The sequence below is a fragment of the Mustela erminea genome, chromosome 18 (genome assembly GCF_009829155.1).
Source record: "Mustela erminea isolate mMusErm1 chromosome 18, mMusErm1.Pri, whole genome shotgun sequence".
In the NCBI taxonomy this organism is placed as follows: domain Eukaryota; kingdom Metazoa; phylum Chordata; class Mammalia; order Carnivora; family Mustelidae; genus Mustela; species Mustela erminea.
The window spans coordinates 717,231-770,505 of NC_045631.1; the positions used below are offsets into that span (position 1 = coordinate 717,231).

Below are 53,275 nucleotides of genomic sequence, written 5' to 3' on the forward strand. Positions count from 1 at the left end.
GCTATGAAAAAGGGGGACAGGAGCAAGGGCTGCAGAAAGGTCTGGAAGGATATGCCCCAGGCTACTGACATTAAATGTTTCCATAGGATGGAATGGAAAAAAATGATAACACATTATTAAATGTTCCTTTATACATTTTGCAATTATTTCATGTTACATTATCACCTTTGTAATTAAAGTGTTAATAAGAAACACTGTTAAAAAAAGAAACAGTTAAAGAAAACAGCAACAACATGGTGTAGGAGAGTGTTTGGATATAATGTCCATGGTATGTCATGTTAAAAAGAATTCCTAAGCGCACACAGACTGAATTCTGAAGCCTAATTATTAGTTTACAGCAGAAATTTGATGAGTCAGAAGCCTTCCAGTAGCCTCTGGGGTTTTATAACATCCCTCTAGCCTGAACCCGTTTCACTGGGCAGCCCAGGGCACTGCCCAGTAATTAAATGAAATTTCATGGGTAATAATTTAGTGCAGTGGCTGGAGCACGTGCCCCCCCCCACCCCGCCTTGATGTCCCGCAGAATCAAGGTCACTTACACCTTGCTGGAGGGGACCACCTGCCTCTCCTCTGGTGGTGAATATCCCACAAGTTATTGGCAACAGGGACGTAAGGTCTCCTTGAAATCAACTTTTCCCTCTCTGAGCGCTCCAGTCCTAACCTTCGGCAGAACTCACTCACTACCTACCTCTCTCTCCCTCAGCAAATCCTACTACGAAGTGGGGGGCTCCCCTCCCAACCCTGTTGACCAGGCTCTAGCCTTTTAAAAGCTGCTAAAAATCTTTGGAATTTTCAACCTTGGTACTACTGATATTTTGGGCTAACTGATACTTTGTTGTCTGGGGCAGGGTGGGGAGACAACCCGTGCATTGCAGGTCAGTGGCATCTCTGCACCCAGCAGATGCCCGGAGCTTCCACCCCCCACAGCTGTGATGAAAATATCTCCGGACATGGCAAAGCATCCCCTGTGGGGCAAAAGTGCCCCAGGTGAGAACCACTGTTAAGTTCACAAGTTCATCCACTGTCCCACGAGGACCTGGGGCTAGGACCATGTGTTACTACCCATGCACCACCCCCCCCAAAAAAACCCAAGACATGGATGTTTAAGACCTTCCCAGGGGCAGTTGCCTGTGAAAGCCAAGATTCGTCCACCGTTTTAGTGCAAACTTTCTTCCTTGTTGGAGGCCACCAGAAGACTTCGGACAAGGGAAATTTCGGCAGGTCGCGGTGGGGGTGGGGGAGAGGAGAAGCAGTGTTTAGCCGGCTGGTACTCTTTAAACAACCTTTACATTCATTCACATGGCATAAACCAAACCAAAGAGACAGACTAGCAGGTGACACCCGGTCCCATGGCTTTTAATGCCCTACGTGCACCGATGTCCCTCATTTTTTTACTTCGAGCCTCCTTCGCCTCCTGTGGTAGCCAGCACCGTGCGTTCCACTGCTGCTCAGTGTCTCCACGTGGGCATCTGACAGGCTCGTCCCAGCAGGATGTGGTAGCACCGTGCACTGAACCGCTCAGGTCCAAACTTGCAAGCCCTCCTCTGTTCTCCCGTTCCTTTCCGTCACCTTCCAGTCTTCCGTCAGGTCAGCTCTACCTCCAGCACACATCCCTGTCTGCTGTCTTGTCTCGCACGCCCTCTGCCCTCTTAGTGTGAACCGCTATCCTCTCCTGCCAGCCACTTCCTGCTCCCAAATCAGGGTGTCCCCGGCCTCACCCCACTGACATTTTGCTTGGGGAAGAGGGCTGTCTTGTGCATTGTAGGATGTCCAGCAGCATCCCTGGGCTCCACCCACAGACACCGTCACCACCATCCCTCAGATTGCAGCAAAAATGTCTCCATATATTGCTGAATGTCCCCTGGGGGACAAGATCCCCTCTGGCCAAGAACCACGGTCCTACATCCGGCACACACAGGCCAGGATATTTCTAAAAGTATGAATTGCATCGCCCCAATCACCTGCGGAAAACCCTCCAACATCTTCCCATCGGCCTTGTAAAGCCCAGGCTCCTTACTGTGGCTTCCAATACCCTCCGTGAACGTGCCTCTGCCTCTTCTCCAACGTCCTCTCTTCTGGGCCTCGCTGCCCCTCCCTGGGCTCCAGGCTCGGTCTCGCTGTTCCTCGAGCATCCCAGCGGGCTCCCATCCGCTCCCTCTGCTGCTCCCTCTGCGGCAGGAACTCTCCCCAGACCCCGCCTGGCTCCCTGTTCACCCACACAAAACTTCAGGTCAAACGTCCGCGAGTGGGCAGGCCCTTCCCTGACCCCTCCGTGTAAGGAGCCCCTCGTCTCCGTTCTACCCATGACCGGCTTGTTTCCCTCCCAGCTGCTCCACACAACGGAAAACGTCTTTCCGCGCCATCGCGGCCCCTTCAGCGGACTGTGAGTCTGGGGGCTCGGGGCCCCGGCTGCCCGGTCCACAGCCCAAGCGCCAGCGGAGTCCTCCCTCCCCCGCCGAGACCTTCCGAGGTTGCTCCGCGTCCGGGTGTCGCTAGCGCCATGTGTCATTTTTACCCGCCGCTGACCCACGAACGCGGGGCCGGGGGTGCGGTCCGCCGGCCTCGAACGAGCCCAGCAGGCGCTGGGCGGAGACACAGACCGGGCCGTCAGCGGGGTAACGGCCTCTAGGCGTTTCGGGTCGTACCCTCCGCCGGCCACCGCTTCGGTGGGTCCCGGTCCCCAGGGTCGGAGCCGCCCGCAGCCGCCCTGTCCGTGAGCTCAGGTGCTGCAGCCTCCGGGCCTCGGACGGCCGCATCCCGACCTCGCGCATCTGCGCCCGGGCCCAGGTCGGGGCGTCTCGGGGCGGGGGTCGGGCTCCGTGAGCGCGGCCGGGGGCCTCCAACACAGCGGGGGGTCGTGTCCCCGCTGCAGGCGCTCCCGACGCGCGGGGGAGCCCCAGGGTGAGCGTGACGCCATCCGGGTGCAGTCACCGCAGGCGCCAGGATGGCAGCATCGCGGGGCTGAGGGAGCGCGTACCCGGCTCCACGCGCAGGGGTCCCGCGGCTCCCGCGCTCGGGGACACGCGCTTCGCCTCGCGCGTGCGGGGTCGGTGGGCGGGGCCTGCGGGGGCCCGCTCCGCCCCGCATCCCACACTGCTCCGCGACAGGAAAAGAGGCGTGTCTTCCGGAACTTCCGGGCGGTCGCTGTTTGGGCGTGTGACGGCTTAGCGCCTTAGCTCGCGATGGCCGCGGCCGTCGCTATGGAGACGGGTAAGTGGGGCCCCGAGCGCTCGCAGACACCGCTGCCCCGGGCTTCGTGTCCGCGGCTCCGTCCTCCTCACCTCACCGGCGTCGGCAGACGCCGACCCCCTCCGGCCTCCCGAACCCTCGGCTCCCCGGCCACCGGGTCTCGACCCCCACACCCCGCCTTCTGACTCCCGGGCCTGACTCCCCTAGCCTCCCGACTCCCCCCGCTTCTCCGGCCTCCTTACCCCCGGACTCGACTCCCCCAGCCTCCTGACCTCCGGCCCGACTCCCCCAGCCTCCTAATCCTCCGGACGCCTCGGCTCCCCGGCCGCCAGCCACCCCGCCCCAGCCTCCTGAACCTCCGGGCCCCGACTCCCTCAGCCTCCCAACCCCCCCTCCTCAACCTCCTCCGGACCCCGCTCCCCCAGCCTCGAACCCCCACTCCTCGCCCTCCTGAACCCCCGGACCCCGCTCCCCCAGCCTCCCAACCCCCCCTCCTCGCCCTCCTGAACCCCCGGACCCCGACTTCCCTAGCCTCCCGACACCCCCCTCACCTGACCTCCTGACGCCTCCCCCCACTCCCCCAGCCTCGCCGGGAGCAGTAGCCCCCAGGGGTGAATACCCTGCCCGGCGGGGGCACGTGTGTCCTCGCTGGGGAGCCCTGCGGAAGCGCACCTTGCTGCCCTTCTCTTCTCCACGCGGGGGGACAGACCGTGACCCTGACTCCGGCCGGTCTGGGGTGTCTTCCTCTAGACGACGCCGGGAACCGACTTCGCTTTCAGCTGGAGCTGGAGTTCGTGCAGTGCTTAGCCAACCCCAACTACCTGAACTGTAAGTGGTTGAGCCCTTGTGCCACCGGCGGCTTCGAGTGCGCTCTTCCTAGGCATCGCGGCGCGGGTGGTGCCTGTTTCCAAGTACTCGCGGTCCTGGGTCGCGGCCGCGTACACTTGCGGGCGCATGCGTGCGGGCTGAACGCGCTGGGGCTAGTGCTTGGACTTGGGGGTGTGCGGGCGGTAGGGAGGTTGCCGAGCGGAGGCTTTCCCTTGGGGGTCGCGCATCCGTCGTCCGGGGTTGGTTTGCTCTACAGACTTTTTTTTTTTTTTTTTTTTTATGCCTTTCAGTTCTGGCCCAAAGAGGTTACTTCAAAGACAAAGCTTTTGTTAACTATCTTAAGTACTTGCTTTACTGGAAAGAACCAGAATATGCCAAGTATCTAAAGTAAGTTTGCTTTTTACAGCCCTAATATGTGTACAGTTTGCTGTATTCCAGAACATGGATATCTCACATGTGCTCTCCTTTCACATTGGAAAAATACATTCTGAATCTCCACTTGTTTCAGTTGCCTCCATCTTAAGACAGGACGTTCTCATCTCCAGCTGGGATTACTGCGGCGTCCACTCCCGGGTTGTCCCTGCTTCTGCTCCTTCCGCCCTCCTAGGTTCTCCCTCCCCCAGGCCAAACCAAGCAGAACAGTTTTCTACACAGAAGCCAGCTCCATCCTTCAGAAGTGTAAATTAGGACACGGCTCTTTTCTTGCTTAGAGCCGTTCAGTGGCTTCCCACTGCGTGCAGAACAAGGTCCTGTCTTTTTCCCTGGAAGAACTCTGCGGTCTGGCTCTGTCCTTGACTTTATCTTTCCCCGTGTGTGTGTGTGTGTGTGTGTGTGTCTGTGTGTCTGTGTGTGTGTGTGTCTGTGTGTGGCTGGGGGTACCATGTATGAGTCTTAGCATCAACAATGCAGCTGCTTGGTTTGAAATAATGTCTCTTAGAAAATAGGAATGTATATATTCTTCACCCAGATACTGTAAATGTTCACATCTTCCTGGGAACATTATCTAGTCTGCAGACCTCATTCTGATTATGTCCAGTAGCTCATTAATGCCCTTTGTCTGGGACAGTATGTAGTCTAGGCCACTATGCTACGTTTTGTCTTTGTGTCTTCTTAGTCTTTAGTCTGAGTTTCTTGATCCCTCCCTCCCCACCGCCCCGTGACTGTGACCCAGAAGTGATGCTATAGGCTTCTTGGTGCATCCTGTCGGAGTCGTCTTTCCGACCTACTACCGGTGATGTTCATTTTGATCACTTGGTTGAGGTGATGGCTGCCAGGTTTCTCCTCATCAAGTTACTAGTTTTCCTTTGTATTTAGTAAGTATCTTGTGAGGAAATATTTTGAGACTATGTAAATACTTTGTTTCATATCGTACTTTTATCCACTGATTTTAGCATCTGTTGATATTGCCTGAAACAGTTTTTACTGTGATTTTCTAGCATTCTTTCTACACTTATTAGTTGTAATTAGGTTTAACGAAGGAACATTCTCTAATTCCTTATTTATTTGTTTAAAAGAGTTATATTAGCATGGATTCTTGGATTCTTATTTTTATTTTTTGGATTATAATTATGTGTTTTCTTGTTCTAATGATTCCAGATTTGGCTCCTCAGATTGACTTCTGAGTGCTTGGGACATATCCCCATAGTTTTTTGAGCACTTGACTTTCTGGTGCTACATAATGTTCCTGGTTCACCTTGTACTTTCCCAGCATTAGTCCAGGAATCAGCCATTTCCCCCAAGAAACCCTGGAAAATGCTGTTGAAAAATCCACAATCTGGGCACAGAATATGCTCATTGGTACCATGGTCATTGCTTCTAGGCCCTTTTTGGCACACACAGCCAAGAAGGGGAGAGAGTGTATGTGTGTGTGTGTGTGTACACTGTGTCTCCTTCTAATCCTTGTCTGTTTCTTTGTCTCTGTGCGATAAGCCAGGGGTTCATGCTGATGTTTTCAGTTGTAGCTCCGTAACACAGGGTCCATTCTAGCCTCCCCCCTTCCTTGTCACTCCTTTTCTGATAGTTGGAAAGTTGGCTCTCTTTACACTGCACTTACTGACTCGGTTGTTCAGTCTTACAGTATATGAGAAGTAAGTCCCCGTGGAAGACTAGGACACAGGATTCATGCATAGTTCTTTGTGAAACAGACTCGGTTTTGAGTAGAAGTTGTCCTTGTCACCATTGATGAAAAACCAGTAGTTACCAATTAAAAAGATGATTACTGAAGTTCCAAAGTGTACCTATTCCTGACCTTGGACACCACTAGAATAGCATAGTTTGCCCCCAGAGTTTGCCTCTGCTTACCCGTTCCTGTGTGGTCTTGGGCAGTATTGAATCTTCCTGAACTGAAGTTTTCTCACGTTTGAAAATGTGGCTTCATGCTGACTTGGGATGACCGGCAGAAGTAGGACACGCAGAACCCTGTACTCCCAAAGTGAGCCGAGTTAGTGTTCGAGAACTGGTAGGCGGCCCATCCTTTCTGAATGAGTGCCTGGATTACAGCTGGGCGTTTCTGACCTGAACCCTATTGGTGATTAGCTTGTGGCCCTGAACCAGGTACCCTCAGTGTCTGCACATGTTGGAGCTGCTCCAGTACGAGCACTTCCGCAAGGAGCTGGTGAATGCGCAGTGCGCCAAGTTCATCGACGAGCAGCAGATCCTGCACTGGCAGCACTACTCCCGGAAGCGCATGCGTCTGCAGCAGGCGCTGGCTGAGCAGCAGCAGCAGAACAGCGCCGCGGGCAAGTGAGGCGCGGCCGCCATGGACTCTTTCCTGCTCTCTTTGTGGGGGGCGGGGGGCACCCAAACCTGCGATGGGCTCTTGCCTCCGGCTACCTCCCTCCAGCTCCCTTTGTATTGTTCCTGGGCCACTGCTGTCACACAGTTGTACTTTGGTTTCCTGTGGGTAAGTTATTAATGCTCAACCAACTGAATAAAGACACACGTCAGGTGCTTTAAACCACTGGAAGGCTGCAGTGACGGATGGGGTACGGGGAGGGCCCCCAAATGTCCCAAACTCCAAGTCTAGCTCTGTTCCTCACGTACAATGGGGCCTGGACAAGTCCGTCTCCTCTGACCTTCTGTCCCTCAGTGAGCTGCCCTACCCCTCACCTATAGAACGAGTACAAGGGAGTCGGTGATTTCCTTTGGCCAGAGATAGGACCCACAGAAGGACTCAGCTCTGAAACCGCTTGCTGTGCGAAGGGCGGGGGGGTGGGGGGGGGTGCTTCGAGGACTGGGTGTGGCTAGGCCTAGTGACGGTGGGGAAGATGGATGGTTAATGTCTAACTGGACTCTTGACCTTGGACCGGAATAAAGATGAGGAGCCTTACCCAGGTGCAGTCATCCAGCACCGCTGACATTTACGTGGTAGGGGCTATGATCCGTGCGTCGTCCCGTTCACATCTCGCTTGCAGAACCAGCCTTGTCCATAAAGGAGGAAACGGAGGTATAGACTGGTTATGAAACTTGCCTCCTGTTACACAGTTAGGAACTGGTGATCAGTGGCACCGACTCCTGGGCTGGGGCTCCTGTCACCACTGGGTTCTCTGGGCTCTGACCGCTCTCTACCACTGGCCTCACCCAGAGTGGGAAGCACGTTCAGACAGCGAACTGCACTGCCTGCGGGGGCCAGACGCTGGGTTAGAGGTGCCCTGCTCTCCTCCATGGGTTACGCTAGCATCTACATTCTAAAGCCAAAGAAGATGCTATAGGACGAACGCTCTTTGTCAGTTCATGCCATTGCAGGTAAAAGATCTGAACTCCTTTTGCGATTTGGAATTTGCCTTATGCACTGGTAGGGGCTTTTAGATACTTCTGTCTCCTCTAGTAATGCATGCCCTTGTGCTATTACTGTCACTGCTGCAGACTTAGCTTACCTGTATCTTAAAGGTTCCCACATACTACAAGCAAACAGAAGAGTTCGTGGGCATTTTTTTTTTTTAAGATTATGTTCCTTTATTTGACAGACACAGCGAGAGAGTGAACAGAAGTAGGGGGATCCGGAGAAGGAGAAGCAGGCTTCCTGCCAAGCAGGGAGCCCAATGCGGGGCTGGATCCCAGGACTCGGGATCATGACCTGAACCAAAGGTAGAAGCTTAACAACTGAGCCACCCAGGTGTCCCTAATAGCACTTTATATTTAGACAGAAACCAGTTTGTTTCACATCATCATTTCTTTATTGCTAACATGAATTCAAAGCAGGTACACAGTTGCCTTCGTACTAGACCAAATCAGGACATCAAGACACAGTTGCCATCATCAAATCTTAATCTTCGGAGAACAACATCTCCACGAGGTTGGCCTGAAGACACTCAGATTCCACCAGTTTTTGGGGCTGTAAGAGAAGAATGGTCTAATCTTTTTTTTTTTTTTTTAAAGATTTTATTTACGTATTTGACAGAGATCACAAGTAGGCAGACAGGCAAGCAGAGAGAGAGGAGAAAGCAGGCTCCCCGTTGAGCAGAGAGCCTGATTCGGGGCTCGATCCCAGGACCCTGAGATCATGACCTGAGCCCAAGGCAGAGGCTCAACCCACTGAGCCACCCAGGTGCCCCAGAATGGTCTAATCTTAAGCCACAGCTACGAACATGGTATTAGGAGTGGCCTTCTGCCGTGAGTGACACAAATCTTACAGCAGAGAAGCTATGCCATTCAGAAGCTATCAACTAGTTGTAACAGGTCTTCGGAAATAGTTAAGCTGTTTGCCTTAAGATGAATCACTTGGCTCTGCAGACTACGAGAGACAGCAAGTCCAGTGCCATTCTCTTCCCCTCAGGTCTTTTAATTTAGGATCCCAGGGCCATGGCTAACCTAGAGGAGGTGCCCTTTCTTTTTGACCAGAGTTCTGGGTTAAGGGGAAAGCAACTGCTGGTGTTTTAAGGAATGCTGTGTTGAGCAGCTTTCCTGAGCCTGTCTTTGAGAGTTTTAAAACGGAGTGGCTTTCAGAAACCATGGCAGAGACCAACTACCTAGATACGTGCATTATTAACAGTTTATTGGGGTTGGCCATAGGGATGGACAGCCAGGTGGTGTATTTTTCATGCACTCTGAACACCAATGTGCTACTTGGGATGAAATGTCAAGATCTCTTCTAACGAGGGTGAGCTGAGGCCCCAGCACAATGAAAGGAAAGACACTTACTGTTCCGTATTTAAGTAGTGTAGGCACTGCCGTCACTTTCAGATTTTTTCTGAAGTCATTATTTGGATCTTTCCAACTATTTTGAAAAGAAGAGGTGATCAGGTTTCTCACAGGTTACTTAATATTCGATATATTCCTACATCTAGTCTGTTAGAACTCATTGATTTGTTGCAAACGTTTATTGAGCCTTGAGGACTATGACTTTGTGACTGCACAGTTTTCCTTAAGAGCGTGAGAACAATATAAAATAAAGTTAAAGACAGATTCTGGACTAAAACCAGGCCAGACGTATTGCATCCCCTGCAATGGCTAAGTACTCAGAATTTGTCTTTAATCACTCCTAACGGCGGGACTTACCGGACTACACGGAGAACCGGGAACCTCTGTCCCCAGGCCCTGCCCACCCGAGCTGCGCACGTCTAGTGCGCGTCTGGAACAGGGAATCGGCACTTACTAGGGTTTTTCTCCCACCTGGCAGTAGATGAACACACAGCCCTCACTCATGTGCTTCAGCCCCTCTCGAACGACCGGTTCAGCTGGAAACGGAAAAGACCGAAGATAAGCCCCGACGCGCCGGGGCAGCCGGTACCGAGAGCCCGTCCGCTGCAGGGAGCGGCAGGCGGGTCCTGAGCCCGCTCCGGGCGAACACTGCTCCCCTGCGCGAGCGAGTGCTCGGGGCCTGGCGCAGTGCGCGGGCTCCGGGCGGGGACCCGGAAGCGCGCCTGGCCCCCTCGTCCGCGGCTTTCCTGCCCCCGCCGGGCCCGTGGTCGCCCGCGAGCCCGCCTCACCCTGCACGCAGTCGGGGCACCAGCTCTGCCCGCCCGCGTCCTTGGAGCCGGTGAAGTAGGCGAAGATGGTCTTGTCGCGGTGCCGCTCCACTGCCCGGCTGAACTCCTCGAAGCCGCGCACGCTCAGCTCCTCGCAGCCAGCCATCGCTCCGCCGGCCTGGGTCTCGGGGGGCGCGGCCGCGGTCTCGGGGCGGGGTTCCGTGCGGGGCGGGGCGCGGCTGCTTCCCGCCGGGCTGGCGGCGGGGCGGGGCCCGGGGCTCCGCGGCGCTACGGGGGCCTCGGGCGGCCACACCGCATCGGCGCCGCCCGTCCGCGCTTGCTTGTCCGCGCCGTCCGCGCCGGCCCTGCGCAGGCCGCCGCGCCTCTGCCCGAGCCGCCCCGGCCCCGGCCGCGGCCCCATGAGCGCCGGCCGCCCAGCCCGCCGCCGCGCAGCCCCGGGACCCCTGGCGGCTCGGGAGCCCTAACGGCTCCCAGGCCGCCCTGCGACGTTGTCATGGCGACCGGGCGAGCGGCCGGAAGCGCGGCCTAGCGGGTCCCCCGCCCGCCTCCGGGTAGCCGCTCCGCGCCCCAGGCCAGGTGGGCTCGGGCCGGGGCTGGGGGGGGGGTTCTGGGAAGCCGCGCCCGCAGCCGCGGGCCTGGGGCCCGGGAGAGCCGGAGCAGTGGCCGTCCCCGCCGCTGTCCGCGTCACTCGCGCTCCTGCGGCGGCCGCGGGCGCTCCCGGGGGGCCGGGCGGGGGTCGGGCCGCGGCGGCCGGAGCGCTAGTGCGTGCGTGCGTGTGCGCGGCAGCCGCGGCGGCGGGCGGGGAGGCGCGCGCGGGGCTGCAGCCATGAGCGGGGCGGCGGGCTGCTGCGTGGGGCCCAGCCGGCTGGGGCGCGGGCGCGGGCGGCCGTGGGGTAGGAGGTGCGCCGCGGGGACCCCCCGAGGCCGGGGAGCCGGGCGCCGGCCGCCCCCCGCGGCCTGGGAGACGCGCTGCGTGAGCGCCGACCGCTTGCGGGACTGGCGGCGGCCGCGGGGGAGGAGAGGCGAGGCCCGGGCCGCGGGCGCCAACGAGCCGGCGGCTGGCGGGACCCCTGGGGCTGCGGGCCCAGCCGAGGCGGCTGGGGACCTTGGGGCCGTGTGGGTGGACGGGGCCGTGGGGGAGCCCCAGGTGGTGGGGCCCATCGGGTCAGTGTGGGTGACCGGCGCCGCGCGGGAGGAGGAGGGCGCGCTTGACGATAGCCCCCGGGGCTGTGAGCGGAAAGGCCGCCCGGGCTCCGCGGGGCACGAGAGCATCCTGGAGCTGTGGCTGAAGGTGCGAGCCATGAGGGCAGCCTCCGGCCGTGGGGAGGGAAGCAGGGTGGAGCTCCACCCGGTGCCTGCGGGGGAGGGCCCCCTCGAAAGGGGTGTCCCTGGCCGGGCTTCCTGGGTAGAGACAAGCCGGGCTGGCCTCACAGGCCCCTGGGTGAAAGGACAGGCCAGGGCAGCCCCTGGGACCCCAGGAGGATCTGCAGCTGTGGGGCTAGGGGCATCTTGTGCAATGGCCTCTGGCTCGTGTGGGCAGGGACAGGCCATGGGCCTGCTTCCCAGGAGTGTGCCTGTGGCCCTGGGGACAAGTTCCGGGATTATCCCGTACCTGCTGAGGAGAGGACAGGCTTTGGGGGTGCCTGGAGCCATGGGGTGGCCTGAGGCTGTGCAGAGAGTGGTGGGCTGTGGGGCTGCTCTGGATCTGTGGGATAGGGGGCAGCGGGCGCAGGTGCCGGGGGCACTGGCCCGAGAGGCGGTCTGTGGGGACACCGTGGGCCTGTGGGGAAGGGGACAGGCTGCGAGGATGCCTGATGCTGTGGGGGCACACAGAGGCGTGGAGGAGGAAGCAGCTTCTGGGGGTGCCCTGGGCATGTGGCAGAGGAGGCAGACTGTGGAGGAGATGGGCTCTGGGGGTGTCTCTGGCATATGGGGTGTTGGACAGCCTGTTGGCGTGCCTTGTGCAATGGAAGAGGAAACCAGATGTGAGGGTGACCCAGGATTCAGGGAAAGGGGACAAGGCGTGTGGGTAGAGACCGGGTCTGGAGGTGACCCGGGGCCATGGGCAGCCGCACAGACCGTAGAGGTTAGTGGCCTCGATGAGCAGGAGGTAGGCCCTGGGGGTGCTCCAGGCCTGTGGGGTATAGGGCCGGGAATGGGGGTACCTCCGACTCTGGGGAAGGAGACAGGCTTTGGGAATGTCCCGGGTCTCTGGGGGACCGAGCAGCCTGTAGGGGTGTCGCAGGCTGTGGTGGTACCACCAGGAACCCTGGGAGAACAGGAGAACTATGGAGGTGTCCCTGGCCCGTGGGGGAGGCAGCAGGCTCTGGGGGTGCCTCTGGCCGACGCAGTGCCCGGGATCGTTGGGGAGGATACAGGGTCCGGGAATGTCGTGAGCCTATGGGAGAGGAGGCCGGCTGTGGGGGAGCAAGAGGCGCTGGTGCCTACAGCTTCAGGGGTTCCTGGGCCCGCGGATCAGGAGGCCGGCTGTGGCGATGACCCCTGTCTGTGCAGAAGGAGACAGGTTGTGGGGTGGCCTGACCTGCAGGGGATGCCTGAGGCTGCGGTTTTGCCCAAGCACAGGTGCGCCCTGGCAGGGCTGCCCCCAGCGGTGGGTATGCCTGGGCCTGGAAGGGGCCCTGCCAGGGTGCCTGCCGCTGTGTGGGTGTCTGGCCCTGCGTGGCAGGAAGGCAGCTCCGGAGAGGTCTTAAACCTGTGGGAGAGGGTTCAGAGTGCCACAGTGCCTGTGGCAGCAGGGGTCCCTGCGGCTCCTGAGGAGCTGTGGTCTCTGCGGGAGGACGCTGGCTCTGTGGGTTTCCCTGGGTTGTGGGGAAGGAGACAGGCTATCGGGGTTCCTGAAGCACCTGGGCTCGGGGAGGAGACAGGCCCCGGGTGTGTCCCGAGATTTTGGGGAAGGAGACCGAGTACCAGAGTGCCTGGGACTACTGAGGAGTCCACAGCTGCCAGGGTGTCCGGTCCTCTGGGGATGGAGACCGGCTTGCCAGGAAGGAGGCAGACTGCAGAGGTGTCCACAGCTGGTGGGGTGCCCATGGTCCCCAGCACACCTAGGCCTGTCCTGGAGGAGTCCACTGCCAGAAGTGTTGCAAGCCTGTGGGGGGAGAGGGAGACAGCGGGAGGACCTGTGGACGCCTGGGCTCCCACAAGGATGGGGGTGCCCAGCACCGCCAGGATGCCCGTGCCCATGGGGGAAGGTCTGGGCCCTGGCGGCCCCTCAGGCTTGTTGGGAGGGAGACGGGCTGCTGAGATGCCCACAGCTGCTGGCCCTTCCATGGCTGTGGGCAACTGTGGACCAATGATGGCTGATTCCTGCTCTGGGGACTTCTCAGGTATGTGGGGACGGAGACCGGTGACGGACGCGCCCACTGCTGCCAGGGCTGCAGGAGCTGCTGATGGGGCGACTGGCTCCGATGGGGTCTCAGGCCCATGGAGGAGGAGACCCACCGGACCAGCCACTGAGGCTGTGCGGGTGCCTTTGTCTTCGGGGGTGCTCGCAGCTATAGGGGTTCCTGTGACGGGACGCGCGCCTGCCGCGGTGTGGGTGACAGGGTGTACGGGAAAAGAAACAGCTGCGGCTGCCTCGGGCCTCCTGGCGCCGAGGAGACAGTCCATGGAGGGAGCTTTGGGGGAGGAGGCAGGAGGCCAAAATGTGGAGCTGGCCCGGGGGAGCCAGGTGGCGGGGGTGTCTCACACCCATGGCTGTGGGATCAGGTTGTGGAGCTGCCCGAGGCCTGGTGGGGGAGAGGCCGACCACGAGAGCTTGTGCTCCGCATCCGGGACCAGAACTGCCGTGGGGGTGCCTGACGCAGTGGGGGCGTCTCTAGTTTCAAGGCCGGAAACAGGCGTCGGCCGTTTCAGGGTTCCCCTGCAGCAGAGTGGGGGGTCCAGGCCAGAGGAGCATCTGGAGCCAGGGGGAGGGGGAGCCCTTTGGGAGAGCACCTTGTGGGGGAGGACCGGTTGAGGGGGGCCTTCCAGTAGCACGTTAGGGAGCAAGTGGGGGGGTCCTGGGCTCTGTGGGAGGGGACAGGTGGGGGGAGGTCTGGCCTGGGTTATGGACCGAGACACAGCTTGTCGGGGTGTCTTAGGATCGGGGTGAGAGGCTTCGTAGAGATGTCCTAGGGGATGTCAGGTGACAGACCGGGAAGTTTACTGGAGTGGCGGAGAAGGAACAGGTTGCAAAGAGAGGCGTGTCCCGGGCATTTGTACAGGGGGTCAGTGTGGGGGTGGGTGTCCCTGGACTTTGTGTTTGTGTATGTGCATGTGTGGCGTCACTCGGCATCACCTAGTGTTTCTTGGCGGAGAGTGGGAAGGGGCCGACCTCGTCAGACTTGCCGACAGGCTCACCCGCCTCTGCGGGCCACGTGATTCTGTGGCTGCAGCCCCCGGACTGTGGTGGGGTCAGCCAGCAGCGGGGTCGCTTGCTCACCTGCCCCTCCCATCTCGACAGCTCTAGGAATCGGGGGTCTTGAACAGCTGCCCTGATGTTCCTGCTGATGTGTCTCTCTGGAAGCAAATCCTATCTGCAAACGTCGGGTTTACTCAAAAGCTGAAATTAGAGGTTTTTTCTTTAAGACCTGGATTTCCCTATTGATTTAGCATAGGGTTCTTTGACAGAACGAATACCCCAGTACATTGAGAACTAGTCAGTTTGTGGAAAATCAGCTTAATTCAACACGTGTTGAGTTCATGTGTCTGCCACGCTCCAAGCACAGTGTTGTGGGAAATACCAGAGAAGAGCAGGACAAGTCCTTCCCCTCCGGGAGCCTTGTCTAGCCGGGAAGATGGGACTGACCCTGCGGCATAGGTAAATAACAGCGTGAGGCAGGAAGGCGATGAGCTCGTGCTGAGCGCAGGGGTGCCGCTATGTCTGGGGGTGGGGGCCCAGCCCACGTCAGCTCCCAGACCTTCTTCCTGTCTCGGCCCGCTGTGGGCGGGGGGCTCCAGCTAGCTCCGCAGACCCCACCGCAGGCTTCCTCCGAGTCCTGCACAGTCCCGGGAGCTGCTCACAGTCGGTGAGGCTGCCCTGCGGGAGGGTGCTTGCCCGCCGCGCTGCAGCTCCGGTCTTCTGGGTGACCCTTGAGATCTGACACCTGGAGCGGCTCAGCAGCGAGTCATTAGAACACTGTACCCGTATTCTCTCAGGAGGATTCCCAAAGGGAAGATGCTTTGGTGCTGGTCCTGGAGCCCTCGCTGCCACACGTGAGGCCGCTGCGGGTGTCTCCGGAATGTCGCTGCACGGGCACGATGCCGTGTTGGCCTCCTCTGGCCCGTGTCGGAGTGCTGCGGCTCTGAAGCGGCTTTCTCTCGTTGTAGGCAATGACCGGGGGAGAGCAGGGCCGGCCGGCGGCTGGGCTCTCGGCAGCGCCCCGCGCGCTCTGACCTGATGGGCCCGGGAAGGCCGGCTGCCGTCACCGGGGCTCACCTGGCAGCCTGCGTCCAGCTACATGGGAGCAGCGACCCTAGGACCCTCCAGGCCCAGGTAGTTCTCTTGCCTTGCTGTCTTCAGATTTCTGCTGTGAAATATTTTGAACAAAAATGGGAAGAAAAGGGCAGTGAACATCATTTAAACAGCCTTCGAGATTCAGTGGTGGTGTTTTCTCTCGGGTGCTTGCAGACCTGCTCCCAAGGCAGCTGCAGGAGTCAACGGCGCTTCCTTTCTACATGTTCTGGAATACTCGGTGTTTTAGGATAGGCCTAAAAGTGAGCTCTCCTGCCTAACCAATATCACACCTAACAAAATGAGCCAAAAACCATTCCCTGATACGATCTAATAGCCCATTTTCCCTCCGCTTCATCCAGTTATCCCCAAAAAGGGTTTTCCCCCCAACACTGAATGTATGAAAATCTTCCCACAACGCTGGATTCTGCAGCGAACGCCCAAGTTGCGGGATGGTTGCGTTGTGTTTGTTTCATTGCGCATCTGACCTTGTCTGCCCTCCAGAGTCCGTCCATCAGCCCGTCTTGCCCCAGTACACGTGGGAGTCGGGTGCAGACATGGGAGTTGGGTGCAGACATGGGCATCTGGCATGCCTTGGTGTGCACATCACATGCTAGAATTCGTTCTTGGAGCTCGTTCTGAGAATTTCAGCTTTCTCTTCTGATGCAAGCTTCACATCTGAAATGAATACACCAGAATGTACGCATGTTGTCACATTTGCTGAGGTTTGACGAATGCATACGAGGTGTTGCATGTTCCTCTGTCAGGCAGGGTCTTTGCCATTTCCCCAGAGAGGTCTCCTCCGCCCCTTCCTGCCCTCCTGTGGCCACTAGCATTGGGATTCTTTCCACTGTAGATGGGTTCTGCCTGTTCCAGGCCTTCCTGGAATCCTGTGCCACGGGATCTTGTGTGTCAGGCCGCTTTGGGTGTGAAGTCTGGAGCTCTGGCAGCACGGCTGCTCTGGACCACTGAGCGGCGTCCCCGGTAGGAGCTGTGACTGTTTGTTCTCCGGCTGCTGGTTTGGGTTCCTGCAGATGCAGCTGCTGGGGGCTTCCTGGTACATCTCTGTTTGTAAAGGTGTTTTCACATCTCAGGCACATACCAGGGAGTGAAGTCGCCGGGACATGGGACAGCGTGTGTTTAGTTTAACAAACCAGCAGACCTTCCTGGGGCTGTGCCATCTCCCGTCGCTACTGACAATGACCGAGTGCCCCAGTTGCTTCGCGTCTTAGCCAGCCTGGGTTGGTTTTTTAAATTAGGGCCCTTCTGCTGGGTGTGAAGGAATGTCTCATTGTAGTTTACCAAGAAAATTGAGAAAGAATATTGATGTAGTTTGAGACTGACAAGTTAGAGCAGTGGAATGTGGAATTCCTGGGTACGCTTCTTGCAGACTTCCCAAGTGTCAACCCTCCTATTACATTTCCCCTCCATCTCCCCTGTGTCTCTGTCTTTCTGTAGACACGTGCGCTTACACGTATATGCACTCGTGTGCTCACATGGACACAGGCATCCATGGGCACACATGTGCTCACACGTACACGCACACCTGTCCACACATAAGCACTCACATACACACGCACCTATGTGTGTGTTCACACGTACACACGCACCCACGTGAAGACATGCTAACATGTACACCCGCACACATGTGCAAGTGTGCCATCACGTAGACATGCGCCCATGTGTACACATGCGCTAACACGTACACATGCACACATGTGCAAGCGTGCCGTCACGTACACATGCACCCATGTGTACACATGCGCTAACACGTACACACGTGCAAGCGTGCCGTCACGTACACACACACCCATGCACACACAAGCTTGGGCTCTTACACACCCCCCAAGGCATTCTGGTTATTTTTACTTCTGCGGGTTAGACTTGTCCAGACAAGGCTGTACTTCTCACGGGCTGTCCGTCAGTCCTCGCCCTTTAGACGACGACCCTTTGTTTCTTCTCTCAGAACTTCCAGAGAGGCCTTAAAGTTGTGTCCGAAATACTTTCCTGAAGTCTGACCACAGTGGGTTCATTTTAAATGGACCCTTCATCATGTGACACACAAACACCCTCTATTACGAGGCTTGCCCTGTCCACGGGGCAAAGGGCTGGTAGTGGAGGCAGGGACTTGGGCTGCTGACCTGCCGTGGGGCCTGCAGTCATAAACTCGCTCCTTGTCCTTGACTTGTAATCCTGGAACAGGTACTCCATCCTAAAGAAATTCTTTAAAATGAGAAAAAAAGGGGGGCTTGGGAGGTTCAGTGGGTTAAGCCTCTACCTTCGGCTCAGGTCATGATCTCAGGGTCCTGGGATCGAGCCCTGCTTCCTCCAGTCTCTCTCTCTCTGCCTCTCTGCCTGCTTGTGATCTTTGTCAAGTAATTAAAACAAAACAAAACTTTAAAAAAAAATGAGAAAACAGCTGAATGTGTGGAAATATTATTTTAAGTCCTATTTCTGTTAGTGGAAACCTGGAACCATCTAAGTGCTTAAGAAGGTTAAGGGCCATTTGTGGGATTTTGGAAAAAGCCGCCATGAAAAATGACAATGTTAGCTTTTGGAAACACGCCTTTGCTCCTTAAGGGAAAAACCAAACAAAACTTACACCTATTATAGTTCAAAGGACAAAGCCTGAAGCCTGCGTGAGAAGGGATATGTGGACCTTGGGGTGCGGGATGCCCTCGGGTGCGGGGTCAAGGTCGTGGTGGAGCCACCAGGTGCATGGCCTCGTCTGATGGCGGCTCCTCTGTGGCGGGGTGTCGGGGGGCCATGTCCGCAGAACTCGTTCCACCTGCATTGTCTCTGTCAGAGCCTGACCTTTTGAGACCATGGCGGGTGAGGGGCGGGGGGACCCCATGGGCCACTGTGTGAAGCTCTGCAGGTTGCCTTTCGGAGGAGCAGCCCATGTGCTGCTGGGAGGGGGCAGGGTGGGACCGTGGCCTGGGGACGTGGGCAGGGACCGCAGGCATGTGATGAGGTCAGGGGTGTCCAAGAGTGGCTGCCTAGGTCCCTGCAGGAGAGTGCGTCTTAGCACTCAGGGTTGTGTGGGGGAGTTGGAAATGGGGCCTCAGACGTACAGCGTGTGGGACATGTTTTCCTCACGGGCTCTTGCGCTCGTCTGTTTTGTTTAAAGAACCAGCTGCAGTTCAGCAGGAGCGCACCCGAGCACGCGGGCACCCTGGCTGTGCGCTACTCCTGCCCGCACGCCATCCGGATCGAGAAGCTGAAGCACTCATACCGTGAGTCATACGGCTGTGAGGATGCGGGCTGGCATGGCAGCGGCCCCGGGAGCGGCTCGGCCTCGTTCTCCGTCATCTCGGAGGAGCGGCTCAGCTACGCCGTGCACCTGGCCAAGAGGGACGTGAAGCGCAGGCAGCTGGAGGAGCGCGTTGGGCGGCGCCGGCTCGGTGGGGAGCCCCGGCTCTCTCGTCTGCACAAGGTCCCCGAGCCCAGCATGCAGAGGAAGGAACCGGGGAGCCGGGACACATGCCCTGGTGGCCACCAGCCGTCCACGATGGGAACGTCCTGCGCGGGTGCCAAGGTGTATCTGTACGCACCTCATCCGGCCCCGTCCCACCAGGCTGTGCCCCACTCGCCCCCCACCCACGACCCGGGCCTGGAGCCCCGCCCCAAGCTCGGCGGCCACCAGCAGCTGCTGGACGTGCAGCGGCTCCAGAGGGAGCTGAGCACTTGCATCCACAAGATGGAAGAGGTCACGAAGAAAGGTGAGAGCAGCTAGACTCTGCGGGTGCGGGACAGCCCATCACGCTCATCCCGGTTAGTCCACCCCTCCCTCAAGGGCCCTCAAGGCAGGTGGCCCATGGGTCTGACCGGAGTCTGTCCTCCTGGGAGTTGGCCCTGCCCTGGCCCCTGTCAGGCAGAGGTACCCGACACGCCTCGTCCTGCAGGCTGCCGCATCGGCTGGTGACGCCTCGCGGTCGGGGCACCTGCTGTCAGCCTCGGGTCCGATGGCTCCCGAACACAGACCCTCCTGCCATGTTCTGCTCTGGAGAATTATCTTTAACTTGCCCAGAAACGAGCATCGTGTGTGCACATGCTTCCAAGCACAAGGGCTGTGCGTGGTTCTCCACACCGTTCCCCAGAGTTGCTCAGTGTGCTCTGTCCCATGTTTCCCCACCTCCTGGTGGTGGGTTTGGGTTAGGCTGGTGGGTTGGAGAGAGGAGCCTCTCTTCCCAGCTGCAAGGAGCGGGGGGCTGAGCAGCCCCCTGACCACTGCTAGGACCCCCCGGGTCTGTGGGGACCCTCCGCAGACAAATGCAGGTGCCACGGGGAGTTTATGCTGCCTTCCCAAGATAGCTGTGGCCCAACAGCACGACTACAGAACGCAGCGAGGGTATGGCGGCACCGGGCAGACTGGACTTGTGTCCGTGCTTCCGAGCGGCCGGCCGAGGGGGTGAGGGGGTTGCTGCAGAGTTCACAAGGTCTAAAACAGCACCTGGCTGGCTGAGAAAGACCTTTGTCCCTTGTCTTCCTGGTGAGTGTGTCATGCAATGTTGTGGTGGTGGCAGGAGTGTCACGGCTTGGTGTGGGCCGCCAGGTCACCCCGTGGCCTCCTGTGCTGGAAGCTGTGCTGTCCGGGGACGGAGCCATGGGGACCCCCACTCTGATGACATGGCCTGACCCGGGACCTTTCCAGAGAGCTCCTCAAACTCTCTGGGGCAAGACCGGCTTGGGTGATTTCTCGTTTATTTTATTCTGTCTCTCAAGACTTTATTTTAGAGAGAGCAAGTGTGCACATGTGAGGGCAGAGAAGGGGCAGAGGGAGAGAGAGTGGCAAGCAGACCCCTGGCTGAGCACGGGGCTCGGTCCCAGGACCGTGAAGAGCTTGATTGTAGCCAGAATCAGGAATCGGAGGTGAAACCAGCCCATCTGCCCAGGCACCACCACCCCCCCCCCCCCCGTTTATTTTTTTAGTTTAAAATTTCAGTTTGTCCCAAGCCCATACGTTTTAAACTATAGCAGAAGTGTCACCACAGTGGCAAGTAGCTGTAAAAACCCGTCGTGCACACTGTACATTTTTTCTGCACTTAGTTGTCGTGGGCCGGGCACAGTTTGCCACGGCCCCTGCGGACCACCTCCAGGGGCCCCGATGTGCCCAGAGGCGCTCCCCGGGGGCGGCTCCGTGGATCAGCTGTCTGAGAACCGCCTGCAAGGCGGCAGCTCAAAGCCCTGTCAGAGCCAGCGTCCGGGATGTTCATGCACACGTGCGGTGCCCGCATCTCTCCACGATGCATGGCCGACGTGAGACGCAGGTCTGGCTTGTCGCTCTGTGACACGGTGTCTGTACCCACAACTCCTGATCTCAGTGTGTTGATTTTTTCAAAAAAGATTATTTCATCATTTGGCTTCTTTTTTTTCCTTTCTTTTTTACCCCCATAATTTGGTTTCTTAATGAATAAATGTTAAATATTTGTATTTATAAAATACACTTGCACTAATAAAACATGGCTTTTCCTGACTTGTATCTTAGAATTTTGCATCAGACCCTTTTTGGGATAAATGTATTGGAAACCCACTGCCTCGGCGATGGGCACCTGCGCAGCTCTGAGTCCCCCAGAAACGGCTTCTCTGAGTGCACGTTCTGCGAATCATGTGTGAGGGTCTCCCTGACAGACACGCAGGGCTTCGGACGTTTGAGCAATCTTAACACATTAAGAAAGGATTTCTCTGTCGGATTCAAAATAAGAAAGTGTCGGAGAAATCTTGCCGAACAGTAAATCAGGCAGTAAAGGGTTTCTGAAAAAAATAGAAAGCATCACCGGTTTGGGCTCAGTAGAAAGAACTTCAGAGTGGTGGGCGGCGCTTGGCAGTGACCGAGGCTGTCCCCTGGGGGTCTGGTTCCTGTACGCTGCGCGGCGGGAGCTCGGCTGGAGGTCCTTGCGTCTCTTCCCACCGAGTCCCGCTCTGGCCCGCTTCTTCCTCCCTTCTTGGCTGGTGGAGAATTTGTGGTGGGGGCCCCATTGTTGTTTTTTTTTTTTAAATAGAACTAGAGCTTCAACTTCAACTTCATGATGTCTCGGAATAATGGACATTTTCATGCATTTCCGTATGTAGCGTGTAATCCACTTTTGGGGAAACGCTATTTTCAGACAGGACGGAAGTGGCTTTGGACCCCGATGAGGAGCGACGCGCCCGCATCAGGAGGCAGGAGCAGGCCGTGAGCTCGGCCCGGATGCTGTATGTCCTGCAGCAGCAGGTATGGGGAGCGGGGGAGCGGCCGCTGGCTTGGGGGGCCCCGTCGCAGTGGCACAAGCACAGTGTCCCGTGTGACTTCTGCTGCACTGTGGACACTCAGTTTCCTGAATGTGTGGCTCCGCGGTCTCTCTTCTGTTGTCGGCCGTCATGCGCATCTGTGTACGGTGGGTAGGGGGTGACGTCCTTCAAGGTGGTTTTTGGTTTCTTGGGGTCATAAGTTCTTGCAAACCTTTGTGAGTCCTCTGGAAAGCAGTGCTGGTACAGCGCCTGTTTCTGGGCAGAGTCTGGTGAACAGTGGCTCGGGGGCCCTGAAGCCCCCAGGCCCTGCTGGCTCCCCAGGATTAGAGGGATGGGGCCTCATCACTTGCACACCTGCCTCCTGTCCGTGCGGGGCTGGAGGCCGAGTACTGTGGGTCACATGGCTGTCTCCTCTCCTGGCAATGCCGGAGGCGTGCTGAGGTTCTCCTTTTGTGGCTCGTGAACAGATGCTCACGTTGCTTATGTTGCGATGCTTCACAAGTCTGTACTGACTGTGGTGCCTTCCTCATGAACTCACCTTTGACTCCTTTCCTGCCACTTAAGTCACATGTTGGCTTTATTGCTTGAACCGAAAGCCAAATGTTTTCATGTGAAGGAAATTACCTGAGTTAGACTTTATTCCGTATTGTCCTGGGCTTGTGCACATGGCTGCCCCTGCGATCGTTCCAGAACATGCACCTGCCCCTGTCAGGGCTCTCTGGACACAGTGCAGCCCGCGCCCCAGTGTGGCCTCCCCCCTTCCCAGTGCCGCCCCCACCTTCACTCCCTCCTGGGACGTTCCTGTGACACTGGGACCAAGGATGGGAGGGGAACACCGTGCTCCATTCACCGTCTTGAACTGGAAGCCGGGGACCGTGTTTCGGGTCATGAGTGGAGGGCTTTGTCTCATTCCAAGTGACTTGAATTAAATAGTGTTATATTTGAGCAAGACAGGTCAGCGGACAGGTCTGAGGCCTCCACTTTCCCCCTTTACGGAACAGGTGAAGGAGATCCAGGAAGAGTTGGATAAATTGAGCCCACGTGAGACCAGACACACGAAGAAGGTGCTGGGGCGGTTCTGCCACCATGAGTACTGCTTGTAGATAAGTTGCATTTCCAGCGTCCGGTGGGGACTGTGTGCGTGGGTTTTCCACAGTAACGGGTGCACAGCTCTTACAGAGACGTGTCTAGGGGGGCACGAGCCACGTACATATCCTGCATTTGGGGTGGCCCTCCAGGGCACAGACTGAAAATAGATTCTGTTGCTGCTGGTGTGAGAGTAGGGGCTGCTGTGGCACTCGGTCGGGGAGCTCCTGCCTTCCACTGGGGTCATGGTCCCAGGGTTCTGGGATCGAGTCCCACATCAGGCTCCCTGCTCAGCAGGGAGTCTGGCTCTCCCTCTGCCCCTCCCCCAGCTTATGCTCGCTCTCTCCGTGTCTGTCAAATAAATAAATAAAAATCTTAAAAAAAACAAAAAGAAAGAAACAATAGAAAGGTAAAAGCTCTTTGTCGGAGAAAACCTCTCAACTTTGTAATCGCCCGCCTTACTGTGAACAAGTGTCAGGGTACGAGGCTGTCTGGAAAGAAGACAGGCCACAAGTGCTGGTGGGGGTGGGACCGCCGCGAAGTTTGAGGCCTCACCCGCTCCCCCCGTCCTTCCTCACCAGTCATGGGCCATGTCGCGGCTGGCAGCTGCCCACCGAGGAGCCATCCGGGCCTTACAGGTGTTGGTGACGCAGCTTACGGACCGCGGGGAGCACCCGGTTCCTGCGCGCTGTCGGGAGCTGGGCGGCCTCATCCGCCAGCTCTCACTCTGCTCCGCCAAGCTGCATGCCGACCCCTCCGTCCCCAGTGTGGTTGCGGACATCCTGCGACAGATTGAGGTACAGAGTGGGCTCCGGGTTTTGCTCAGTTTTTTTTTTTTTTTTTTTGCTCAGAGTGCTGTGTGTCTGATCAGGGAGGTGATGCGTGCAGTGGCCTGGTTTGGCTGGGATTGAAGGGAAGAGAGGAGGAAGCTGCTGCCTGGGGAACTCCAGCTTCGCAGGGGGCGCAGGACGGCCTTTGTTTTCATTTCATCACTTTCAGAGTTGGGTCTATAACGTTGTATCTCACTCGTTTGAGAACAGGCAGCTTGGGTGTAGCACCAGCGTCGGCTCTCACCCAGGTCTGCTGACTCAGCAGAACGTTCTGTCCCCTGACTGAACTTGCCACGAGAGAGAGAGCCTGTTAGCACAGAAAAGGAGAGCAGTAAAGCACTCTTCGCTTAGTGCTTGCATGGGAGGGCCAGAGTGTAGTCTGGGTGGGCTTCCGGGAAGAAGAGGTGCTTGAAGTCCTAAGGGAGCAAAGCCTCCAGTCCGGTGTGTTGGCTGGAGATGTCTGGCTGTTCCCCGGCAGGTACTAGTCAGGACAGAGCCAGCAAGAACAGGGCGCCCTCATCTGTGCTGTCTCGGCCCTTCTGCTGTGCCGGCAGCCACGCGGGCTTTCTTACTGGCATGCCACCGCCACTTTCCTCGCACACTGTCCCCGCGACCCCGTCTCCGGAGTTAGCTCCACCCCCACCCATCCACGGACAGAAGGCGACCTTCGTGTTGGTGAGACAAGGGAAGACAGGTGCACCAGAAGGAGCCTTCTGGGCATTGACTAGCCCTTGGTTGCCCCTGTGGCCCCTCTGCCTTGACCATCGCTGGCGTGGTGAGTTGGGGGCAGGTGCAGGAGGCACCAGTGGGCGCAGACCCCCCCCCCCCCCCGCCCCACGACATTGTGGCGGGGCACCTGGTGCTCTGGGCACTTGCCTGTCACAGACAGCGTGGGCATATCCTCATGGTCCTGGAAAGATCTCAAGGGTTTATAGAGCCTGTCCCCAGAGTCCGAGCAGGAGCACCTGAACGTGATGCTTCTTATACGCGTCTGTCTGTCAGTAATGCGAGGAACTCAGTCCTGTTGACGGGCTACAGCTGCCAGGGCTTGCTGTCCTTGTGCCTCCCTGTCCCCAGAGTAAGTGTTGGTTTGCACGGACCCGCTGGAAGCCAGGCCTTCGCTGCCGCTGACGAGCGAGGTCTGCGTCCTGTGGGAATGGGGGCCGTGCGGGGCCGTGCGGCCAAGGCCCTGGGCGTGCTGCATGGTTTATGAAAATATATGTTACACGCGGTTCCTTTGCCCAATGGAAGTGTCATTTGAGTGAGTGGGATTTCGACTGAGAATTAAGACATGTAAAAAGCACGCAGGTGGAGCTCTGCGGACCATGGTCGGTTTCGGGCACGTGGATATAGAGCCTTCAGACGTCCTGTTCTTGAGCTTTGTGCTGCTGGTTTCAGCGGACTAGATGTGTAAATAACGTGCACATTTTTTTTTATTAATGATGCGGGCATCCTCAGTAATGGCGTTTCCCAGCTAAATGACAGCCATTGACCACTAGACAAGGCCGTGCTAGTGATGCGTGTCTCTGGGGGCCTGATTTTCTGGTTTGTGATGAATAGTTAGGCTTCAGTGAGATAATCTAAGATGGTAACGGACTATCTCATTGTAGGCTTTGGAATCCCTCCTGGAAAAGAAATTGTCACCAAAAAAGAAGAAAAGTTTCACGGAAATTCGGAGCAGGTTTCCTGTTGGTGGCCGTGGGGCCTTAGAGAGATGGCAGAGTCCTTCTCCCAAGAGTGCGAGGAGAACCCTTGTAGCAAAGGAGTCGTTTCCCGAGGAAGCAAGGTGGCCTTCAGGGGCGAAGACGCTCCCAGCTGGTATGTGTCCTGAGACATTCACAGTGTGGTGTCTGGTTCCTCGAGGTCATCTGGCCGACACAGACGCTGCGTGAGGGGAGGTCAGGATTTAAAACCTGCTCACCAGCAGGTGCACTCGAACCCAGAGAAGCAAGTCGCAGCTAGACTGTGTCCTTGGGTGGGAAGCTGGAGGGTCCCCCTGCAGAGGAAGTGTCCCTCCATAGAGGAAAAGTATCCCCCATAGAGGAAGGCTCCCCCATAGAGGGAGGGTTCCCTGTAGAAGAAGGGTCTCCCATAGAGGAGGGTCCTTATAGAGGAGGGTGGGGAATGTCAGGTTCCCACACTGTCGTGCTTGGGTCCCCTAAGGGAGATTCCTGAAGAGCTGGAAGTGAGAACCCCGCTTTTTAAACGCGTATTTGTTTAGATTTTAACGATAGGTGCACGCACACACAGACACCCACGTGACGGATGTGTGTGTTTAGTGCAGGTAATGACTGGTCCCCAGAGCCGGCGTTGCTGGCCTTGAACCTGGGCCTACAGGGATATTTTGGGGAGCAGTGAGCAACAGAGTATGTTTCCCGCATCCTTGCCAAGTACCTTATGTCATGAAACTGGGAGACTTTTCCAGTGTCTGGATGCAAATATCCCTTCCTGTTGGTCCTGTCCTGTCCCGACTCTGGGAAGGAAGGTCATCGGTGCTCCCAGGCGTGTGCTCCCTCCTCCGGGTGCCCTCCACCCTCCGGGGGCTGGCGTCATGCTTGCGGGCGTGGAGACTTTCTTCCTGCGCTCTGGGCCTCCTCTCTGGGTTTACACGGGCGGTGGCGGGTCTCTCTCTTAGTCACTTGCTTTTCGCTTGGTTTGCAACCCCTCTCCTGGTACGGAGACCTGCACCTGGTGCGCGGAGCCCACATTCTCCTGTGTTTTCCTCTGTCGGGAGGCTCTTCTTGTTCTTCACAGTTGGTTGACGGCGATGATGTGTCTTCAGAGCAGAAGGTGCTTGTCAGGTTCCGGGGCAGAGGCCGTGGGGCTGGTGATGGGCCCCTGAGCTCACGGCCTGGCCTGTGGGGACAACATCATCCTGCCCTTTGTCCACTCCCACAGGTGAAGGGTACAGTCGATGGCCAAGGAGAATTCCTGACGTAGGGTTAGTAGGAATTCCTGGATTCCTTGTTAGGTTTGTTTCCAGTTTTCTCATTTTATGGTTTTTATTTCTGCTGTGAACGGAATTGTCTTTTCACTGCATGTCGAAGTGGGTTCTAGCTCCTTCTGGCAGAGCCCTGCGATGCTTCCCAGACCCCCGGGCGGCGACCACACTGCATGTTGTTGGTTCTGAGGGATGTGGTGGGACTTTCCTGAAATCAGGATGCATTCTTAGGTTGATGGTACTTTTCAAGTAATTGGTCATGTTTCCAAATTTGCTGTTGGTGCATAAAATAAGGGCATGTCTTATAATCGATGTTTTAGATTTGATGAATTACTGAGATTGTTAGTTAATTCTTCCGTGTTTTTCTGGATACACAAGATCACTGACAAATAAGTAAAGTTCTGCTTCTCTCTTTGCGATTTTTATACCGTTTCGTTCTTCTCTCTCTCCTTCACTGGACAGAATTTAGTTCAGAATAACATTGGGTGACAGCTGCAGAGGGGCCACCGCCGCCCTGGGTTTTGTGGGGTCTGTTTCCATGCCATGCTTGCGGTTGGGGTCGTGCATGTCCACGTGCAAAGTGGGGGAAATAATCTTCCGTTTCTTCTTCCAGCTTTGTGGAAAGATTTTCTTTTCCTCTACGTTTTCCTTTTTTTGAGTTAAACTGATAGAGGTATACATTGATAGTGTTTTAAAGTAGTTCCAAGATTTTAATGCTGTATTTTTTAATGGGCCATTGATGTCCGTGTGGATGAACCCAGTGAACTTATTTTCCTGTTTCAGTTGAAGTAGAACGTAGAGTTGGACAAGTGCACAAAACGTGGGTGTGTCCCTGCGTTTGCTGTCAGAAAACAAACATCTGTGGAGCTGCTACCTATGTCAAGAAATCGAACATTCCAAGCACTGAGAAGTCCCCTCCAGTCTCCACGCCTCGTCTCCTTCCCCAAATGCACTGTTCTTCCGATTTTTTTGCTATACTTTGGTTTCTGTCAGATCTGGAACTTCGTGAGCTTTGTAGGAATGGAGGTGCACGATCCGTATTTTCACAGGATGGGCCTCTCTCCACTCGCATTTTGTGGGGGTCGCATTTGTGTGGCTGTGACCTGCTGGTGCTCACGGCTGCGTCCCACCGTAGGAGCGTAGCACGACTCCTTTGTCCTCACCGTTGGGGCTTCCCAGGTCTGGGCGATAGCGAGAAGGCTACTCTTCTCCTGTGTGTGTCGGTGCGTGTGCACGTGTGTTTGTGGTGGGTGTGTTCCCGGGTACCATGGTCGGGGTGTAGTGGCTGGTTCCACCGTAATAGCGAAGATTCTTTTCAAAGTGGTTTTACCGGTTTTATGCTGACCAGCAGCGTGTGGGAGCCGCTGCCACCCATCCTTGCCCACACTTGTCAGTTTTTGTAAGTGTAGCCCCTGCTTGGTGTGTAGACCATCATTCTGGTTTTGTGTTCAAAGATTGATTGACTTGAGAGAGTGGAGGCGGCAGGGGGCGGACCCTGCTGAGTGCGGAGCCCGACACAGGGTTTGACCCCAGGACCCTGAGATCAGACCTGAGCCGAAACCAAGAGTACGACGTTGAACCCAGGCGCCCCTCATTCTGGCTCGAGTTTACATTTTCTGTGTGTGACAGTGTGAGTGTTTTCTTGTGTTTGTGCCCCGTGTGCACACCTCCTGCTGGGCAGTGCCGGTTCGGTCCCTGGCCCGCCCGCCCTCCCTCTCTCACATTCTCCTTCTCTTCCTTCCTTTCCTTTTTTTTTTTTTTCTGTTGTTCCCAGAATTGGATTTATAGGAGTTCTATTTGGGACTGCTCTGCGTGTGGGCCCTGCCTCAGTTTTCTGTGCTGTAAACACACACTGGGACGTTACTGCAGCTTCTGCCACGGCAGCGGTGCTGGGACAGACAGAATCGGTCATTCGCTGGGGTCCGACGGAGCACTGTTTTCCTGTACATCTTTTTGCCTTTGTTTTTATGTCCTATTGAAGCTTTTTCTTACGCCAGAATTAAGACCTTTTCCTGCGTTATTTCCTTGAGAAGTTTCATTTGAAAAGATTCCTTCCTCAGAGCGGCAATGAATACCACTCGTGTTGTAAATTCAACGTCCACACATGTGGGTCCGTTTCTGGGCCCCGTGTCCTGGTCCCTGAGACCATGGACCTTGCTGCTGGTCTCTTAGCTCATGCGCAGCGTCTCCATTCTGACTCTTGACTGGACGCTCGGCTGCCTGCTCTTCTGGAATGCCTTTGCTGACCTCGACCCTCGGCATCTGCACGGAAGTTTCAGGATCAGAATATGAGTTCCACCAACAGCCACCCCTGCCAGTGATAGCCCACAGTGGACGGCCGACAGCCGACAGCAGATAGACAGCAGACAGCAGCTAGCGGACAGCCAACAGCCGACAGTGGATAGCCGATAGCCGACAGCAGACAGCAGACAGCCGACAGCGGACAGTAGACACCCACAGTGGACAGCCGACAGTGGATAGCTGACAGCCGACAGCGGACAGCAGATAGCTGATAGCTGACAGCAGACAGCAGACAGCCGACAGCGGACAGCCGACAGCAGACAGTGGACAGTGGACAGCCAACAGCGGATAGCTGACAGCCGATAGCCGATAGCTGACAGCTGATAGTGTCCTGGGATTCTGACGAGTTAATGCCTCCTGAAGTCCCAATTCACAGACGGAGCCTCCGACTCAGTTGTCCTCAGATCCTCTCGCGCAGCTTTCACTGCATTTACCCTGCGGCGTGCCTGTGCGTGGCATCCTGGGAAGCCCTCTCACTGCTGACGTGCATGCAGACATGCAGACGTCTGGCTGACCTGCAGACACTCCTGTTTTCTTACCACTTTGTCAGCAGGTTGTGCTCTGCTGTGTGTGGAATCGTGAACAACCCTGGCTCACTCCAGCCTTTGCTCCTTTCTTGCCTTTTCTCCCGTGCTCTTGTGGCTTCGTGTATGATCTGTCGACGGCGCGAATGTCTCGTGTAGCGTGAGACTAGCGCTTTCCTTGGGCTTCTGCTTTGTCTGCTTGGAACCTGAGCCGTGAGACACTAGGCCTTCGGGGCTGTGACGTCGTTCCTGTCGGAACCTCGGGGCCGCCCCTCAGGTGGGGCTTGTATGAGGTCGCGTGGCGCTCACCGATACTCGCACCCCGTCCCAGAGCTCTGGCCTCCGCTGCCAGGCTCGGAGTGTCTCCTATGAGTAGCTGGCTGTTGCATGGTTAACCCGCTCTGGTGTCCGAGGTGCAGGACACCCTTGAACGTTCAGCCTCGGCTCCTGAGTCTCATCTGCCGACGTTTTCTCTGCCTGCGTCGGACTCTCCTGTGCTCATCAGCAGCTTCTCGGGTCACTATTTCCTCTGCTGGGTTGGAGCTTGCGTGTCGCTGTGCATCTGACCTGTGTCCCAGTCTGCTGCCGATGCTGTGCATCACCCTGGCGTGGATGTCTCCGAACTCACTGGAGAGCGGTTAGACGTGCACGTCACATGGTGTGGTTGTCCCTCCCCCTCATGGCTACATGGTAGAACGCAGCCCCAGGTGGGCGTGCTTTTCCCTCCCACGCCTGTGAGACAGGCTCCAGGAGGCAATGTGTCTGAGGTGGGGAAGGCTCCTGGCCAGCCACGTAGTATGCTGCGGTCCGGGTGCCCAGGGGAGACACGGACAGCTTCCCGGGCCTGTGCAGACGCGTCTCCTAGCTGGGTTAGAAGAGTGCAGGTGCCCGCAGCCGAGGTGGGGAAGTGAGCGCCTGCTTTGGGGGCAGTGGGCGTGCTTGCAGCTCCCGTGGAACCAATGTGCAGAGTGGGAGCGCTGATGCATGTCGTGACTCTGGGCGGAGGACGCTGTCTCTCAGTGTTTTGTTTTTCCGTCTGTGAAGCGAGGACACTAGTCCTTATCCTGCGGGACAGACCCGGGTATAAGTGACACATTGGATAATCCCGAAGTGCCCTAAATGTGGCAGGTGTTTTTAGTTCCTTGCCACAATTTCAAGTTACCGCGGGAGGGGCAGGTTGTGGTAGGCAGATGATAGCTGAGGAAACAGGTCTTTAAAAATGAGTTGGCCATTAAAAAGGAGTTGTTTTTTTTAAAAGATTTTATTTATTTATATGACAGAGAGATCACAAGTAGGCAGAGAGGCAGGCAGAGAGAGAGGGGGAAGCAGGCTCCCCGCTGAGCAGGGAACCCGATGCGGGGCTTGATCCCAGGACCCTGGGATCACGACCTGATCCGAAGGCAGAGGCTTAACCCACTGAGACACCCAGGTGCCCCTAAAAATGAGTTTTGTCCATTTCTAAAATAATAAAGTGATCGGGTTGTGGAGGAGTGAGCAGGCCTGCATTGCCAGGGAAATGGGTTTCTGCGGAGCAGTTCCCCTGTTCCTGAGTGGAAGGGACAGACCCAATCTTGGACCCTAAGTTAGAAGGTGCAGCCCTGCGCATGTTTCGTTTTGTCCCCTAGGCTGGCCGCTGGCCCCTGTGCTGAGCGCAGCCTTGGGGTCAGGGCATGGGGGAAACCCTGGGGGTCCGTCCCCTCCTGGGGAAGAAGGCTGTGCTTCTCAGGCACTGTCGGGCCGGCCTGGGGTTGTGCGAAGCACTTTAGGCGAGCCTGTTGGGACCCACTGAGAGGCCTGCTGGGACACCAGCTGAATTTGTGCTCGAAATGACGGGCTGCCGAGGGGAGGGCTCGCACCTCCACAGAAACGACTACTCGGATCTTCTCTCCTGTCTCTAGAATAGCTGTGAACGCATCTTGTTAGTCTTCTTCCTGAGTGCCTGAGAGTTCTTGCTGCCGACACTGACAGGATGTTTTCCCTTCTGTTCTCTCTGGTCATCTTGATACATGGGAATGATACGGATTTTCGTGTATTTTTTTCTCATCCAGAAACCCTCTTCCTCATTTAATTCTGTATAAATCCTCTGTGGAAATCCTATATGGAAATCCTATATGGAAAACATCTCCTCTCCAATCAAAGATCGTTCTATTTCTTTTCCCGCTGCAAATTGAACGGCGTGGATGGATGGAGGTTTTAAGAAATGGCAATTTGAATATTTACATCTTAGAAAAAACACATTTGGTAGCCAGGCGGGGTGACCATAGACGAAGAAGGGGCAGGTCAGGAGGCACTGTTGTCACTGTCACGGGATAGCGCATGTCCGCCCTGGCTGGTAGGGGCAGTCAGGGCTGGGGTCCGAGGGATGACGAAGGAGCACGCGTCGAGGGGAGCCTGGGCGTCAGCCATGGCCTGCAGGTCTCTGCCTGTGGGTCCCTGTAGGAGTCACAGAGTGGGGAGTGACTTTGGCAGTAAAACGTGTCTCTGCTGGCAGGCTCGGCTAGGTGTCTGCAGCTTCTCTGTCCTTCTGAAATGTCCTACAGATAACTGTCCCGCTGGGACAGCGCCTGCTGCGACCTGGAGGTTGGAGAACGGGCTGGATGTAATGGGTGCAGAGATCCTTCCGGAAGAAGCCCCGTCTGCTCCAGACCACAGCGCCAGCTTCTCGGGGGATCCACTGGCCCTGGCGGGAGCCGGAGCTGCAGTGGGGAGGCCCACTACCAGGAGTGCGGTGCTCCGGAAGGAGGAGGCCCGGGCGCCAGCGAGGCCACCTCAGGTGCGGAGCGGCCCCTTCTGCGGCCCGTGTTTCTGGTTGCCGGCCGAGCCCATGGTCCACCAGCTGGGCCCACCGTCCGAACAGCTAACTTAGCTTGGCTCTGGGTAGTGTTTGGGTTTTTTTTTTTTTTCCTTAGAGATTTTATTTATTTATTTGACAGAGACGCAGTGAGAGAGGGAACACAAGCAGGGGGAGAGAGAAGGGGGAAGTAGGCTCCTCACTGAGCCGGGAACCCAAAGCGGGGCTCTATCCTAGAGCCCCAGGATCATGACCTGAGCCGAAGGCAGACATTTTAACGACTAAGCCCCCAGGCACTCCTAGTGTTTGGCTTTTTAATGAAAAATAAGAGTTTCTAAAACTGCTCCCCGGACCGGGCGTCTCTGTTGTCCTGGTTGGAGAGATGCACGTGAATTTGACACCGCAGCCTTCATCGGGCAGGCTGTCCTCACATTCTGCTGCTTCTGCTTCTGCTTCAGAAGTGTGGGATTGGAGGGGATTGAGGTCTGCTTCCTGCTGAGGATAAACATCGGTAACTCATTCTTTAGTATAAAAAGGCCTCACAGGGCCACTGCTGTGGGTTTGGGAGGCAGGTGACTTGAAGCTGTGTCAGACTCTAAGCTTCTGTTTGTGGCGTGACTGTAGTGGAGAACCCGCTAGAAGATGGTCAGGAGGCGCTGTTGTCACAGTCACGGGAAGCGCACGTCTGCCCTGGCTGGTAGGGGCAGTCAGGGCTGGGGTCCGAGGGATGACGAAGGCCCGGTCCAAACACCCTCAGTGTGCTTGGCACTGGCAGGCCTGCGTGTTGTCAGGTGGCCCCCAGCACGACGTGGAGTGCTGGGCACTGGGACTGAGGTCCTGCCTTGACTCCGCCTCGTGGGGCGTCATCAGGCAGGCAGGACTGGTCCTGGGCCATGAGCCCATTCAGCCTTCTGGAAGCACGGGAAGAGGTCTGTCACGGTGCACAGATGAGGCATGACACGTTTCAACCAAGATCGTCATGCAGCTTCTCTTTTTCCTTTAAGAAGAAACATAAGGATAAATGTATTTTATGTGTGTATTTATGTGTGTGTAAAAGGGTAGTAAATGCAGGGTGTCCAGCTTCACCTTTCCCCTGACTCCCATCACCTGCCTGGGGGTGCGGAGTAGAGCGTGTATGTTCCGTATAGGAGCGCTTGGCATGAGGCGCGCTTGGCGTGAGGTGCACCCGCCCCCAGGTTTTGCGTGCTCTCCACGCCAGCTTCCGGTGCAGCGTGGGGACTCCCGAAGCCTCAGGCGAGCTTCCCTGATACCCGTGTGGCTCTCGAGCACATGTTCGTCTCCTGCAGGGACTGCACAAAGCTGGAAGAGGAGGACCGACCCGGTCCCAGAGCAGAAGCCGACTGCAGCGCACGACAGTGTCCTCCAGACTGAAAGTGAGCCAGCAGCCTGTGAGGGACAGCAGGGCCCCTTGGGTGCCTCCAAACCCCACGTCCCCGCCAGCGTCTCCCAAGTGGTACGTGGTGGGGTGTGTGCTCCGCAGGGCGGGTGCCTGTCACTTAGGGTTGACGCACAGCTGCGGCCCGAGTTCCCACTAAGCACAGAAGCGTCTGCGGCTGAGAAATATGGGAGAATGTTTGTCCAGAAGCCTCTTGGTGCCTTTGTCCTTCCGACGGGGGTGGGAGCCTCTTGTGGCCACCGACCCGCTGGGGGTGTGTGGTTCTGTGTGGGGGTCGCAGGTGTGCGCCAACCTGTGTCGCACAGGGGACCTCGCAGCCCAGTGCTGGGAGCTGTGCCTTCCTCGTGCGGAGTGTTCCGTGCCAGCACGGGGCCTCAGCCCTGACGGTCTTGGGGACCCTTCAGTCGGTCTTTGCTGGGGGATGAGTATTTAAAGAGAACCTTAATCTCAAGTCGAAACTATGAATCCTAAAACCATGGGGCTCTCGCGGCCACCGGGCGCAGGGAGGAGGAAGCGGACTTTACCGTCTGTCTCTGCATTAGCACGCGCGGGGGCGCGTCCCGTCCCACCGAGCGAGGCTGGCAGGTCTTCTGGGGGTCACCGGGGGGCCAGCAGGTGGCGGGGAGCAGCCCGGCGGGCCGGCCGAGTGTGCGGCTGTGCCTGCTCGTCAGCCCTCAGAGCTGACGCGATGGCGACTTGGGCGTTAAAGGTCTTGCTGACGGAGCAGGGCTGGATCCGCTGTCAGGCCTGGTTTCACGATTCCGCTCTGAAGCGCGGGCTTTCCCGCGCAGGTTGGAATGAAGACACGGGTTCCGCTGGGGGCTCATGTGGACCTCCGTGGGCAGATGCTGCTGCAGCCCCGAGTGCGGGGGGAGGGGGTGTCCGGGCGGCGTGCGGGGCGCGGGCGGGAGGTGTTGCGGGAGCTGGCGGCTGCGCCACCATGCTCCCCCAGCGGTGCTCTCCCGCGTTCACAGCGCTGCCTGGCTGAAGGTGAAGCCGAGCCCCAAGAGTGCTGCAAAGGAAGCGTGGCTGCGGCAGGACGAGGCTCCGGACGGGAGTCCGCAGAGGGATGCCATTGCGCAGGAAGCCGTGAGGTTTGTGCAGCCAGTTTTCCACCTCTGGGAAAGGAGGGGCCCCGGCACCCAGGGTCTGGTGCGCGCGATGCCAGTTCTGTCCTGCCGCGCTCTGCCGCCCCACGGCCATGCTCTGCTGCCAGACGGCCCCATGCGCATGGCGACCGCTTTCCCTCTGTTCCTCACCACTGGGTGCTTTGTCACCGGCTGCTTGTCTGTGTGGTGCAGCGGTGAGCTCTACGGAGACTTCCAGAAATGGCTGGAAGAGCGAATCCCAGCCCCCGTTACTTACAGTTGCAGGAGGGGCCGGTTCCGACCGACCTGCGGTGGAGGTGGAGGGTGAGGAATGGTGGGTGGAAGGGGACGGGCTGCTTCCGGTGCAGAGAGACCGGCTCCCATCGGGCATGAGATGAGAACGTTCTGGAAGGAGTGGTGATGGTGGGGCTCTGCATTCACGTGGCCAAGACTGCTCTTGCCTTATGGACTGTTGTGTCATTGGATGCTAGTCCCGTGTCCCAAACCAAAGGACACAGAGCCCCCCGTGCAACCGCCCTTGTTCTTGAGTGTGCGTGGGTGGTTTGGGTGGCCGTCCACACTCACTGGGAGTGCGTGTACACAGAGCCGCCCATGAGGAGTTCCCGCGGCAGAGGTGGGGTTCCCCGTGGAGCCCCGGCCCCAGCCCTGACCCGGGCGGCATGCGAGGAGAGGCAGGGTGGTCTGACACCACTTACTGCCCAGCAGGCTCGCTTGGCTTGATGCCGAAACTTCCAGAACAGTGAAGGAGCTGGAGGAACTGAAAGCCGGAGCCTCGGACGAGACGCGGAGGTGGGGGTGAGTGCCCGTGTCCCAGGTGGAGTGCTGCGGCCGCTCCCCACGGGCAGGGGCTGTGCACACCTGGGCAGACCCCAGCGGGGTGCGGGTGGGGCCGGGATGGCTACTGGGCTTCTGTGCTGTCCCTGAGGTCCGCTTCACTCGCTGTGGACACCGGTGGGACAGAGGGACCGGTGGGGCTCGAGGCTGCGGGAACGGCCAGGAAGCTAGCATAGAGGGGGGCGTTTGCGTCTGAGCGGGAGTCATGAGGGCTCACCTGCTGCTTCGGTCTGCGTGCTTGTGCCCCCAGGATCGCTGCGGCCTGGCCTCGCCCGTGGACGTGTACCCGTGTGACTGTGTGTGTGGTCTTTGCTACCAAGTGTCCCTCCTGGGCAGAGATGCCGAACGTTGTCGGGGGGCTGGGAAAGCTGAGAGGTCGGCCTTGCGTCTCTTTGTCCCCCGCCCCTGGGTGCTCTGCTCTCAGCCGGTGGACTGGACGTGCGTCTGTCCCCGGGTGCTGTGCAGGCGCTTTGCTTCAGGGTTGACTCGAGTGGAGGGAGTTAGCGCCCAGCCAGACGCTTGCAGTTGGAGGGGTCGCTGGCGCCCTGGGGCCGGCCGGGCTGCTCCCCGCCTCCGGTCATAGCTTGCCCTGCGCCTGCCCTCATGGCGTGTGTGCTGTCAGCCCTCATGACACGCTCGTGCCCTGGCCAGCAGGCTCTGCGCCCTTCTCTTTTGTCTGTGGTTGAGGGTTCAAGCTACACCGTGGCAGGGGCGTGGTGGGGGGGCATGGCCAACTTGGTTTCAGCTCGGTTAAAGGGGTTTCAGCTCGGTCCTGGTCTTGGGGTCTGGGATCGGGGCTGCGTTGGGCTCCTTGCTCAGGGCAGAGTCTGCCTGAGGTTCTCTCCCTCCCTCTGTCCCTTCCGCCCACTCACTCGTGCGGTCTCTCTTGGACGGACAGGACAGAACAGGTCACAACCACAGAGCCATAGGGTTGGAAGGGCCTCACTCAGCCGACCTGCCCATGCGGTCACACATGTCATCTGTGACGGGACGGCCCTGCTGAGGCAGTCCCTTCCTCTGCCTCCTAGCCTTCAGGAGCAGCCCTGGAACCCCTACCTGCTGTCCTTTGGCCAGGGAGCAGGACGGCAGCCCACTGGGCCCCGTCATCCCTTTGGGCGGTCGTCTGTGAGAAACGCACGCACGCAGCCCAGAGTAGTAGGGACAGGAGGTTCCTGCGACAACAGCTCTCATGGGAGTGGGCCCCCACTGACTGTCCGTCCTCAGTCCCTCCTGGTTCCTCCTCAGTCACTCCTCCCCTGCTGGAGCGAACCACCGTCCCAACTCTGCCATTCGTCTTCCCATCGCCCCCACCTGTGAGTCTGTCCCCGACGGCCGTATCCCTGATGGTTTGCTGTGCAGGGCTGAGGTGCTGCTGCTGTGAGGGGCGTGGCCCGGGCAGTGCGGCTTCTGGCTCCCAGGCCATCGGTAGGCTGGGTCACAGGCTGGGTCACAGGCAAGTCCCACGTACGTGTCGGGGAGGTGTCGTCGGGGTGGGGTCCCACGTTCAGTGTGGGGCTCCGTTCCGTCCCCCGACCTCGCTGACATCTACTGCTGTCTGCTAATTCTGGCCCCTGGGGTGAGCGTGTGGTGGCACCCGTGCTGTGCTCCTCCTTGCGTCGGCTGAGGCTGCGTGCTGTCTTGCGTCGGCTGAGGCTGTGTGCTGTCGTGCCGGCTGTGAGGCTCTCCGTGTCCGGGCGTGATCCGGCGCAGACGGGCGTGCAGCAGCGGGGGCTTGTCTGCGAGCGAGCTTCCGGATGAGGTCTTGACGAAGAAGTAGGTTTGGGTCCTGACGGAGAGGAGTTTGTCGGTGTTCTGTTGGACGGCCGCACAGATCGTCCGTGCTCTCCCCAAGTGCTCTGCTGCTGTGCTGTGTTCTCCCGTTGGCGGCCGGCTCTGAGCCGGCGTCTGTGTGGGACACCAGTACAGCTCCATGCGTCTCTCTCCCCGCGGAGACGTGCCGTTCTCGCGCTGTCCGCTGGGAGGGCTGCTGGGCTGCGCTTTACTCCGGGGCGAGCGGTCGCCCTGCTGGTGAGGGAGACTTGAGGGTGGTTAGTCCTTCCCTTGGGGCGGGTCAGAGCATCTGGACGCTTAGCCTCTGGTGGCCAGTGTCCCAGGAGCGTCCAGCATGCCTGTGGGTCCAGAGACGCTCCTGAAGGGGCGGCCAGACTTCCCTGCCAGTTGGAGAGGGGCCCCCAGGGTCCTGTCTCCCACGTTTAGGCTGCCCCCAGGCCCCCACCTGCCTTCTCCCACCAGCCCCGTGCCATGAAGCCAGCAGGGCCGCGTGCGGCCCCTCTGCTTTCCCCATGACTCATCCAGAGTTGAGCTCAGCTGCTGGATGCAGTTGGTTACCACGCTGTCCTGTTTTCCAGAAGCATTTTGCTTTCTCTCTGTGGGTTTGTGTCTGACTCCGGGATAGCGGGGTTTGGAGAAGGAACAAAATAAGTTTGACTTGTTAGGTCTTCTGTGTCTTCAAGTTGTTGAAAGATGGTCACTTCTCTTTGGAAATGTACTGAGAACCTCGCGTACTCATTGAGACGTCAGAAGTGGCCTCAGTGGGTCCCAGACCGGCGGTGCACGGCTGCGGGGTGCTTGCTGGAAAGGCTGCATCCCCGCCGACTGCGGGTCTGCTCTTTAACAAGACCCCTGGGACATCGTGTGGCTGTCAAGATTAGAGCAGCTCTGTGATTTTACAGTCGTTTCATTTCCCTCCGCCCGGAGTGGTACCTAAATATACAGACTAGGATGTTTTCTTGTGTCGGATCTTAATTTTGGATTTTATTTCCACGTAGAGTGTCAGACACCCAGCTAGCAGACAAGGTGGAGAAGGCAGTCCTGGAGCGTTTGAAGCCTCTTCTGGTCACGGCCCAGGTAATACCATCGCTTGCCCTTGGAAGCGCCAGACTGAAAGGTGGCCCTCCGTGAGGCCTTGTGGCTGCTGGGCCACACTGTGCTGTGTGGTCCGCCTGCGGTGCTGCCTGGCCCCGCAGGGTCCACGGGTAGGTCCACAGTGCACGTAAGGGACCGAGACGGGAAGAGAGAGTCTCACGTCTGAGAAAGGGGAGCTTTCAGTTTAGGGAATGAGCTGAGGCTCCAGGCTCCGTTGTTGATGAGGTAGATCTGCGGTGGTGTCGGTGCTGCCGTGTCTCGGTGCTGCCGTGTCTGCGCGAGTCCTGGGCGCGCTCACCTCCGTGGGCGGGACAGTTGGCGCGATTTCCCGCGGGCCCAGGCCTGTGTGCAGATTTTCCCCCCCTCGAGGAGGAGGTGTCATGCAGTGTCACCGGCAGTCGCGGTCCTCCCGTGGGCAGTGAGCCGGAAGCGCCGGCCGGCAGGGCGTGGGCCGTGGAATAGTATTGTCTGCGTGCACATGGGGGCCATGGGGAGTGTCGTAATCTCACGTGGAACGAATGGTGTTCTGGGGCCCTGAACGACCATTGCAGTCCGTACCTCCAGTGTAAGAAGTGCATAGTCCTCGCGAGAGTCCTGGGACATCTCAGGGCAGAGCAGAGGGACAGCTATCCCCGGCCCAGCCGGCCGCCTCCTTGTCTCCTTGCTGAGTGAACCGTCGCAGAGATGTGGAGCAGCTGCTGAAAGACATACGGCCAGAGTGGAGGAGGAGGAAAAGGGGCACAAAGCCAAGAGCAGCACGCGGCCTTTCTGTTCCCGAGGATACGAGCCGGGAACTGCCGCGGAGCCTGACGGAGCCACAGCCGATGCCGGAGATCATGACGGCTCACGGGTCATGCTTGTCTGTTTGCAGAGGGTCAGCTCTTCTCAGGAAGCAGATCATCAGCCGAGGGACCGGCTGTCAGCAGACGTGGCAACCGGCCAGCCCTTGGAGGAGGTGAGTGCGCAGTGGCGTCCTGCCGACACTGCCTTTGTGTCGTGAGAGCATCCCGGGCCAAAAGGGAAGTACACGGGTTCCCGTGAGCGCTGGGGATCCTGCTCCAGGACTGGGAGGCGACGGTTCTTCTTGGCTGGCTGACACACACAGCGAGATCTCGGGAGCCACAGGGTGCTGTCCATGGTGCCATTCTCTCCTGAGGACAGGATGTGGCTGTGGTGTGTGGCTCTGAGTGCTGGTGGCCTGCGGCCCGAAAGCAGCCACCGTCTCATCTTGCCACGCAGCCTGGCTTTGCTCGCAATGGGCCTGACGTCCTCTGTGCTGAGGGTCCCCTGCTCACTGCTAGGCAGGCTCATCCACTGAGTGCCGGATGGTGCCCGGGACTGAGCAGGGAAGGGTCGGTACGATTTGGGGAGCATGAGAGCACGTGCGGTGACCGGGTGCCCTTGCGTGTCCCCCCAGAGGACCTGTGTCTGGCCCGTGCGGGAGTGTTGTTGCCCAGCGGGGGCTTGGGCTGTGGGGGTGGGGGTGGGTCTCCGCCGGGTTGGAAAGCAGCCGTGGCTGTCTGCACCCAGACGTGGGGCCGAGCTGGTGTGCAGGCCCAGGCGTAGGGGAAGTGGGACCAAGCCGTAGCGGCCCGGTGACACTGGGTCAGGAGGAGTGCGGATTGAGAGGGCGTGTCCCACGGTGCTGCTCAGGCGGAGCTTGGCTGCCTCCTGAGAGCCTGGTGGGTGTGGCTCCCACCTCACTGCCCCAGCCTCTTGTGACGAGTCGCAGGTTCCACAGCTTCTGAGGCCAGAAGCTGAGAGCGTGACCCACGCACCCGGTGCAGCCCCCGTGTGCCCTCTGCAGCCCCGTCCCCAAGTGGTCCTTCCTCCTGGCCTAGCGTCTCAGCCGGGGCGGCGTCCCCAAGGGACCGGCAGGGCCATCAGCAGAGCCGTCAGCTGTGGGTTTGAGGTTACCAGCCTCGCATGTGAGAATTAGACCATGTAGATCATGGCACTAGGTGGTCTCAGGGAGAGTTAGTGACAAGGACTGCAGCCCTGTCAGGTTTCCAGGCAGCCCTGGGAGGGTGTGCGTGTGAAGAATCACTGAGTCGGCCCGGCGACGTGGGAACAGGCGTGTGATGTGACCCTGTAGGACTTGGGGCCTTCCCTTCCATGCAAACTCTCCCAAGTCCCATCTCGAGAGGGAAGGAGACGTTCGTGTCCCACTCTCTCCGCATTCGCTTGCGACACGACATGAACACTTCAAGGGTCCCTTTCCAAAACGTTCGAGTGTTTTCCGAGTTGAAAGCTGTATGTGCATGTGGCTAAAAATGCAGTCATTCAGCGCAAGTGTGGTGTGGAAGCTAGATCGTCCTGCACAGGAGCGACCTTTCGTCTTTCTGTGTCGGTGACCTCCGGTGACCTTTGGATCAGCGTGTTGGAGCATCCTCATCTTTTCTGAGGGCACACGGGCTTCCTGACGTCCTGTCGTCCGTAGATGAGAAATGGGACACGTGCAGACACGCGTCTGCATTAACGGACCTGTGTTCTTGGGTTCCTCTGTTCTAGATGTTTCTGTGACTCCGTTGTCTGATTATTTGGCTGATTTTTATTTAAGTTAAGGTTGGACATTTGTTCCTCTCTCTATTGGCTGCTAACACACATATTTTTTCTGATCTGCTGGAGGGTTTTTTGAGTTGCTGCGGGGAGTACTGCCGGGCTACGTCCCCACGCCCGTGCTCACGAGCCCTTCTAGCTCCAAGACAGGACGGCCCCCGTCTCCCTGCTGAGGGTGAGAGTGAGGCTTGGGCTTGTGGGCACAGCGGGCAGTGCCAGGACCGTGCGCCCCACAAATGTCTCCTTCCAGAGCCTGATGCCATCACTTCCCAGCACACGTTCCTCGTATAACCCTTCAGAGCAGGTCACAGACGCATCCTTGAGTATGAAGAGCCAGAGCGTGCAGACGCTTCGCAGATCGTGGAGTGCTGTGAGGCGTCATGGGCACGGGGTCAGGAGAAGCTGGCGAAGTGCTCCCGGGTGAAGGGTAGAGAACCTGGCGTGAGGGCAGAGCATGAGGAGCCCCGTGACGTCATGAATAGACGTTCTTCCAAAAGCCTGGAACCGCACAAGAACAGACCTGTCATCTGGGCCCGACCCGTGGGGTAGCGGGCTTTTTCTCTGGGTGTGGCACAAGGCGAATGCGTGCTTCACCGGCTGGCGGGTGCTGCTCTCGGTCGTGTGCCTGTTCGCCGAAGCATCTGAGTGGCTGGTGGCCGCTGTGCTGATGTGGCTGCTTTGGGCTCGCTGGCGTGGTAGGGGTGCAACGGAGGGGATGGCCACCGGCCACCTTTAGATCTTTCGTTGCCTCTCCACCCACCTCGCTTCACAGGCTGCAGCTTTGGACCGTGCACCCCACGGCCTTCACCAGCTGGGGGACTGCTTGGAAAACGCTGCCCACGGGCCCTGGACCACGACCCACCATGGGGGCTTGGAGTCAGAAACCTCAGCGCCCATCGGGGACGGCAGAGGCAGCCTGGATCTGGAGAGCCTGATGCTGCGGGTGGAGGAAATGGAGGTAAGGTCCGGGGCCGCCCCCCACGCTTCTGCAGCCCGGATGCTCGTCCCAGCCCCACTGCGGCCAGCATCGGGCCTTGGGAGATGGGGTGTTTGTGAGGTGTCAGCACCCTGCCGGACGCAGCTCAGGACGTGGTGTCATCGGTAGGTGATGGGAGCCCCCCTGGGACCAGCGCTGGGGCCTGGACTTCCCACCCTGGCACGGGTTCCCTGCAGATCACACAGCATCTCTCTTCTTTACTTGCCGTGATGCCACCTCGGGACCTTTCATCATATGAGCTTATGCCTCCGGCAGGACCCAGCCTGGGGCCTGGAGTGTCCAGAGTGGGGAACTGAGGCCCGGTGAGGGAGCGGAGGACGTGGCTGCCGTCACCAGGAGTGTGCTGGGGCGCTGGGCCTCCTGGTCCCCCCCCATGCCAGCCGGTCCCGTCTAAGAGCCCCATGACCGAGTCTCTGTTTGGATTTGCTGCTAAGTAGAAACAGGAAGACCGTCTTTTCTTGGTTTTTAAAAACATAAAGTGTGTCGTTCGCCCCCGTGCTAACACAGTTACCCTTCCCGGGGGTACCCGTCCGGCCTGCAGCATCCAAAGTGGCTGGCTCTAACCCTGTGGGGCGATGGAAACCGATTCCGGCGGGGCCCACGGCTCACTTTTGAAGTGGTCAGTGGCCCGTGGGACAGGCCGCCCGTCAAGACAGGTTCTTGTGGGCAGTGCTGGTCTCCGTTAAGATGGGTCAGATGAACTCCCCGTTAAATTTTAGACTTGGCCTCATGAACGCCCTCGCCGCCTGTTTCTGGCAGTGCGCCGCATCGCGTCGGTGAGCCGTTCTGGTGCGGAATGAAACTACTCATTGCTCATCTGTTAAACTTGTTTCTTTTACAGAAATACCGGGAGACAGTTTGCCAGAGATACAGTAAAATCGTATATGCTGATCCTCACCTGTGGGGGCAGGAAGGAAAGACGGGTGAGTGTCCCCCCGCATCCCCCCCACGCTCCCCCACACCGTATGCTGCAAGGTTTTGGACGCACAGGAACGTTGCAGACCTTGGGGACCTGCATGTGCCTGCACGCGCCGCCCGCCAGCCCGTCCCCTGTGTCTGGGTGCGTGTCAGAGCGTGGCAGGTGTGGGCGCACGTGACCCTGAATGTTGCAGCGTGTGTTTGCAGCTAGAGGGTCGCGTTTCTCTGTGGCTCTGTTTCCTTTTGAGATTGAACTTATATGTGATAAAAGCACGGATGTTAATTGTGTCCTTAGCTTGGTTGTGGCAGACGGGTACACGGCGGGCTTCTTGCACGTGAACACGCCTCCTGTTGATCCGTCTGCCTGCGGGTCCTGGGCTGTTGGGGACCAGCGCGTGTGAGCACGTGGGTGTGTGGCCTGCACGGATGCCAGCAGGTCCCAGGACAGGGCTGTGCTTCACTTTGGGGGAAACTGCCAGGCCTGTACCCGGGTGCCCGGCGGTCTGGGACTGCAGCCGTGGTCACGGGCGTGGACTCGTGTCTCGTGGTTGTTTCATGCCCTCGATGAACAATGACATTTAGAACGTCTCTCTGTGATCGTCAGCCGTGGCGTCTGTCTGCGTGAGGCTTCCTGGTGCTTCGTACGTTTTTGAACATCGTGCAGTCTTTTGTCTGGAATCGTAGAGTCCTCTGTGTTCTGAGTTAAGTGTTTTGTCAACTGCATCCTTTGTCCTCCTCACGCCAGCTCTAGTGAGCTGCGACTCACCTTCCTTGGACTCGGCCTTTGGAGCGCGTGGCTCGGCGGTTTCCTGTGTGTTTGCGGAGCTGCCAAACCCCGGGACACGTCGTCCCCGCGCGCCGGCCCTGCTCTCGCGGCCACGGGTCTCCTCAGACAGACGTGGGCCGGTGTTTGCCAAGCTTGTTCTCAGGTGTAGCTTGTTGTAGGGACGTTTCTGACTTCGAAAAATCTAACATCAACTTTTTCCTTTTTCCTTTTTCTAAGGAACCTTTGCCTACCCCCAAGTTTGGAAGGGGGTGTCTTGTTTTCTTCTAGAAGCTTTTCAGGTTTAGCTTTTGTGCGTACGGCTGGGTCCATCTCGAATGAAAGTTGTCCTGTGACGTGAGGTGGAGGGGAGGGTCTGGTTTTGGTTCTCCTCCCGAGGGATAGCCCTGCGGTCCCCAGCTGTCCGCGGAGGAGACGCCCGCTTCCCGCTCCCCTGCTCCACGTGGACGCAGTTGCTGGCTCCTGTCACGGCTGTGGCTGGAAGTGCCACTCGTCAGCGGCCACCTCATGGCCGTGGGGAGGTGCCGCACACAGGGTGTGAGTGCAGAGTGTTGGTGGGGGGGTGGCCGCTGCTCTTCTAGAATTAGGCTGTGGGGTATGGCCTGGGGGGACGTGTGCACTGTGCCACATGCTGACGGACGTGAGCCGTCTAAGCGCAGCGCTCATTTTGGCCTTTCGTGTGTTCTGTGGTTCTCAAGCCCCTGCCCACTGCTCGTGGCGTGTGCCCCCCAGCCAACACCGTGAGGTGTCACAGCTGTGCAGCTGCTCTGGGAGGCTGGGGTCCCCTGGCCCCACCTGTGCGGGGCTCCTGCCGCCCCCACTCTGGAGCTCGGCTCCTCCCTCCCTCCCTTGCCTGTGAGCTCCCTGGCCGTCGTGCCCATCGTGCGTCGGGGTCGCTGGTGAAGGGATCTCCCCTCCCAGCCAGGCCGCAGAGCTGAGGCCGGAGTTGGTGCCCTGCCGTGCGCGTGCAGCAGGTTGCGTTGTGCAGCAGCCGGCCGTACCGCAGGACTCTGCTCTCGTTTCAAGGACAGTTCGGGCCAGTCACTGCTGCTGAGTGTGTGAAGGCTCGACGTGCCCCCGACAAGCGCGGTCTACCCCGAGAGTGAGCCCTCCTTGCCTGGGAAGTCCCGGAGTCCCGTGTCTATCGCTCTGGTTGCGTGCCCAGCTGTACCACAGAACCGCCCCGAGAGTGGTTTTTCCTTCTCTTGTTCTCTGCTCGTGTGAACAGTGGACAGCTGTCCTGTGTGGTGTTTTTGCAAACACTGAGGGACGTAGCAAGGATGTAACAAGGATGCCATAGGCGCGTCGGCGTGAATCTGGCTCACCGGGCTCCTTCCCAGAGAGCAGCACACGTTTTCTTCCTCTACGTGAAACACCCTTCAAGTTTCAAGTGACCCAGAGCTCAGAGGGCTGTCAAGGTCAAGGCTCGTTAGCAAGTCTGTGTCCTGACTGCCGTCGCAGCTCTCTCCCTGCGATGCCCAGAGACAGACTGAACCAGCTAATTAAGCGTTCCGCTGGGAGTGCTTCCTTCCTTCCCTAGTAATCAGACCATCTCAAGATTAACAACGAACCCAGGTGCTCAGGCATCCTCGAGTGCTGGCCCCGACGGAAGCCGCCTCTTCTGGGGCTTCGCACAAGCCTCTGGCAGAGCGTCCTCCAGGCTCCCGAGGCTCCTGAGCGGGCTCATCGCGTCTTAATGCCAAGTCCTTGTCGTGACTTTAAGTTCGCCTTTTCTTTGCAAACCGGAGCATTTCTACCCTGTTGGACCCTGGTTAGGTTTGAGAGATGGGCGTGTGGCCTCGCCACGGGCCCAGCTGCGAGGATGGCTCTGGGAAGCCTGCCGGCGTGTCTCCGCGGTCACTGTCTGCTTCTCCTCTTCTAGGGCAGGCCCCCCCAGCAGTAAGTGAGAGGCCTCTCTCTCCTCATCCAATCAGGATCACAAAGACCCCAGCTCGCAGAGACCCCGATGTGAACATCGTGTTGGAAGAACCCAGGAATGCCAAGTGAGTGGCGCTGAGACCAGCGTCAGACCCGTGTCCAGGCGCTGGCTTGCCCCTGGGAAGCCCTGGGGTCCTTTGATTCCCACAGGACAGAGCCAGACCTCCCAAGCTCCGGGAAGGCCCTGGGAAGTAGTGTGCTCGCGGGGCGGGCAGGCCTCTGAGGGCAGCGCCACTGTCCCGGCTCATCTTCTGTGACAGACCTGCTTCCAGCACCCACTCTGGCCTCTGGTGCAGGGGCTCCCGCCATGGGCAGGGCGAGCAGGGCGCAGTGGGGGGTGCTGGCTCTGTTCAGGTGGGAGGGAGGCCTTCGCCCGTCCATGTGGCAGGTGGAGGGAACCACTCAGCCCTGCTACGGTGCGCTGGACGCTTTCCTGACCGCCTTCTTCCCTCAGTTCCCTGGACGAAAGCGTGGGGATGGATGAGAGGTCTGAGAAGAGCGGGGCCCGCCTTGCACCCCTCCCAGAAGAGTGTCCGCAGAAGAACGGCCAGACCGTGCTGCACATCCCCCCAGGCCTGCGGCACAGCATTGGCGACTACTGTAGCCGCTTCGAGCAGTACCTCCGCCTGGTCGCGCACGAGGCTGTGGGCACCTTCAACCCGTGGCTGTTGGCCGAGAGGTCAGTACAATGTCGTGGCTGCGCCAGGGGGCCAGGCGCTGAGCGGGAGCGCCCAGAAGGCTCACAGAGGGACAGGCCGGCATGTGGGCTCCCCAGGCGGGCTTTCTCTGCCACCTGCCTTCTCAGGCAGAGGAGCTGGCGAAGCAGGTGCCTGTCACTGTGTCAGGAGCGCTGGGCGGCCTCCCTGTCGGGTCCGCGACCCGAGCCAGCTGGCCCGGGGCGCCTCCCAAGAGGGGTGGCTGCCTGGGGTTCTCCCGCTACTGGTACTTGGAGAAGGAGTGTAAACTGTGCGTTTAAAGGCACATGTAACTTTGTTCCTTTGCACTGTGGCGCACGTGGGGGTCCTGGCCGGCACCTGACGCAGCCCTACGGATGGCTGCCGTCCCGGTCTCTGAATGGGTGCTGGGCCTCGGCCGGCCCTTCCTCTCTCTGGCCACTGCGGGCTGCTGCCAAGAAATCCTTCCCACCACGCCCTGCACGCCTGCCCTGCACGCTCGCTCGCCCCGCACCCACACCCGCCCCGCATGCCCACTCGCCTGCACGCCCGGAGTCAGACGCTCCCCTCGCGATGGGTCTCTGGCCTCCACGCCCCACTTGTCTCCTGAGACCCTCTTTCCTTCCCTCCCCACAAAATGGGCCCGACCGCTTTCTGGATCTGCAGGGTGGCTCTTGTCCTGGGCTGTCCTTCTCTCGGCACCTGTGCAAGCAGCCCCCACCCCGCCTTCCCGGGGGTCTCCTCTCTGGTTTGCCAAGCACACGCTGCCCCGTGCAGGGAGGCCAGGCTGACACTCCGCATCTGTGCCCCTTCATGCCGTCTTCCCCACAGACTCGCGGCTGCTGCGTTTCCATTGTGGGTGTCTTGGTTCCGAGCTCGCAGCTTCCTTCTCTTGCAGGAGTATAGGGGGCCCCGCCTGCACACTTGGCCCTCCCCTCCAACCACCTCCACTCGGGGAGGCCTTTGTGCTCAGTGGGACATCAGCGGCCTCTCCCCCCCGACCCTGGGTTTTTCCCTTCTTTGCATGGCCCCTTAGGGTTCCAGTACCTGCCCTTCGCCCTCCCCAGTCTTGGGCATTTCTCCTGCACGTCTGTTGTGCGCGGTCTCCTGCCGAGGTCTGTGATCCTGTTTCCTTGTCTTGCTCTGAAGTGGGACCAGGATGGTGGCTCGTGTCTGTCCCCTGTGTTGCCCCCGAGCCTTCCCTTTCCCATGCTCTCCGGGCCTCTTGATTCTTCTGCGTGCGCTGTGCGTTTGTTTTCTGGGGAGGAGGACGGGGAAGCCTGCTGGCCTTGTGTGTTCCCTGGCATGCACAGTGGGACGCTCCCTCCTCCCAGACCTGCCTGTGTCGGTTAGGCTGATGGGCCTGTGGCACATCTGAAATGAGCCGAGGAGGACAGAGCGTCTGTCGAGTGGCCTTCCCATGATCCGTGATGCCTTTCATCTGTTGTCCCGCTCCGGGCCCGGAGGAGTCCGAGGGTTAGGGGCAGCGGCCTTTCTGTGGGCCTTCCCGCTGGGTCCTGCAGGGACTGCGCATGTGCACGTCCCGGCTCCGAGGGCTCCCGCTCCGGTCTTGTTCTCTTGCGGGCTTCTGGAGCTGAGGGTCGTGTCCACCGCATCCTGGAGTAGCCGCTGGGGTGAAGGGAGTGAGCTCAGCTTTACTTGTGTTTTTCACGCCTCCACTGCCTGCCCCCGAGAACAGCGCTGTTCCCGTGTGGGAAAGGAGTGGACGGCGTGATCGGGCATAAGGGTGCTGGTGGGAGCGACCAGGGTGGTGTTGCTCTCGACAGGAGCAGACTCACGGGGTCCCGGAGACCTGTGGCCAGAATGGGCAGGGGGAGCCACAAACCTACCCATCCTTTGTGAATCCCTGTTGTGCTCCGTGTCACCCGAAGGCTGTGTGGAGCCATAGATGACGGCCAGCAGGGACAGACAGGAGCATTGGGAGCCGTCGAGCCGCAGACTGGCGGCAGGAGACCCAGCTGCTGGAAGCGCTGCAGAGGCCAGGGGCGTGGGAGCCGGGTCCCTGTGGGCGGAGGCATGGGTGAGTGGGAGGGGTGGGCGGACTCTGAGCAGGGCTCAAGCTGGACCAACCAGGACGCGTGTCCTCGGGAGTGAAGGACGCGGACACACGGGGACACAAGCTTGGGACACTGAAAGAGGAGGTCCTGAGGAGAAGTGAGTTCTCAGAAATTACGAGTACGATGGCCAGAGTCACCGGAGAGTTCACGAGCCAAGCCAGGCCCCCCCGAGGCAGGCAGCAGAGCGAGCAGAAGGCAGGAGAGACAGGACTTTGCAGATCCGCCGCTGGTTCTAGGAGTCACGAGTCTAGGAGACGTCCCGGGGCTGTGGTGTTCAGCAGCTGGACCGTGGGTCACACTCTGGAGGTGGGGACGTCTGAGGCCGGTGTGCGAGCCGTCTGCTCTCTGGGGAGATGGCGGCCAGCCCCGGGGCCCCTTCCTGCAGGGCCTGAGCGCCCTCCGCCCCCTAGGGCTGAGGCTTCAACAGGCTTCTGTTGTGGGGACATGGATGTTCGGGCTGTGGCAGCAGCCTCTGGTGGTGGGAGCCGCGTCCGTGAGAACAGGGAAGCGGATGTGGGAGACGCCCCGGAGGCCACCCACCCGCGGCGAGTGGGTACGTGAGGAGCGACGGCACAGACTGGGCAGAACGCGCCTCGGGACGTCACTGCAGGAAGCCACGTGGGCGTCCCGTGTGGGGGGCAGGCGACAGACGGTCCCAGGGAGTCCCGCGGGCCCCTTCACGAACCTGACAGGAGAACAGCGTGTCGTTTTCAGCTCGACTCCACTGGAAGACGTCCAAGCATCCCGCAAAGTCCCCCGAGCTCAGAGCTCGGCGAAGCCATTGGATGAGGTGGCAGAGTGAAGGCGCCATCCGGATTCCACCGTCACATGCAGCGCCCAGAAACCTGGTGGCCGGGGAGCAGTCCTCAGTGAGCTCCTGGGAGCATGGGGCACCAGCACAGTGTGGGCGTCAAGGAAAGCAAGACAGGACTTAGGAATTGAGACCCCGGCGCGGGAAGCCATCATGCGAGGGAAATGATTGAGTGGGGTGGGGAGCACCCGCCCCTGTGGAGGGAGGACGGAGGGCTAAGGAGGGTCGGTGGGAAGGTGGAGACAGGAAGGAAACGGGCTGTTACCCGGGGCACAGGGGCACCTTTGCATCTGTCTTGTAGTTTGGGGTGGGCGAGGGCCAGGAATGTCGAGAGCATAGCGGGTGATTCTGGTCGTGGTGGTCCTGAAATCAGGACCACCTCCTGCTCAGGACAGATGGAGCCTCCACAAGCTACAAGCTGATGGTCAGCCCGGGGGGTACGGGGGCCTTTTGAGGACCTTCAGAGACGGAGCCCAGGGGTGGGAGCCCAGGATGTGCTGTGGCAGCCTGGGAATGCTCCTGGCAGGGCCTGGGACCCCTTGGGCAGTGCTCTGGGCATCAGGACGGGGCTAGATGTGCTGTCCACACTGCTGGAGCCTCGGACCATGGGTTCCGGAAGGTCTACAAGCCCCAAACACGGAAAGTGAGAAGAAATCCACGCATAGGCGCATGTCGCAGTTTTCTTAAAAAATAAGAGGAAACGTGAAAATCACTTGGAGGAGGGCAGAGCGGGAAGCAGAGCGCTAGAGGCTGGGGCGTGTGGTGTCCCGTAAGGGCAGAGGGGAGAGGGCCACCACTCTGGCACGTGTGCGTCGCGGAGGTGAGGGGTTCCGACGAGTGAAGTGAGGATGCTTGTCACTGGCTGCTTCGCCATGGGAAATGGCAAGTGCACATTTCTGGGGCAGAGCAGAAGCGGGGCCAGAGGAGAGGTGAGCGTGGGCGTGTGTGCGGCGGTGGGTGTCCGTGGGTTCAATGACGCCCGCCCATGTCATGGCAGGATGAGCGTGACAGCTACTCCAGAGCCTCTGGGAGCCACCGGGGAGACGGGAAGAATGTCAGCGGTCAGGCTTGGCATCCAGGCACATGGGAGCAGAGTGTGCAACGTCCACGGGAGCAGCGAAGAAAAAATACCACAGATCTCCACGGAGTGGAGCAGGAGAGGGGAGGGAGCCGGCGGACGAGGAGCAAGTACCCGCTTCGCTGGCAGTGAGGGGCTCTGACGTGTCGGGGTTGCGCTGAGTGGAGAAGACCACACGCATCGGGGAGGACGGTCTGAGCCGCAGAAGCTCCACACGTCTGGGTGGGGGTGGCTGCGCGCTGTGGCTAGGCTGTGGGGACCCACATTCATGTTTCTCACCTGTCCTCCCAAACCCCCCAGCTTGGAATGAGCGGAAACTCGAACCTCCCGGTATTTCCCACCAGTAACCCGATCTAGGGAAAGGGGCAGACGGCATACGGTCCAAGCGGCTTGGACACGGCCTGTGCGCCCTCGGTGAAGCCCAGAGAGCCGTGGCCGCATGTGTTTCTGCTCGGTGGGCGTCTGGCGCGGACACAGGAGGGCCGATCAGATTAGTGCGTGCGTCTGTGTGCCACGTGGGGAGGATACGGGATGGACGCGGCAGGTGTCTGTGTGTCTGTCTGGCCTGTCTGCTGAGAGAGCCTCCATGCTGTGGCCCCAGGAGCACAGAGCACCTGGCTCCTGAGCGCCGTACTCCCTAAAATGTGCCCGAGCCCCTCGGGGAAATGGCTGGGTCTGGGTGCGGGGCTTGGAGTGGGCACAATGGCCAAACCGTCCCCCTGAGCCAGGAAGGAGGGGTCAGAGGACCAGGGGGCAGTTGGGGGGACCCAGGAGCAGCTAGGGGTGGGCGCCCATGGCCGTGTGGGGCACAGGTATCAGAGGGGCAATGTGTGCACAAATAGCCGGGATCATTTACAGGTGAGGCCCCCTGCTGGGAATGAAGGAGGGAGGGAGGGGCGAGCACGCGAGTCTGTCTGGGAAGGGGAGCCCCCCTGCAGGCATCCGACGGCGGCCGGGCCTGCACCTGTGCCCGAGTCCTGCGGCAAGGCACCCCTGTCAGGGGGGCCTGGCACAGCCAGAGAGCTGGCCGCGTCCCCACAGCGCCCCAGCAAGCCACGTAGGATGGCCGGATGCACTGAGGGACACGGCGTCCCTTCTGTGGCCTTGGTTCCATAGGCCTGAACTGGGGGACATTCCACGAATAAAGACTTTGCTCTTTTGGAAAACGTCCAGGTTATGAGAGAGGCTGGGGTCGGCCGCAGACTTGTTGGGGAGCTGGAGAGGCGGTGGGCAGCGGCTACAGCGCTGGCCTGGGTTGGGTCCTGCCCCAGAGTAGATGCTGTGTGGCACTTGGTGGCCGTGAGCCCATGTCTTGTCAGTGGCAGCATGGGGGTGACTGTCCCAGAGGAGGTACCCGGGGGCGGGGGCGGGCAGTGGTAGGGCATCCATGGGGACGCCAGGTCCTGCCGCAGCCCGGCTGTGGGGTCCTGGCAAGCGGGGCCTCTGGCCTGGTGTTCCCTGTGCAGAGGTGCCACGGCCCCGAATCTTACGTGAGGCTCTGGGCCGCCCGCTGGGTGAGTCCCGGCTCCCATGGCCATGCCCCTACAGCTGTGTTGTTTGTCTTCAGCTTCTCCGACGAGCTGATAGATGAGGCTCTGGGGGCCGTGGCCGCGGAGCTGGAGGACGCGTGCGAGGACTACGCGGAAGCCGTGTTCACCTCAGAGTTCCTGGAGGCCGCAACCTGAGGGCTCCGTCTGCAGTGGATTTCCTCCCCGGGGCGCATGGGAGCCCCTGAGCCTGGCTGCCCCTCTGTGCCTACTGGGTGCTGCCCGCAGCAGGGGCCCCTTTCCATCCTCTCGTGGTCGTGGTGATGGCTCTAGTGGTTGATGACGGAGGGCAAGGTGTTTCTCAGCACCCGGAAATTGTGAATTACGACAATATAATAGTTTCTCAATGTGTAGTTTCCCCATTGAAATCCTATGTTTGTTTTGCCACTGAGTCTGGTGACAGGAGCATGGGGAAAGGTGCTAGCAGGTGTATTTCCGGAAGGTCCACGTTGCTGCCCAGCCGCCTGCGCCTGTGGCTCCTGTGCTCCCGTCATCCCGAGCTCGCTTTCGTCGGTCCCCGCAGCGCCGCGCCATGCAGATGGAGCCCACCAGCCCTCGGCGTCCCGCCAGCCGGTTCTCACTCCGGCGGTCCTCTGCACCATGGCCCGCAGCCTTGTCTCGCCCTAGCGGCGGTGTTCTGATGTCCAGACTGTGTCAGCACGCAGGGGCCATCGGAGGCCGTCGGGAGGGTCCTGGGCTGGTGTCCCTGTCCTCTGGGCCAGCATATGCCACGCCTGTGGACCCGCAGAGGACCAGGCGGGAGGAGAGGACTGGGCCAGAGCAGAGGACCCGCCTGGATGCGGAAAGCCCGGCAGGTCCCCCGGGAGAGGAAGACACCCGAGAGCCACAGCCGATTCGTTTCGTCCCCTCCAAGCTGTGTTTTACCAAGAAGTGCCTCTGGCTTTTCAGAAACAGAAAAGGAATGTGCATGAAAGTAAGGCCACTTCCTGGAAGAAGGTTCTCTCCGTCAGCTGGCCTGGCTCGGCTCGGCCAGGGATGATGTGACTCCTTAGGACGTGGTCGGTATCACAGCTGGACTTTCGCTGGCGCGAGCGAGTTTGAGGCAACCGCGGGAGCGGCTTGGCCATACCACCGCGCGCACTCCTGGGCCCGGGGTGGTGCTGGCCTTCTGCTCGAATTCGTGTGGCCTCAGGACCAAGAAGGCTCTGGGGCCAAAGGTCGTCCCCGTGCGGCGCACGTGGTGGTTCAAAGTCATCTGTGGGGCAGTTTGTACTGCACTGATTTTTAAATAAACTAAGGATTTTCCAGTACGTGCGTGTCTGCCTGAAATGGGCCGCACCCCCTTCTCGCCCACAGCAGACGCCGCCAACCGACCGCGTCTCATGGGGGCACAGGGCCGTGGAAACGAATGGTAGTAATGCGAGGGTTGGACGTATGCTCCGTGCGTCCTGCCCGCGTACCTGCCCCTGGTCTCTTTGCTCCCGCGTGCCTCCCTCCTGTGTGCTGGGTGCTCCGTGCATCCTGAACTGCATGGAGGGTGGCACCGCTCCCCTGGGACGGGCTTGTATGGGGGCGGGGGGC

The 53,275-nt window shown here is 59.0% G+C and overlaps 4 protein-coding genes across 8 annotated transcripts; 2 read left to right on the plus strand and 2 right to left on the minus strand.

Moving 5' to 3' along the window:
* The first annotated feature begins 3,087 nt into the window (after window positions 1-3,087).
* Window positions 3,088-6,976, plus strand: MED31 (mediator complex subunit 31). 2 transcript variants are annotated; one of them, XM_032319577.1, is made up of 4 exons: window positions 3,088-3,210; window positions 3,940-4,017; window positions 4,308-4,404; window positions 6,571-6,976. In XM_032319577.1, the coding sequence occupies exons 1-4, from the start codon at window positions 3,183-3,185 to the stop codon at window positions 6,761-6,763; spliced, it is 396 nt and encodes a 131-aa protein (XP_032175468.1). In that variant the 5' UTR covers window positions 3,088-3,182; the 3' UTR covers window positions 6,764-6,976. The 2 variants fall into 2 exon arrangements, with proteins under 2 accessions (XP_032175468.1, XP_032175469.1); XM_032319578.1 differs by lacking the exon at window positions 4,308-4,404 and having other exon boundaries at window positions 3,107-3,210; window positions 3,897-4,017.
* A 970-nt stretch (window positions 6,977-7,946) lies between these two features.
* Window positions 7,947-10,159, minus strand: TXNDC17 (thioredoxin domain containing 17). Its single transcript, XM_032319576.1, has 4 exons — window positions 9,945-10,159; window positions 9,611-9,692; window positions 9,157-9,232; window positions 7,947-8,350 (listed from the first exon to the last, which is right to left on the minus strand). The coding sequence occupies exons 1-4, from the start codon at window positions 10,087-10,089 to the stop codon at window positions 8,282-8,284; spliced, it is 372 nt and encodes a 123-aa protein (XP_032175467.1). The 5' UTR covers window positions 10,090-10,159; the 3' UTR covers window positions 7,947-8,281.
* A 190-nt stretch (window positions 10,160-10,349) lies between these two features.
* KIAA0753 (KIAA0753 ortholog) lies at window positions 10,350-53,004 on the plus strand. 4 transcript variants are annotated; one of them, XM_032319571.1, is made up of 18 exons: window positions 10,352-10,520; window positions 15,276-15,441; window positions 18,530-19,121; window positions 21,507-21,613; window positions 22,632-22,694; window positions 23,298-23,513; window positions 25,157-25,364; window positions 31,853-32,085; window positions 33,411-33,577; window positions 34,495-34,614; window positions 35,332-35,424; window positions 38,253-38,331; window positions 39,221-39,304; window positions 41,681-41,866; window positions 42,747-42,828; window positions 45,490-45,610; window positions 46,000-46,224; window positions 51,754-53,004. In XM_032319571.1, exons 2-18 carry the CDS (start codon window positions 15,346-15,348, stop codon window positions 51,869-51,871), a joined length of 2,790 nt encoding a protein of 929 aa, XP_032175462.1. In that variant the 5' UTR covers window positions 10,352-10,520; window positions 15,276-15,345; the 3' UTR covers window positions 51,872-53,004. The 4 variants fall into 4 exon arrangements, 3 of the variants coding, with proteins under 3 accessions (XP_032175462.1, XP_032175464.1, XP_032175463.1); XM_032319573.1 differs by having other exon boundaries at window positions 35,335-35,424; XM_032319572.1 differs by lacking the exon at window positions 10,352-10,520 and adding an exon at window positions 13,944-15,161.
* Window positions 12,672-13,574, minus strand: LOC116576982 (collagen alpha-2(I) chain-like). The gene has a single exon (XM_032319574.1). The coding sequence runs from the start codon at window positions 13,572-13,574 to the stop codon at window positions 12,672-12,674; it is 903 nt and encodes a 300-aa protein (XP_032175465.1).
* Window positions 53,005-53,275: the final 271 nt, after the last annotated feature.

What these genes read in the sequence shown, in the direction of transcription:
- KIAA0753 (XM_032319571.1), top strand. Translation starts at nt 15,346, where the DNA reads ATGGGCCCGGGAAGGCCGGCTGCCGTCACCGGGGCTCACCTGGCAGCC. An exon ending in AGACCAGACACACGAAGAAG is followed by an intron (nt 22,695 to 23,297) that starts GTGCTGGGGCGG and finishes CTTCCTCACCAG; the next exon opens with TCATGGGCCATGTCGCGGCT. An exon ending in CCGGCCAGCCCTTGGAGGAG is followed by an intron (nt 39,305 to 41,680) that starts GTGAGTGCGCAG and finishes CTCGCTTCACAG; the next exon opens with GCTGCAGCTTTGGACCGTGC.
- TXNDC17 (XM_032319576.1), bottom strand. Translation starts at nt 10,089, where the DNA reads ATGGCTGGCTGCGAGGAGCTGAGCGTGCGCGGCTTCGAGGAGTTCAGC. An exon ending in GTGCCCCGACTGCGTGCAGG is followed by an intron (nt 9,693 to 9,944) that starts GTGAGGCGGGCT and finishes TTCCGTTTCCAG; the next exon opens with CTGAACCGGTCGTTCGAGAG. An exon ending in CACTACTTAAATACGGAACA is followed by an intron (nt 8,351 to 9,156) that starts GTAAGTGTCTTT and finishes CTTCTCTTACAG; the next exon opens with CCCCAAAAACTGGTGGAATC.
- MED31 (XM_032319577.1), top strand. Translation starts at nt 3,183, where the DNA reads ATGGCCGCGGCCGTCGCTATGGAGACGG. An exon ending in CAACCCCAACTACCTGAACT is followed by an intron (nt 4,018 to 4,307) that starts GTAAGTGGTTGA and finishes TATGCCTTTCAG; the next exon opens with TTCTGGCCCAAAGAGGTTAC. An exon ending in GAATATGCCAAGTATCTAAA is followed by an intron (nt 4,405 to 6,570) that starts GTAAGTTTGCTT and finishes GCCCTGAACCAG; the next exon opens with GTACCCTCAGTGTCTGCACA.
- LOC116576982 (XM_032319574.1), bottom strand. Translation starts at nt 13,574, where the DNA reads ATGGACTGTCTCCTCGGCGCCAGGAGGCCCGAGGCAGCCGCAGCTGTT.